The 72,089-nt window shown below is 40.7% G+C and overlaps 1 protein-coding gene across 4 annotated transcripts; it reads right to left on the bottom strand.

The window, feature by feature from the left end:
• Window positions 1-29,973: 29,973 nt before the first annotated feature.
• Window positions 29,974-71,393, bottom strand: LOC146391173 (uncharacterized). Of its 4 annotated transcripts, none has more exons than XM_084924012.1 (23): window positions 71,075-71,393; window positions 70,854-70,874; window positions 70,471-70,548; window positions 70,271-70,373; window positions 70,060-70,172; window positions 67,091-67,161; window positions 66,882-67,007; window positions 66,507-66,602; window positions 57,967-58,098; window positions 57,740-57,868; window positions 57,564-57,601; window positions 57,436-57,488; window positions 57,231-57,332; window positions 56,122-56,224; window positions 55,904-56,016; window positions 46,523-46,593; window positions 46,316-46,441; window positions 45,967-46,062; window positions 34,012-34,143; window positions 33,797-33,925; window positions 33,621-33,658; window positions 33,493-33,545; window positions 29,974-33,389 (listed from the first exon to the last, which is right to left on the bottom strand). In XM_084924012.1, exons 3-23 carry the CDS (start codon window positions 70,508-70,510, stop codon window positions 31,813-31,815), a joined length of 3,441 nt encoding a protein of 1,146 aa, XP_084780138.1. In that variant the 5' UTR covers window positions 70,511-70,548; window positions 70,854-70,874; window positions 71,075-71,393; the 3' UTR covers window positions 29,974-31,812. The 4 variants fall into 4 exon arrangements, with proteins under 4 accessions (XP_084780138.1, XP_084780140.1, XP_084780139.1 ...); XM_084924014.1 differs by having other exon boundaries at window positions 70,494-70,548; XM_084924013.1 differs by lacking the exon at window positions 70,854-70,874 and having other exon boundaries at window positions 70,494-70,548.
• Between the last annotated feature and the right edge of the window lie 696 nt (window positions 71,394-72,089).

Raw genomic sequence — 72,089 nt, 5'->3', positions numbered from 1 at the left:
TAAACAATCTTGAGCCCACATAAAATATATGCCATATTAACTTAACATAACCCATATGGGAACCCACATAGACGTTTTAACGGTATGACTTGCATTTGCCCATGTGTGACCCATATAGTTTGACCAGGTAGGCCCCACCTGTGTCATCAGTACTACAAAATATTCACTTTGCGCCATATGGGGCACACAACAACAGCTTTTCTTTAAATGATTGTGTTTGCCCATGTCTAACCTAGGTGGAAAACCCAAGTGGGTCCTACGTGTGTTTCCTATTTCGGACCAAGTGAAGTGTTTCCCATGTTTGACCCAGCCAGGACCTACTATATGTTTCCACTTGGTTTTGCCCATATGGGTTTAATGTGAAAAACCCAAGTAGGCCCCATACAAAAAGCCCAGTTTGAGCCCATGCCCACATGGTACCCATCCAGCCCGAGCAAAAACCAGGTGGGGCCCATATATACATGTTGGCTGGGGTAGGAGTCAGACAATATTTCTTTTTAGCTGAAAAACGTTACACCCAGGTAACCTGCAGTGTTGAAAACGTGTTTTCCGACAATGTTTGCTACCCTACAATCCGTCCTGCTCTGTAGTAAAATCAGCGACATTTCATTGTCCTGTTACTCACATTGAAATGTATATAGCCTATTTAAAATCTAAAACTTAAAATTGTCCGTAGCCTACTGTTGTTACCACTGTGCTGTTTGAAATTGAATGAGAGAAACTGCTTATTTTGTCATATGTGCATGTGCCGATATCAATCAATCAAAGCTTTATTTGTCACAAGCAGGTTGCCCTGCAGCGAAATGGGACCCCCCCCCCCCCGACCTTATACACATAACACAGACATCACATGGGGTTACAAGTCGGAGATCGGTAGCGTTACAGAAAACAACACTGAAATGTACACAACAACGGGAGGGTACAAGAGGAAAAAAAGAGACCTCTACTCATGCCGTGCTTCCATGGTAGGACAGCACGAGAACAGGAAACAAAAAAACTCCTCTGCACAAAAAAGCACATGAATGGCCACAGCACAACATTGTGAAAGACATGACAAGCCACAGGGTAGGGTAGGGGATAACACACCATAACACAATAAACACAGTGTGTACATCTGATCCGGGACTGCTGCAATCTTTCGACTGCGCCGCCAGCTGCCCGATGTCCACATCATGGGGGAGGTAAGCATCGAAGGCGTTGGAAGGGGAGGGGGGGATGTGTGAGTGCTTATCAGTTTAGGTGTATGTGTGTGCGTGTCCAGAGTTCAGCTGAGACAGTGTCCCTCACCCTATCAGGCTAAGTAAACAGTCTGCCAGCCAACCAGGGTGGCCTTGCATGGGATGGGAAGAATAGTCATCACACAGTCGTTATCAGGGAGTGTTTGTTCGGCTCCAGCCTTGGGCCTGCAGCTGGGGCCGTGGTGGTGTCCACATTACGACGTTGATTTTGTTGATTTTGCTTTCATGCGAGCAGCCCAAAAGCAGCGTTCGTTGTGAGAGGTCGCGCCTCGCCCCATCGCTTCAATTCCAGCGGGCAGCCTTGGGGGGGTTTGAACAGCCGGTTCCGCTCTCTTATTTCTCCGATAAACCAGGGCCAAGCCAGCTCCGATCAGCAAGAACCCTGTTATCATGGTTCCGAATAGGTAGATATCTTCAGCGTCCTCGATCGACAGTCCCGCCAGGCACATGACTCTCCAGTTCTGCCACCCGTCCATCGTGTATCCGGCAGGGAAAGTCCCTCCAGGGCACTCGGGCTCTCCCGAGCCCAGGCTTCTCGTTGAGAAAAGGGTGTCAATAGCATTCAGAGACCAGTTGATCAAATCCATAATTCTCTTTTAGGTTTTAGAGAACGACAGTGAGAGACTATTCCAGGGAAAGTAATGCACACGAGACAAGACAAGGACACAGAGGCTAAGCAGGGAAGATAAGGGTAAGGAGGAGAGGAGAAAAAGTGCGACCGCCTTCGCTGAGAGCCAAACCGACAAACCCAGGTGCAACATTCCGGTAAAAGTGTAAGATCAAATGATCCGTCAATAAAGGATAATGTTGGATCAGTGTTCAATATTTATATCTTTTATTAGATGTACATGTGGTTTCAAGGGTGTAGATTTGGTATGGACGTAAGGGACATGTCCTCACCAATATCCAGGGATTTCTTGAATTGTCCCCACCAATAATTTGATCTCGTTGAGTAAAAAAAAACAAAACCGATGGAAAGAAAAAAAAGATCTGTCAACGTCTCATTCACCTAGCGGTGCAGAAAGAGTTAAATTACATTGTCTACTGGAGTCCTACCTCATGTGACAAATATGGCCAATGTGATTGGCTGTGCCTTTCAGGGAGCTCTGTCTAGTTTTAGCAGCGGCAAGCCTGCGCTGCGAGGACCTGCAAGGAGGAGAGGAGGATGGCAGCAAAAAGGAAGAACCTGGATATAAGTATTTTTCAAAGAAACCTGTTAGTCACTTAAGTCAAGTTGTGTCCGTCATAATAACGTTACAGGCTATGCTAGGCCATACATGCCAACCCTCCCGATTTTTCCAGGAGAATCCCGAATTTCAGTGCCCCTCCCGAAAATCTCCCGGAGCCACCGTTTCTCCCGAATTTCTCCCAATTTTCAACCCAGACAACAAAATTGAAAAACCATATCGCAGATTGGCCCAGCCAATTCCAGTTTCCAACAATGGCTACTATTACTGCAGCTACTCAGTTTTAATATTACTCTTATTACTCTTTCTGGGTCGCAAAACAAACTTTTAACATATTTTCTGGCGAGAATGTAGCTGTATAAACTTCAAATATCTGAGCCAACGAGAACAGCAAACTCCGGGCACATCGTTTTCAAGCCGCCGTAGTCTTTCGCTACTCAGGTTAAACATGATATATAAGTCACGTAAATAACTTAAACATATTATTGTTTGGCCTTTTTCAGTGTTTTATTTGTTCGTGAGTAAATTGGTTTGGCTGAGATTAAAGTTATTAGAATAGATTAGATTAAATTTAACTTTATTAATCCCTCAGGGGAGGTAAGTGAGAATCTGCAGCTTTCTATTCCCCAAGGATACATGGTCTCATGCCTTTATTTTTCAGGGCTGTTTCCACTTAATACTACACTATATAACTTTATAACACTTATTATTAATAAAAAGCATAGCATTATTGAGGCTCTGCAAATTATTTAATTCCAACACTTCCTAATTCAGAGGTCTCAAGGTTGGCAAGTATGTGCTAGGCTTTGGCCCACATCAGTCTAAAATTGTATGTAACCATTAAAAAATTGAGTCTCTTAAGGAAGCTGTGAATAGCCTAGGTGCGAGGGTGGACAAAACAGAGACAAGAATCTCCCGTTTGGAGGACGAGGAGGCTAAAGCTAGCTCAATAAGGAAGAACTTGAAGATACAGAACCAGCGGCTGCAGGAAAAAGTAACGGCGCTCGAGGGTTTTTCACGACGCCAGAATATTAGAATATCGGGTATTAGAGAAGGAACCGAAGGCCGTAATCTTGAGGACCGTGTGAAGAATCTGTTGTCCGAGGCTCTGGACATTGAGATGGGAGATTGGTACGAAATAGAAAGAATCCATCGGGTGGGGCCAGCACCTCCGATTCCAGACCGAGACACATCATCGTTCGCTTCCTACGGCATAAAGCCAAAATGTCGGTACTGGCGGCTGCCAGAAAAAAGAAGCAGATCGTTTGGAAAGGCATGAGAGTCTGTTTTTTCCAGGATTATGCGCAGGAGGTACAAGAAAAACGCAGGAAGTTTGACGAGGTGCGTCGTCTGCTGCAACAGCACAATATTGGCTATTCCCTTCGCTTTCCTGCTGTTATGACCTTTTCAGTGGATAACCAGCATCATCAGTTTTCCAACCCTGCAGAGGTTAAGCACTTTCTTAGCGGCCTGGATTTGGCTAACATTCCGGGTGATGTAGATGAAGAGGATCTCTAAGCTAAGGCTAAGGGTCAGTTTACTTCTGTGGCTTATTCATGGATCGGGGTTTTGTTACACCTTTCGACCTTTTGGTTGAGATTTGAGGGGGGGGGGGGGGGGGGGGGGGGAGGGGGGGCGTGAGGAGGGACGCCATTATGGGATTTTTGAGTGCTACGGACCAACGAATTCATGATTTATTTATTTTTTCTTTCCTTTTTTTCGTTTGGTTTTTCCCAATTGTTTTTGTTTTTTGGTTGTTATGGTTGTTATGGTTGTTTGTTTGTTTTGTTTTGCTGTTTGTTTCGATGTTATGGTGCCAACTAGGGCTGGGTATCGTCACTGATTTCTAGAATCGATTCGATTCCAATTTACAAGGTCCTGAATCGATTCGATCCACGATTCGATTCAATTCGATTTGAATCTGGGAAATTTTGACAGTCACAAATATTATAATTCAGATCAGTATATTTACATATTTTTGTATCTATAAAAAGGAAGCTGACACTTTCGAGACTTTGTCAAAGGTGTGAGCATCACAGCAGATGCCTTTGTGTCAAAGTAGCTGAAGATAAAACACAGAAAAACATGAAGGTGATTTTCCTGGCCTGGGATTTTATAAAAAATATTCTGCAGTACATCAAAAACGAAAGAACACCATTAATCAACTTATGAATATTACCTCTGAAGTTGCAGCAGTTTTATTACAGACACGGCTAAGGCGTTTTGCATTTTGCATAATTTTAAAAAGTTTAAATTTGTTCAGTAGCCTATTGAACAGCAGAAATTAGGTTTTCTTTTCAGAAGTAAGTAAAAGGGAAAAAAACATCGGCCGACAGCGCTGTAAATAACGGTAGACTTGTGCGTAACAAGCAAGCGAATAATGCAGAAAACAGATTTTGGGTATAGACGGGAAACTGTTCTTGAAGTAAACTGAGAGAGAGAGAGAGAGAGCTGTGCATGAAGTGTGATTTTATCGTGGTGGAAGCAAAACAGCAAAAGTCAGAGGGAATCCATGACGATGTTTATGTGAAGTGTAGTTTGGATCTTCTTTTGCTGCTGGTTCGGTCAATATTGTTTGGAGAGAAATCAAACTAACAGCTTTAGAATCAGCGCAAAAAGGGCGTAAACACAAAGCGCGGACCCGCCGAAACATCAGAATCAGCGAGCTGTCGGCTTTCAGCCCCGACTGTGTCTGTGCCGTCGGGTGAGAAAGGCGACATCTCACTGATTCTGATCCGCGGGTCTGCGCTTTGTGTTTACGTCTTTGTGCAGAAGCCGTGTACCTGCTCTCATTTACTGTTTTAGCTGTTTGGTGGTTGTCAAAATTTTGTGACGTTTCACCTGAGATTCTGGAATTTCGGGCAAAATACATTTATATTAAAAAATCGATTCAGGATTTTAATGAATCGATATCACATTATCCAAGCCAGAATCGATTTTAATCGATGAATCGATTATTAAAACCCACCCCTAGTGCCAACTGTTCCGTACAGACCTATTTTCTGGACCACTGGGTTGTTTCATGTAACTGGCTTTAAGGTTTGTTATATGGGTAAATGGGATTTTTTTCTGGATAAATCTGTACAATAATTTGGCTCACGTGGTGTCATGGAGTTATGTAAAATAGTGTCGTGGAATATAGAGGGTTGTCATAATGTTATTAAAAGGAAGAAAATCCTCACATACTTGAAGCAGAAAAAGACAGATATAGCCCTGATTCAGGAGACCCATCTCAATGAGGTGGAATCATTAAAGCTTAAAAGAGACTGGGTGGCTCAAGTCTATTTTAGTGCATTTTCTGCTAGAAAAAGAGGGGTGGTCATATTGATCAGAAGAAATTTGGATTTTCAGGTATTTAAGCATTATACAGATCAGGAGGGTAGATGGGTGGTCTTGGATGCATGTTTACAGGGGCGGAAAGTGACATTGGTCAACATATATGCCCCCAATTCTCCTCAGCCACAATTTTTTCATGAAGTCTGTAACACTGTGCGGTCTATTGGTAATACAAATATTGTAATTGGGGGAGATTTTAACCGGGTCAGGGATGTATTTTTGGATAAATCCTCCCATCCTGGACTAAGTAAGGACCCTGTAAATGCTGCGGTGGACGTGAGGTCAGAGGAACTGAGCCTGGTAGATATATGGAGACTTCTTTATCCTCAAGAAAGAGACTATACTTTCTTTTTGCATCCTCACTCAACCTACTCTAGGATAGATTACTTCTTGGTGTCTCGCTCTCTGGTGAGTCAAACTATTGGGTCCTCTATTGGTAATATTGCTGTAACGGATCATGCTCCCATCGACCTTGTTCTTTCTGGTAATGATAATATTAAACCGTCACCTAGGTGGCGTCTGAATACCTCATTATTGAAGAATAAGGATCATTGTGAATGTATAAGGGAAATGATGAAGGAGTTTTGGTTGTATAATGAGGGCTCTACTGACGATGTTGAAATGACCTGGGATGCTTTTAAGGCCTACCTGAGGGGGCGCCTTATCCAGTATTGCTCCTTGATAAAAAAAGCTGAGAGGGACAAGCTGGTGAAGCTGGAACAGGATATCAAGGAGCTTGAAAACAGCACATGCTGCACCCAGAGAGGGAAGTGTGGAACAAATTAATTAAATTTAAATTTGAGATGAATAGCATACTGCAAAAAAAAGCTGAATATGCAATGTTTTGCCTAAATCAAAAGTATTTTGAACAAGGCGAGAGCACAGGTAAAATGTTGGCACACAGGGTTAAGCAGATAAAATCTAGCAACCTTATACCATCTATTTTTGTTCCTAGTAATAATAATAAGTTGACCACCAGTAAAAAAGAAATTAATGATGCTTTTACTAAATTCTATCAGGAGCTTTACACCTCCAATGGATTGGCGGAGGAACAGAGGCTGTCAGATTTCTTTTCTTCTATTAAAATTCCCAGCCTGTCCGAAGACCAAAGAACTGTATTAGAAGGTAAGATCACACTAACTGAAGTTAAGCAGGCAATTGGTAGTCTTAGATTGGGCAAATCTCCAGGCAACGATGGATTTCCATCAGATTTTTATAAGGTGTTTGTGGGCGAATTAGCTCCAAGGCTACTGTCGGTATATCAAGATGCGTTTCAAAGGGGGAGATTATCACTTAGTATGCGATCGGAGGTGATCACGTTATTACATAAAAAAGACCCACAGCATTGTGAGAATTACTGCCCAATTTCATTAATTAATGTGGACGAAAATATTATTTCCAAGATACTAGCTTTTAGTCTTGAGAAGGTTCTTCCTTGTTTGGTGCATAGGGATCAGGTCGGTTTTGTGAAAAACAGAAGTTCTGCAGATAACTTACGTAGGTTATTGCATATATTGTGGAAGAGCAGGAATAATTTAGATCCTGTCATCGCCTTCTCCTTAGATGCAGAGAAGGCCTTTGATAAAGTTGAGTATCCCTTTCTGTTTTATACGTTGAAGAGATTCGGTTTTGGTCCCATTTTCAGGCAGTGGATTCAGGTGGTATACACAGATCCAATGGCTACAGTTACTACCAATGGGATAATGTCACCCTCCTTTTCGTTAAGTCAGGGCACTAGACAAGGTTCACCCTTATCACCTCTCATTTTCGCCCTGTTTTTGGAGCCTCTGGCTATTGCACTACGTGAATGTAAGCAAATCAGAGGGGTGGATATGGGTCAAGAAGAACATAAAACTTTTTTGTATGCAGATGACATTTTATTGATTTCAAGTAACCCAGAACAGGCCGTTCCTGCAATTTCCTCAATTATTGATTCCTTTTCTGTAATCTCTGGCTACACCATAAATTGGTCTAAGTCGGAAGTTATACCCATTTCTAAATTGTGTCCTCCAGTCATTAGGAGCTCATGGCAGTTTATGTGGATGCCCGAGGGTTTGACTTAATTGGGGATTAAATTGACCCCTGGTTTATATAACATAATGCAAGTAAATATCTCCCCAGTGATTCAAAACATTTGTCCGCTTTTGCAGAATTGGGTTAAAATAAATCTGTCCCTTCTGGGCAGAATTAACTTGGTGAAGATGATTATTGCTCCTAAATTTCAGTACTTTCTTCACATGTTACCTATAGCAGTCCCACATAACTTGCTAAAGCTTTATAATACATGTGTGGAGGGTTTTGTGTGGGCAGGCAAAAAGCCATCTTTTAATTGGTCCAAACAATATGCTGCTAAAGATAGTGGCAGGCTGGCAATGTCCAAGATGGTCTGGTATCACTATGCTTTCTCTCTCTTTCAGTTAGTTAAGACACATTATTCCCATACGGAGAAGCCATCATGGGTTGCGTTTGAGGAAAGTCTTGTGGTTCCCTCGTCTTTAGAGGCCTTCCTCACTCAGAGGGGAAGACCAGTACCATCTAAAGATCCAGTATTGGCTTTCATACAAGAGACCTGGTTTAGAGCTCACCAATTTATCAACATTAGCCCCTATCTTACCTCTAGAGCCTCTATCTGGTATAATAAGAAAATATTAATTGGTAAGAAACCGGTCAGGTGGGAGGCTTGGGCTAGGGCAGGTATCAATCAGGTGGGGGATTTATTTGGGCAGACTGGCATGAAATCGTTTGTAGAAATCAGACGAGAATTTAATCTGGATCCGAGGGAAATTTGGAGGTTTTTTCAAATTAGACACTGTATTAAAACCATTTTGAATAATAACCCAGACCCTCCATCTAGTATTTGCAGGTGTTTGCAGCTCCTGGCATTAATAGAATCAGGGCATCCAAATTCTACGGGATCTTCAGAGAGGCGCACTCTCCCAATTTGGGGGAGCTGAGGCAGTGCTGGGAGAAGGATCCGGGAATTCTGATTTTAGAGGACAGTTGGAAGAAGCTGTTTTCATCATGGTATGTTTGCTCACCTGAAACACAGTCTCAACTTATCCAATACAAGTTGCTTCACAGAAATTACTGGACTCCCAGTAAATTAGTCAGGCTGAAGCTTGTGGATAATGACACCTGTTGGAAATGTCAGGAGGAAGCCGGGACCCTAGTTCATATGTTGTATACATGCCGGAAAAATGATTATTTGTGGGACGGGATCATTAACTTGGTGAATGATATTTTTAAACTTAATCTTTCTAAGTCTCCAGCTGTGTGTGTCCTGGGTCTGTTACCTGACAACAGTATCCTCTCCAGAAGACAGAGACTATGGATGCGTCTGGCTTTCATAACAGGATGCAGGATAATACTGAGGCACTGGAAGTCATCCAGCCCCTGTTCTCTCAGGGAATGGACTGAACAAATGCCTAAGAAGGCATTATATGAACGGGTTATGTACAGAATTAAGGGGAGAGAAGATATTTTTGAGCAGGTCTGGGGTCCTTTTTTGTTGTACATTGACAATGTCTCCTAAATAATGTGATAAGTGTTTGTTTTTTTTGGGGGGGGGAGTTGTTTTTCATGTGTCGTTGGTATCTTTGTTGTTGTTCTTTTTCTTTGAAAGCCAGTAGAGGGAAGAAATTGTTTAATGTAATCAGTGGTCAAGGTTATGTTTTGTTTTTAGGCACCTGGGTGTTTTGCCCCTTTTGCTTTTGTTTTTGCTGGTGTTTCCCAGGAGGCGGTTTCTTATTTTGTTTCTCCTGGGTTTTTTTTTTGTTTGTCTGTTTTTGTTTGTTTGTTTTTTTGGGTTTTTTTTCTCCCTTTTGGTTTTCTTTAGTTATTGTTAGTCCTTATTTGTCGGTTGCTTTTAAGAAACGGACAGAGATCTGACAATATGTATAAGAGATGTTGGTGTACTATAACTGAAGTAATTTTGTTAAGTCCTTAAAGTCATTATTGTCATGACTGTATTTGAAGCTATTTTTTTTATTTTTGTATGATACCTGATTCATATGGAATATGGCTGAAGTAAACTAAAGTCTAAAATACTTAGTCATTTGTTTAATAGTAATTTAACATTATATAATTCACATATAAAACTATGAATTGTGATTTTAAATGATTTAAAAGCATGTAGAATAGCATATGTAGGCAAGTATATTTCTCCTTTTTTATCAAGAAGCAAAGACAAAAAGGGGAAAAAAAAAAAAAAAGAAACAGGGCAGGGTTCGGTGGTTGAATCATCCGTCCCCACCAATGCCAAAACCAAATCTACGCCCTTGTGTGGTTTAGTTATTTGCCTTTAGGTTGAAAGTACACTGAGAGAGGACTTTTTTTTATTAGTGGATCTTAATAGTATTTTTTTTTCATATTAATGTAATTTTTTCATCTAATTGAATACGGTCTATTTGTGTATGATTGTCACCAAGGAGACAGTCAGAGGGAACTCGGGACAACTGGAGACATTTAGTGATGCAGGGACTGACAGAGACAGGGAAGAAGTCTCATCGTGACAAGTAAAGTTTATCTTGCCTGGCTGGGCAGCTCTCTGGGTGCTCAGCACCCCCAAAGCTCTGATCCTAGAATCGCTCCTGGTCACCGCTAATGCCAGTAGGAGAGTACTGACTGTAGTTATCAGAAAAGATATCCATTTTATGCAGGGCAAAACACAATAATGAAAGAAGCAAACTAAGGCATAGCCTTTCAGTAAATAGTAAATCCTCTTCTGTATTTAAAAAAATGCAGGACTTGATTGGTTATAATGAAGGCTGTATCTACTCTGGTCGAAAGAATCAGCGTCATTTCAGCGTTAGCTACACTCCCACCAATTACCTTTGATTATTACAATTGCATTGCTCATTAAATCAATGGTAATTCCCAAGCACCATGTTGCTGTTTTAAAACACTCTTGCATTGACATAAACAATATTCTTTTCTCAACAAATGAATTCAACGATATGAACAGTAGAATTTACATCTCCATAACATGTGCATGAAGTACAGCATAATGACAGCTTCTATTTTAGAAGGGAAATCTAATCAATGAATGACATTTTCCCAATTTTAGCTGTTTTTCACCAGGACCACTAATTTCTGAATGGGTCTTTGAATGATTGAGGGTTGGACGAGGCGTTCGCCTCCCTTTCCTAACTTCCAATCACCAGTCTGGATTGTCACCTTCCATACAAGTCCATCATCATCCTCATGTGCTTCCACAACCCTAGCGAGTTTCCATTCATTGCGAGGAACATCTTCCTCTTTGAGAATCACAATGTCACCCACCTCCACATTACATCTTGGTGTATGCCATCGCTGTCTCAGAGCAATATTGGCCAGGTATTCCTTTCTCCATCTGTGCCAAAATTGCTCAGTCAGATACTGGACCCTTCTCCACCGTTTCTTAGCATACAGGTCCTCCTTGACAAATTTACCTGGAGGTGGAAGTGGGATTGAGGATTTCATGGTGATCAAGTGGTTCGGTGTGAGTGGCTCCAAGCTTTTGGGGTCGTTGATGTTATCAACAGTGAGTGGGCGGTTATTCACGATGCACATAGCTTCATAAAGGAATGTCCTTAATGAGGCATCATCCAACCTTCCCACACTGCAGGCAAGGACCGTGCTCAGTACGCTTCTCACTGTCTGGATTTGACGCTCCCATGCACCTCCAGCATGACTAGAGTGGGGCGTATTCATCTGGAAGTCGCACTGATTTTCTGCTAGGTATGCAGTCACTCTTTCCTTATCGAAAGGGCAATGAAGGGCAACGAAGGGCAATGAAGCAGCGCAAAGCATTGATGAACGCGTCAGTCGTCAAATCCTCCAACATCTCTATATGCACTGCCCTTGAGCAAAAACATGAGAAGAGGAGGCCGTACCGTTTTTGATCTTTGCGACCTTGTTTGGTGTGAAAAGGACCAAAGCAGTCCATACCACAATAAGTGAATGGTGGTGTGGGATCAACACGGTCACTAGGTAGATCTGCCATCCGTTGCTCCTCTGGTGGCGCGCGGGCTCTCCTGCACTGTACGCACTGCCTGATGTATTGGGCTACAGCCTTACTTCCACCAGCGATCCAGTAACCATTGGCTCTCAGTGCATTGAGGGTTTGTCCTCTGCCTTGGTGTTGTATCTTGGTATGATGGTGTGCAATGATGAGGTTTGTAACAGCACCATCTTTAGGAAGAATCACTGGGTGTCTTAACTCGAGAGGCACAGATGCCTTCCTAAGTCTTCCTCCTACTCTCATTATGCCATCTTGGAGGAATGGGTCAAGCTGAAAGAGTTGGTGGTTGCAAGGCAGCCTTCCTAGTTTCTGGCTGAGTGTGTTTAACTCCTCTTGAAAGGCATCTTGTTGTGCAAGCTTGACGAGAGTCTGTGCAGCTTGTTTTCTCTCTTCCACGTTTAAAGGCTCAGCGGTCCTGATCCTCTGGATACGAGCAATGACGTTGACAGCTGTAGTCCATCTTGAGAACCACAGCAGATGCTTCTGGATGTCAAACTGCCTTGCTACATCAACCTTCAACACCTGAGTAGTCCTCACCTCTCCCACCAGCAAATCTGAAGTAGCCTGTTTTGTGGCTATCTCTCTTCCCCATAGAAAGCTGGGACCAGAGAACCAATTTGACTTGATGAGGTCAGCTACTTTGAGGCCTCTCGAGGCATGATCAGCATGGTTTTCTCCTGTGTCAACATAATACCATTTCCGTGCATCGGTGGTTTCTTGAATTCTCTGAACGTGGTTTGCCACGAACACATGGAACCTTCTTGCTTCATTATTGATGTAACCAAGCATGACCTTTGAGTCTGTCCAAAAATATTCGTCATCAATCTTGAGTTCTAGCTCCTCCCTTAACATGCTGCTCACAGATGCCGAGGTTACTGCTGCAGTTAACTCAAGTCTTGGTATGGTAACTATTTTGGTTGGTGCAACCCTCGCCTTGCCCATGACCAAGGAGCAGCATACCACTCTGATGTAAGAGCACTGGCCATACCCTTGACTGCTTGCATCAGAGAAATGATGAAGCTCAGCTTTCTGAATCTCACCAAGGCTGTCAGGTATGAAGCATCTTTGAATTTCAATTCTTTCCAGGTTCTCCAAATCCTTCATCCAAGTCTCCCACCTTAACTTCAAGCCTTTGGGTAGTGGCTCATCCCACCCTGTGCCTCTCTGACACATCTCTTGCAGCACTCTTTTCCCTTCAAGAATGACTGGGGCTAGAAACCCCAAAGGGTCATACAAGGAGGCCACAATTGAGAGAATCCCTCGACGCGTTGCTGGTTTCTCCTCAAGTGACACCTTGAAGGAGAAGCTATCATTTTCAATGTTCCACCTTATACCTAGCGCTCTTTGAACTGGTAAATCATCGTGATTAAGATCAACATTCTTTACCTCCGTAGCACGCTCTGCAACATCAACAGAGTCAAGGACCTCTCGGCTGTTGGAGAGAAATTTGTGAAGGTGCAGCTTTCCTTTGGCACACACAGCTTGGGTTTCTTTGACCAGTTCAATTGCCTTACCCACCGACTCTACGCTTATGAGACCATCGTCGACATAGAAATGTTTCTGGATGAAGCTACCTGCGGAGGGGTACTCTCTCTCACATTGGCTGGCAAGGTGTTTCATGCTATAATTGGCGCAGCCAGGGGAGGATGATGCTCCTAACAGGTGAACCTTCATGCGCTACTCTCTGGGTTCAGAGTTTGTGTCTCCATTTTCCCACCACAGAAAACGCAGGTAGTCTCTATCATCCTCGCTCACATGAAACCTGTGGAACATTTTCTCCACATCACACATGACTGCGATGGGATATTTACGGAAGCGGCACAGCACGGCTGTTAGGCTATTTGTGAGGTTAGGTCCTGTTAGCAGATGGTCGTTTAAGGAGGTGCCTTCATACCTTGCAGAGCAGTCGAAAACCACTCTGATTTTGCCTGGTTTTCTGGGGTGGTAAACTCCTTGATGTGGGATATACCAGACTTTCCCCAGCTCTGCTTGGTTTTCCACTTTCTTTCCATCTCCATCCTTGAAGACACCTTCCATAAATCTCACGTAGTCTATTTTGAATTTGGGATCTCTGTCCAGCTTCCTCTTTAGATGCTTCAGCCGTACTAACGCCAGCCTTTGGTTGTCTGGGAGATGCGGACGTGCTTTGAAAGGGAGAGGCATCTCCAGGTGACCATCCTTATTTTGTTGGATTCTGTCTTTCAAGATCTGCAGGAAGCAAATATTTTCTTGAGATATGCTTCTGTCACCAGGTTTTGTGTCTGCAAAATCGGACTCGACGGCCTTGATGACAGCAAATGGTGTTATGGGTGGCACCTCTCTGACAGACACTCGATGGCAAAAGCCAGTCACATCTTTAGCCTGCACACGCTGTGGTGCACTTCCCACAATGCTCCAACCAAGGTCCGTCTCAATAGCATAAGGCTCATAGTCGCCCCCAGTGATGACCCTTCTTAGAATTAACGCTCTGGAGCAGTCGTATCCAATCAACAATCGAACACCACAGTCCATCAACGGGGGTATCTCCTGGGCCATGCTTACAAGGTGTTTCCATTTGTTGGTTGTCTGACAAGTGGGAATATGTGTGCGGTCAAGAGGAATGAAGTCCCTTGTGTAGGCTGGAGGCAAACTGATGGAAATGTTAGAGGAAAATCCTCTAACTTTGAGCTTGCATACTCTTTGACTCTTCACGACTGAGTCTCTCCCCATCATGGTGAAAAGTTTAAGTTTCACTGGTTCCATTGTTGCTTGTAGCTTTTCACACACCTCCTGATCAACAAATGTGTGACTGCTTTGAGTGTCCAATAGTGCATACACTAGGGTTTCAGTGTCCGGAGCACTAAGTGTTGAGATCCACACTGGGACTATCATCGACGTATTCCCACCTTCACCTCCACTCACACAACATGATAATGACGACGTACTTTCTTCAACTGCGCCTTGTGTGTTGAGACCTGTAGCTTGCTGCAGGATGAGAAGAGCTTTGTACACCGTGGCCTCCAGATGGATTGGGACACGTTTTCACTGTATCTACTCTGGTCGAAAGAATCCACGCTTCGTACTGATGTCCACAATTCTTTTATTCCTCTCACAATCATGGAGCACCGTGAAAACTAGAAACAAGTAAAATAATATCAATAGCACATATGATATTCATCTCAGCCACTTATTTCCTTTCACAAAGTGCACAAGTGTTAAACAAATAACAGCATAATGGTTTTTTTTACCGTGTACACCTTGTAAAACCAGCAGTAGAAAAGTTGTATATTCCGAAAAGTCCGCCGTGTTACCGTTCTGTCTTGTCTCTCCTGTGCACAACTTCCGGTTCCCGCAACTCACAGGAAGTGACTACTTCACAATAATATTTTAACAGAAACATTTCTTATAAGAAGGATATATCACTGGATTCATAGATTATCTTTTCCTACTGCAAATGTACACAAGCATGAGTAGCAAATAAAGAAAACAAATAGAAAACAATAACGATCTCAGATGCACTTTGGTGTTGTCATGGCAACCCACACAAACATTTCAGCGTCAGATACAAAGGCACTATGGTCGTGTCCAAATTCATGGGCTGCATCCTCCTGAGGCCGCATTTGTAGACCGATTACGTCACAGCGACGCGCCGAAGGCTGTCCAAATTCGTAGACTCCTCCGAATGCAGCCGACAAATGCGTCCTCCTTTTCCCCGAATTTGAAGGATGGGTCGGGTGTGTCCTTCGTGGCCTACCATATCCCAGAATTCATAGCGCGGCCCAGCCAAACTCCAGTTTCCAACAATGTTTTAAACTAAGTTTTAAAATTACTCATACTAATCTTTCTGGGTCACAAAATAAACTTTTAACATATTTTCAGGCGAGAATGTGGGTGTGTAAACTTCAAATATCTGCTCGGTTTATCAAGATATCGCATATTTGCAAAAGTGCTTCGACGTTTTCGGAGACGTCTGCTACCCACCAGCTCGATAGCTCGCCGGGAGCTCGAGGGTCACTGAAGCCGCCGAGAACGGCACAACTCCCGGCACATCATTTTCAGATCACCGCGGACTTTCGCTACTCGGGTTAAACGTAATATATAAGTCACTTAGACAACCTAAAAATGTTATTGTTGGGCTTTTTTCAGTGTTTTGTTTGTTCGTGAGTAAATCGGTTTGGCTGAGATTAAAGTTATTAGATTAGATTAGATAAAATTAAACTTTATTTATCCCCTGGGTGGGTTCCTCCTTGGTTTTTACACAGCTGACTAAACGTCAAACAGAAAACTGATTAAACAGAAGTGTAAGATGGTCGAGAATTTACGCCAGTGTCCTGTTATATTTTAGATAGCAAGGAGCAGACGGCTGAGTTTATGAAACTCCACCGAGACAGCGGTGACGCTAATCAGAAGGCTAGACCGTCCAATTTCCCCAGCCGATTACTTCCGGCCTACCCGACCTTCTGAGGACCCGGCCCACATAGACCGCGAAGGCCGGGTCCTCAGGAGGATGCAGCCCCTGAATTTGGACACGACCTATGTCTTCTAAGGATGTTCTACGACACTGTGGTGGCGTCTTCTATCTTTTATGCTGGAGTGGTGGAATGGCAGAGAGGGACAGGGGAAACTTAACAAACTGGTCAAGAGGGCCAGCTCTGTCCAGGAACGGTCCGCTAAAGTCCAGTGAGCAGATTGGGGCGGAGAGGATGTTGTCTAAGCTAACATCCATCATCGACAACACCTCCACACCCCCTGCATGAGACTGTACGAGCAGTGAGCAGCTCGTTCAGCAGTACACTTTTGTGTACACACTTATGTACATATCTTTGTACATTTTATACATATCTCTGTACATTTTTATTTGTACATATGAATTCCGGTTGCTTAAGTATGTAGGACTACTTTGTGTCCTTCTTCTATATTTTATAATTCTCTTGCTATAAGAGCTGTGTAACACCCAAATTTCTCATTCGTGGGATAATAAAGGTTTATTTTATTCTATTCTAATCTATTCTATTCTACAATAACGAAGAGTTATAAATACACTTTTTTTTCTCAGAATTCTGAGAAAAAAGTCAGAATTTTTCAAAAAAAAAAAAAAAGACTTGCACAGTTTTGGTTTGCCCAGTTTCAGTTGGCCCTAATCCTCTTCCATACTTGCACATGTCCCTTGTAAAAAATGTAATTTACAGTTTTTCCCAATTGTTTACACACAGTTACTTGTACTTCAGACGCAATGACTACAACATGTAACTGATGCACCAACTCCCTGAACCAATTATGCTAAACTACAAGCACAATTCCTGCTTTATACTCAAATTGCAGTTTTAAAACACACTTTTTAAAAAACACTACACACAATTCTCCGTATTTGGCACAATTTTCATGAAGAAAATATTTTGTTTGCACAATAAACACACTGTCTTTTAAAATTGTAAACTTGGTTGCCCTACTTGGCACACTAACTCTTCACATTGCTAAACACTTTTCACACACAATTGCAATTAAGAAATCGGAGCTTTATAAAAGGGCAGCAGGTGAGCCCTTCTGTTTTGGAGCAATGGATGCCAACATTGGAAAAAGAGGCAGAGGCAGAGGACTGAGAGTAAGAGGTGAAGGACATGGAAGACGAGGATGACGAGGGCCAAGGAACGTAATCTCTGATGAGATCAAAGCCACTTTGGTTGACCATGCGGTCAAGAATGTCTTTTGTCTCCTGAACAGGAGACTGAAATCATAAACATGGTTCTAGAAAATAGCGCCAAAACAGTACAGCAAATACAAAGGAAAATAATAGAAGACAACAACATATTTCAAAATACTGATAGAGTCAGCTTATCAACACTGGACTGTGTCTTGCACAGAAATAATTTTAGGATGAAGCAGCTCTACAGGGTGCCATTTGAACACAATTCAGAGAGAGTCAAAGAATTGCAATACAACTATTTGCAAGTAAGTCCCACACAATCCCACCGATGCATAATCTCAACAATGTATAAATTACAGTGCTCCACAATAGTGACCACTCCAAGTCTGTATTATTTTATTGTTTGCTTTCAAAATATAAAAAATTATTAATATTAAAAAAAATTATTTTGTGCAACTCAGCTGAGTTGTGTGAGTAAAAAAATTTAAGTCAGAGAGTGTTTCTAAACTTTGGTTTTTACAAATCTTGTCACCAGTACCATTGTTTTCCTCAGAAGGCAGAACACCTCTTCCACAAACCCTCGCCACCATTTGAATGACAGACATGTGCTGCATTCGATACTGACAAAACAGGTTGGAGTCCATACTCTGACCTGCAACGACAAGGTACAGAGTCTCTGAAGCACACACACAGGTACACACACACACACACACACACAAAACGGGTATAAAAAACGGGGTCTAAGTTTGAGCATTTCTTTACGACAAATGATTTTTTTGTTCAATTAAAAAATCTTTTAGACTTGTGTGGCGGGGTGTGATTTATGGCTCGCCTGCAGGGGAGGAGTAGAGCAGGGTGTGGTGTCAGGGGAGGCTGATCTGCGCAGCCAGCAAGCATCATCTAATCATGCCTTCCCTCTTTCATTACTGGCCAGGGATGGAAGAGGCCCTGCTACCCCTGCATCTGATCAGAGCAGCCTGTGCGAGAGGACCTGGCAGCAGCGATTGCAGAGAGCACTGGAAAGTGTGAAAGTGTAACATGCAAAATAAAAATTACCTTTACGAGCATCTTCGCCATGCCAGACCCACGCAGCCGGTGGAGGCACTGGCCAAGATGGTGGCAGAGCTGGTGGTGATGCATTGCAAGCAGAAGGAGTTGCGGGCACAGACTAAGCGGCAGACTGAGGCCTTGGAAAACCTCATCAGTCGGTCTGGTTCCTCAGCGGTGACACTGCTGGGAGGGGAAACAAGGACAACCCCCAAGCTTTCCTGGAGGTGTTCCAGGTGATGGCGGAGGGGTGCTGGTGTCCGGCAGAAGAGTGGGCTCTCTGGCTGCTCCTTTTGCTGTCAGGGGAAGCCCTTCCCAGACATGAGGAGATCATTACTGGACCAGCTAGGGCTCTCCCACAAGGACCATAAGCACCGCTTCTGGGAAGGTCGGATGGAGTCGGAGGACCAGCCCTTCGGGTATTCCAGGTAGCTACAGCCTGACCCCAAGCTGGGGGAAACTTGGCAGCTCAACAATGTGGTCCTTGAAAAGTTCATGAAGGGACTCCCCTTAGGGACGGTGGAGTGGATCTGTTGCCACTGACTGGTGAACCTAGAGGCTGCTGGAGGACCACCTTGCAGCATGGCCAGAATGTCCGTGGGAGCAACCGCAGGCAGCAGTAGTGAAACGATCGGTCTGAGCCCAGCGAATTTTTCTTCTTTCTTTTACAGTGGAAAACCATTTGTTATCCCTAAGCCAATGACTACAAAATAACTGTGTATAATCAAAGTTACTTTGATTTTCAATTAAGTTACAACAGCAGGACAGGGGGTGGTGCACTTTACCAATAATGAATGACAACAATACAACATACAAATTAAATAGCAGAGCAAATGCAGGGGAGAACCAGTAAGGCTCTGGTCCAAAGCCCCAGAGAGGGAGAGGATGGCAGAACAACAGCTGGTTTATGGGCTCAAATTGTGGTCATAAATATTTTGTACTTGTAAATCAAATGCATATTTGTGTACTGAGTTTCTTGTAAACCAAAATATGTGAAAATTTTATGTTTGTGCATCTACAGATGAGAATTTGTGTGTTTGTAAAAAATATTTACACGAGTTACAATTTTTTTTGTTAAGGTCTAGTTACAGATATGAAACTCTAAAAAAAAACCCCTCTGCGCTCAGGTTCCCTGGCTGCATGTGGATTCCAACTTACACGTACAAATTTTGACCCGATTTTTCTTCCTTTCAGCTAATTGGTCAATGTCATGTCAATCACAAATTTAACAATCCAATCAGAGAACAGATGGGTTTGGCTGTTGGAGGGGTGCGTTACTGAGCTACAGGTCCTGGAAGGGTAATACAGTTTGAGGCTGGAGGATCTCTATATAAATATCCCACAGAAGCTAGGTCCCCTAACTTTTGGTTGCTGTTGAAAGGATAAAGTTGTGGTATATCAGTGGTTAGAAATACCATTATTACTTTAGGATTAGTTTAACACAAAGTCAGGGCTGACCCGGGACCATTGCTGTGAGTCACAGTGCGCAGCATAAAGGTCCTTTCACAGCGGACGCAGCATGTGCGTCTAATGCTAACTGCTAACTAAAAGCCAAGATTCCAGAATTTGTTGCGCTGGCTGCTGAGCTCTGTGGGGTTTTGCGGCAGCTCTACGTGTACTAGACACGCCTGCTCCTTGTCGTTTCTATCTCTGACTTTATGTCCTCTACAAGAGTTTGTGTTGTTATATCTTTAAATGTTCAATAAAAACACGTATCGCTAATTCATAACAAAGAAAGCTTTGTAACTATCCCCACTAGTGAAGACAGTGTCATTTCTAAAACACTGCTTTCCCTCCAAAGTCCGCAGCGCTGTTGAAAAGGCTCTGGGGTAGCCCATACTGGAGGTCTCTGTATAAGCACATAAACCTGTGACACAAAAATCACCAAACTCGGACAAGCACAGACTGTTTTCCTTCGTGGTGATGAAGGAAAACACTGGGCATTTCTTCTTCCAGGACCTGATGATTCCTTAAGCACCCCTCCAACAGCCAAACCCATCAGTTCTTTAATTGGATTGTTAAATTTGTGATTGACATGACATTGACCAATCAGCTGAAAGGAAGAAAAATAGGGTCAAAGCTGGAACGTGTAAGCTGGAATCCACACGCAGCCAGGGCACCTGAGCGCAGAGTTTTACACGTAGTTTTTTGCTCCGTATCTGTAACTAGACCTTAACAAAAAAAATTGTAACTCGTGTAAATGTTTTTTACAAACACAAATCATTTTTACATACACACAAATTATCATCTGTAGATGCACAAACATGAAATGTTCACATATTTTGGTTTATAAGGTTAAAAAACTGAGTATACAAATATGCATTTGATTTACAAGTACAAAATATTTATGACCACAATTTGAGCCCATACTAGTTTCATCATAATTTCAAGCTAAATCTATCAACAATTAATTCATGTTTTTTTTATCAGCTATTTTTAACAAAAATATAATAATTCCAGAAATTATGCAGTACTTCCAACACTAGCACCTTACAATCAGTTCCTATTATTAATATTGGTACTGACAGTTTATACTTTAATCAGGTCATCATGTTTTGACCCACTTTCTTTGGGTGGCAGCTCAGGTACTTTCCATCATCAGTCATGCACAGCAAAGGGAAAACGTAAACTGCAAAAGGAGCATGAGCAGCAAAGATAGCTTCCTTTTACTCTGTTATCACTGAAAGCAGATAAAATTCCACCCACCTATTTTCATATTTTAAAATTTGTCCTTTTTAAGGTCAGGATGAGCTGGACCTTATCTAACCTAACCCTAATCCTAACCCTTGCCACAATGTGATTGCCCAATCCACTGTCAAGACCAGAATTTGTTACTTAAAACATATCTAAATAGGTTTTACACTGAAAGATTAACTTAACAAAACTCAGATGAGATATTTTAAATATGAAGTCTTGTTAAGATTTGCTACAGGAAGGGTTTACATAAGGGAGGGCCAAAGTTGACTGTACAGAAATCATGTGAGTTCCTGTAAATGTGTAACAGATTCTGAAAGTGAAAATCAAGTATCGGTGGGTGTGGGTAATCACTCAACACTGTCCCAGAATGAAACTAGTGGCTGATACTGTGAAATGCTTTCAGCCTGACTCAGAGGGTAAGAATACAAAATATGGTGTTTGTGACTGTTCACTATGAATTCCCCAATTTATCCAACATAAAATGACTGCACAGATCTGGAGCAAGAGACGTTGTGATCCCAGAGTTATGTCTCTGAATTTTACCATAGAGAACCGATTATCTGTTTATTTTATTGGTGTCTGTCAGTGTACATGAGAGATTTGCGTGTGTGTGTGTATCATGTATTCAACTTGAGAGAGAATGTCCTTTCACCTCGTTAAGCAAAAGTCAACTGTCCTCCAGCTGATGCAGGTGACCTTGAAGGATAGGAGCAGATAGTCAAAACACAGTCCTGTTATCAGGGAGAATTGTTGTTCTGGCCAGTCTTGGCCTAGGGTAGCTGCATGAAGGAGATGGTTGTTTGGGTTCGAACGAACAACTGCATTCCAGTTTCGCAGTTGGTCTAAATGTCCATCACTGGTCATCAGGTCTCTCAATTCCCGTTGCAGAGCAGTGAGCTTCTCCAAGATCTTATAAATATTGCTTTCAATAAGCACAGTCTGAGTACTCACGGCTTGCCCATCGTCAATCGTGTCAGCCACCCTTGTGGGGTTTTGAACAGCTGTAACTGCTTTCTTTGTTCTTCGATAAGCCAGGTCCAAGCCAGGTCCAATCAGCCAGAACTCTGTTATCATTGTTCCAAATAGATAGTAAAGTGTCGCCAGGCACATGATGCAACTGATCATCGTGTATCCGGCAGCAAATGTCTCTGCAGCAGTGGGGGCGAACACTCCTCTGCCCCCCCCCCCCCCCCCCCCCCCCCCCACACCCAAACCCACACACACACGCACACACACACACACACACACACATAAAACATATTAAGGATTGTACATTAACATAAAACTGTTGTCGGAACCATACTGAATTTCACCAGAGAAACACACACACACACACACACACACACACATATGAAGAGAGAGAGAGAGTATGCATTGTATGCAAACGGCTACCAAACAGCCATCATAATTCGTCATACAATGAGAACAGGACAAATCAACAATCGACAATGACTAATTAATATTAAAATCTGTAACATAATGTATTGTTTGGAGTTCAGTCTGTTACTGTTACTATAGGGCTTTGGAGTTGATGTCACGCCGCAATGCATTGTGGGAGCGCGGCGCCATTTTCGGGGTCTACGAATCAAAACAAACACACTGTCTTGGAACAACGACTACAAGTAAGATGCTTAAAAGCAGCTCAAAAGAGAATGGACTGTATAGAGACCGATTGTGTCCAGAGGCGAAGAAGCGGTACTTGCAGAAAATAGCGTGCATTGGAAATGTGGACCCTTATGAAATACGGCCGTGGAGTAGAAACCCTGAAGACCAACCGCTATTGACGTAGCCTGACATATTTTCGTACCTTGTCTGTGGAGTCAGCGCGTACAAGTCGTCATTCAAACAAAGGTAAGTCAGCTCGAGTACTGCGAGTGAAATGCGTTTGATTTTCCCCCGAACATTCAGATTAGTGCAGCATAAATTCATGAGGGGAAATTACAGTGAGAACATGTGGAGGCTGTTAGAGGGATAACATAGTGAGTTCAGTGCACTGATGAGACATTGTCCTGAAGGATTTAGTTATTCTTTATGGTTAAAGAAATTGCAATAATTTATTCATATTTATTATAAACAATCCTAATTATACATCATGCTTTCATGTTTGTATTCTGTGTCACTAAAAATACATTTTATTTTAGTTTTATACATTGATTAATGACCTGCAGAATCTCCTTATCATATTAAGTGATTCATAATTGTCACTTTATGTTTTTTTCCATCTTGAAAGTGATACTGTGCTACTGTGGAGGAGTTGTCACCGCTATTAGATACTTTGCTGGAACACAGTAAAGCTGTGGGTTGTGGGAATGACCCATAATGCTTTATCTAGGGGTCTAGATTTATGCCTGAAGTGCACTGCCATGTAAATAATTTGCATTTACTGAATATGTACTGACTGAGTCCCACTGTTCAAAAGTTGAATAAAGAAACAAACTAATTTTTGCCTCTTTTTTTTTTTTTATTATTAAAACCACCTTATAGAACATCACATCAGTTACAATGTAGAATCCATGTCATTTATATTTTACAAATGACAAAATCTTTGCAAAAAATCATGACAGTGTTTACATGATATCACCCACTACTAACACTACTTTATTTACTGTATCTTTTGAAAAAATACCGCTATTTATACAGCAAAAGACTTAAGAATATTTAACATGAGCAGGTTTCATTTTCCCCTGGTTTTACTACCACACTGTTCACCAAACCTTGAACATCTTATCCAGAAGGGTCACCTCTTCACCCCCACATGGAAGAAGTAATCTGATTGGCATGGTGGTATGTTTGAAGCAGGTCCCTTGTGTAGCGCTGGAACCCAGTCACGATGCGTTTCATCCATTTCATAGGCTGGTTTGCTGCAATAATGCCAAATAATGATCAACTCTATAAATAGAAGGTAGTTCTGCAAAATCACTCAGTAGGATGTTTGTTCTAATTTACTATGAGCTCAGAGCGCATCGAAAATAAAACTAAAAGGCTATAAAGAGTGATATGAACTTATTTAGAACTTACCGGAATGAAAATGTCTGGAGCACCAACAGATATTTAGAGATGGAAGAGAACTGGATATCAGCTCGTCTCACAGCTTCTTTTTTTTTTGTCGAACTTTATTTGAAATTATAAAGCGAACATTCAGTCATTCCAGTTCAGTTTGTACAGTAGACATACAGGGCAAATAAGAGTAACAATATACAGTACAATGAAATAAGAAGGATAAATAAATATAGAAGAAAAAAAAGAGGGGGGGGGGGGGGGAATGTGACAGACTTCATAACAACTTTGTACTTGAAAGTTGTATCTGTGACAGCTCATTCGTTAAACATTTCTGAATGAATTTCAATCAATGATAAACCTTTTTTATTGGAAGTTAATTTAAGAGAGTTTAAGTAATATTCAATTTCAATCAAAAACAAATTAAATGATGGAGTTGAGTTTTGAAATTTACATTTATGTATATGGAATTTCCCTAATAAGATATAAAGATTGACAATGGCACGTATTTTTTTTTTCTTTAGTTTCAAAATAAGTGATAATGTTCTTCCCTTCAATTTCGATTTTGTATGTTGTTTTGCACAGTATATAATTTTCAAGCTCTCTCCAAAATGTAGCACTATATGAACAGCCATAAAACAAATGAGTAACACTTTCAAGTTCAGTTTTACAAAAGGTACATTTTCTATCAATGTCACAGAATCTTGAAATGTATGTGTTGGATGGATATATGTTATGTAATATTTTCAAATGTAATTCTCTAACTTTGTTTGTAATACAAAATCTAAAAGGAACAAGCCACGCTTTATCCCAGTTGATATTATCAAAAATAGCATTCCAAAAAACCTCCCTCTTGGAGTTATTTTCTTCGCATTATACAAACATTCTCTAATATGTTTATTGGTGCATTTCTTGCTTAAGAGATCAATACCATTTATATAAAGAGTGTTAACGGATGCATGTGGTGTGTTCTGTTTTTTGTAGCTTTTCATCAACTCAGTCAGTCCGCTGGGAACGGACTTTATTACTGAGCTAAAATCTTTAAATTTGATAGGGAATGTTTTTTCTGTAATAAAGTCATTATAACTAAGTAGTTGGCCTTCAGAGTCAAATAAGTCTTTTAAATAGATTATATTTTTATCAATCCAATTCTGCAAATGTAGTGATTTGTTCCTCTTAGTAATACATTCGTTATTCCAGATAATGGATCTATGTGGAGAAAAGTTATGTGAATAACATAATTTCCAAGCCAACAATGCCTGTTGATAAAATGCAGACATTTTAACTGGTAACTTTGATATACTGTAATTACAAGACAATAGGAACTGTAAACCTCCAACATTTCTAAAAATGTTATGTGGAATGAAATGCCATAATGATCCAGGAGATTTTAAGCATTCTTTTAGCAGCTGCTATCCAGGCTAGACGCCTTCGTTTGGTAACATCGATACACGAGCTGCCTCATGATGCTTCCAGGTGGGGAAAGAATGAAAAGATAAACCACACAGCAAATACGAACCATGGCTGTTGTGTGTACCTTCGCTTCCTTTTCGCTTGCGCTTTGTTTTGACCCCGAAAATGGCGGATCACGCCAAAATCCTTTCCACGTCCACCCCCGTGACATCACGCTCCAAAGCCCTATTTTTACCATTTCTTTTTGGAACAACTGTAATCCACATTATTTCCTTAGGGATTAATAAAGTATTCTGATTCTGATTCTGATTGTTTCAGGATGACCTGCCATTATCCAATGACACATCTGCTTACCTGCATCTTTTGCTCGTTTCTCCTCCTCCTCTTTTCTATTTTTTCTAAACTGAGCACCTGATGGCTTTGAACTTTTCTTGTCCATCTTCCATTGGTTTTAATTTTGCACAGATTCACTTTGTCTAAGGTGTGTTTCTGGGATTTCACACAACCTAGGATTCAAATCATGAATACATAATGGGCTTGGATTTACATAATTATGAATGAAATGTGCTCTATTTGGAAGCAGCCGGCCTCCCTCCCCTTTCGACGGGTTGTGTGTGAGACTTTAAATCATCAAACTGTAAATTATAAATTTTAAATTGTTATTGATCCCTTTACCCCTGGTCCTAAAGTGTATATTTATTTTCTTACTCTTCTTATATTTATTGCTTGTTTACTTGCACTGCTGTAACTGTCGTCTTGTCTCTCTATATACTGGACTGTATGTAGCAGAGATGACAATAAAGTTTACTTTGACTTCAGCACAGCAGCAAGCAGGTGCACCGAGGACTCTCGCGCTCACTTTTCGCTATAGAATTTCGAAAAAACATCGGTGCAAATTATAAGTCTGTATCATAATGTCTGGTGTTTTCGTGTTTGTTGTTTGTTTGTTTTTTCAATTTTGTTTTATTTTGCAAGTTGGTTATTAGATGCTGCTCCAGCCAGCCAGTGAATCCCCCGCCCTCTCCTCCTTGTGCCGCAAGCAGCAGGCGCACCTCGCAAACGGAGGGCGCCCTTACTCCCAGCAAATGGGCGATAGAAAACCGATCGGTGCCTATGCCATTCCCAATATGCGCTGGCTGATGTCGGGGCAGCATGAGTACGGGCATTTTTTTTTTTTTGCCGATGCCCGTGATGCCGCCCCCCCCACCACGATGCCACCCCAAGCAACCGCCCGTGTCGCCCGTATCAAAACCCGCTACTGCTCTGCAGGACAATCAGGCACTCCCGAGCCCAGGCTTCTTGTCGAGAATAGGGTGTCAATTTCGTTAAGGGACCAGTTGATCAAATCCAGAATTCTTTAGCTTTTAAAGAACAAGACTGAGAGACTACCTAAGGGTTACAGTTAGATGAGACTAGACAAGGACATAGAAGCCAAGCAGGGAAAGATAAGGGAGGGAGAGGGAAAAAAAGATGCGTCCGCCTCTGCCAAGAGAACTGATCCCACACTGCTTCAATAATGTTGAGGTCTGGGCTTTGGGGAGGCCAATCCATGACTGATGGTGCTCCACTATCTGTTTCTCTAGGTATTCTTTTACTACATTGGCAGTGTGTTTGAGATCACTGTCATGCTGAATAATAAAACTGTTGCCAATTACATGCTTTTCAGATGGTATTTCTTGGTGGATCAGAATCTGATGGCACTTTTCTGTGTTCATAATTTCATGAAGTTTGACATAATCCCCAACACCACTAGCTAAAATACAGCCCCAAATCATGTCAGAGCCACATGTTTTATAGATGGCTATAGATATTCACTCTTTCACCTCATCCCTGACCTTCTATAATTATCCAAATGACAATTTGAACCAAATTTCAAAATTGGAAGACTCTTACAAAAGGTTTTTTGTTTGTTTGTTTGTTTGTTTGTTTTTTAGAATTTGCAGAGGTGGGAAGAGATGAAATACAAATGCTTCCATATGTATTGGTGTCTTAGGTAGAATTTTCAAGTGTCAGAGTATTGGATATTTATTTTTCTGACAACTTTTTATTTTTAGGCTGTACATTTTAAAATAAATATATCCACATTCTAGAATCTTGTTTTTGCAGTGTCTATTCTGGCTGCCTTCTCTTGCTAAAGGTGTTCATGAGTACATCTCTGCTTGTTCAGTGTGTACACAAAATAAATCCTCTAGGTCTCCTCCTGTCAGCTTATTTATACCTCTTCCCATGCTGGAGCAGCTGTGGTCATACATTGCTTTGGACTTTTTCACTGGTTTATCTCCTTCATTACGTAATAAAGTCATATTTAGCATTATGGACAGTTTTCATGTTCTCATTCTCCCCAAGCTGCCTTCAGCTCTCAAGACACAAAACATTCAGTAACACGTCTTCTGGTTAGGATTTTTGATGTGCTCGTCTTAAAGTTCTTTTCACTCAGTGGTCAGGTACTCTGTGAAAGTCAACACACATACTTGCAGAGTGAAAAAACAAGAGACAAATCAAATTAAATAGCATTAAATGAGCTGACAAATATTTTTCTTTGTTTAATCGTTTTTTGTTTTTTTTTTTACTCTAAGTTCAATAAAAGTTTCCCAACAAATGTTTAAAAAAACTGGTGGCATAGAAACCATGAAATTCCTCCACCCTGCTGTTAACGTGCTACGTTAGCTCTCCCCTCCCACTAACAACTAGTGCATAGAACACAAATAACATAGATTAACATAGTTTATAAAATCCAAAACCTAGTCAGAGATAGCAACTTATTAAATCATGTTACTGTTCTCTTTCAATTGGGCGGAGAAGTTCTGAATTACTTGATGGTTTTGGTTTTTAAATAGAAGTCTAAACTTATTATACAGCTGCACTTTTAGCCATCATAAAAATGATAAGTAAGTTTAGAATATATCCTTTTAAGACCCTATTTTTCGGAATATAAGGCGCACCGGATTATAAGGCGCATTAAGCAAAACAAAACAGTCAGATAACTCAAACTTTACTCAACTCATTTTTCTTGCTTCCACCATTGATTCATCCATCCATCCATTCGCTTCTGCTTATCCTTTTCAGGGTCACGGGGGGCACTGGAGCCTATCCCAGCTGTCGAGAGGCGAGAGTCGGGGTACACCCTGGACAGGTCGCCAGTGTCGCAGGGCTAACACACAGAGACAGACAACCATTCGCACTCACATTCACTCCCGCATTCACACCTATGGGCAATTTAGATGATGAATTAACCTATCCCCACTTACTCTCCTGGCTAAAGTTTGGTCCGTTGACAGCATCCTGTTATGCGATTGCATTTGTCCCTAACCATGGGGAACCCCCACATTAAATTTTATTGAGTGGAAAAAAGTTAGCATTCATCCTCTAGCTTCACTGTGTTTATATTATGCTAACATAGCTGTGTTGCTAGCAATCACATAGCACGTTATCATATACCAGCTAGTCCAACTTCAGTAACCCTACAAAAGTCACTGCTGTTTAGTTGTCTGTCTTCATTTATGTTTGAAGTGATAGCAGAGCTGTACGTTTTAATTTTTTTTTTGTTCAACTTAGGTTTGGCGTTTCGGTCCTCCTGCCAACATTACCTCTGACAGAGGTCCCTAGTAAGCTTCAGAGCTTCAGTCTGCCATGGCTAATGGCTGGGGGATCAGGATCCACCGCATCGTTGCATACAACCCGCCAGCTAACAGGATGTTCCACAGGTCACGTAATGCCACTAACACTATAAAAGCAGCACATTAAGACATTTGTATGCACATTATCCCTGTGTGCAGGTATACAGAATAAATAGGTGGAACAAGTCACAGAATTGAAATGGATTTCACAGCTCTGGGGAAGAAGCTTTTTCACAGTTTGTTGGTGCTTGTTTTTATGTTCCTATACCACTTTTTAGAAGGAAGCAGTATAAATAGTCCATTGCCAGGGTGAGTGGGGTCTGTAGCAATACATTTGGCCCTTGTTGGGTTTTCTTCATCAGGTGTGATGTGTTCAGGGACCAGGTCAGACCAGGGACCAGGCCACTATAGGAACATTTTGGCACTTTGTGATGGCTTAATTTTTTCATCTCAGGATCTTGCCCTTGATTTTACTACTGTTAGTGTGATTTTAAGGGCAGTTGTGAGCTTGAAACATAAGGCTGACTGGTGACTACTGATATACTATATATGTCTACATTACACATTCCAAAAAAATTAACACAATGCCAAGACCTAAAGGTTATTTGTGGCATGTCTGAACTGCTGTATCCAACAAATCCATTCTTGAATTTCTTTTATGATGCTTATACCATTAAGTTGATTTCAGCTATCTACTTCAAAATGCAAAAAATAAACACTTTCTTTGAGTGCCCTAGTTAACATTATTTATCATCTAGACTTTTTCAAGCATTGAAAATCTAATGAAGAAGTTGAGTTGGAAAACTAAACCTGTTTTGCAGTAATGAATGTGTTATAGATATATAAACCTATAGAGAAAAATTTGTCTCATAAGTGTAACAAATCCATATGATATAATCCACATGCGTAAGATTTACAAAAGTGTAGTGTTATATGGGTAAGTTTTGGGCACTCACCTGAATAAATACTAATAATTTGTGCACAGTTATTAAGTTCAGCTTCCCGGATCATTTTCTCTTTCAAAAAGCTTTCTGTGCATGCAAATTTTTACAAAAAAAAATGAAAATAAAAAATACACATAACATCTCACTCGCTTGCTTGCACAACCTTAAACGTGTGTTTAGGCAAATTGCCTGATATGAACAGATCACGTTTCATGCCCACAGGATGTTAGGATACAAATTTCACACTGCCAATTTCCCACAGATCCACAAATATAAGCTGTGTTCAAATTCCAGTGGAAAACTGGGCTTCCTTTGTATTCCTGCATTTTTTCAAATAAAACATGTTTCTTTTTTTGTTTGGATCTTATCATACGCACTTGTAAAACTTTTGAGACAAAATTTTCTCCATGGAAAAGCAAAAATCATCAAATCAATAATGAATAGAGAGTATTAAGTTTGGTAAAGTTGTTTGTTTGTGTCATCTGATACGTCCTGTTACAGTCCTTGCACTGTTGTGGACTGTCAGATGCACAGAACTGGATCTTGTAAAACAAGGACAGAGTTTTGAAACGGTGAAATGGTAAAATATCACTCAGAGAACAATTAAAACTACTATTTATTTATAGTGTATATGGCAGTTAAAATATAGTGTTTGCAGCATAGATTCAAAGAAATTATATGGGCATGAGCTTGAAGTGGAGGCATATTCACACAGTTTATTATGATCCAGTGTTTGACAGGTTTCTCATCAGAGTCATATTATAACAACAAGCACCTCTAACCTAAGTATCTAATCTCTAAGTATTTTTTTTTTTTCAAAATAGTTTTTTAAAAATATGTATTAAATACTCAGTGGTTACAGTGAAGTTCACAAGTCCTAACACTGTGACCAAATAGATATTTTATGTCTTCAGACTTCTACAGTACAAACAGTAAAACTAAAAACATACTAATATGTAGAATCTAAATGTGAAATTATCCTCCTCATACAGATTAATCAAATATATTTATACACTATTTTGAATAAGTTTAATTAGAAATCAGTAAACATTAAGAAAAAAACCCATATATAAAATTTCAGAAACTTTCCCTATAAATAAGTTTTTTTTTTTTTTATGAACTCATTTAAACTGATGCTCTTCGGCCCTTGAACAGGAAATAATACATATTACCTGATAAAAATGGAACAAAGTTAACCAAAATGAACAAAGTAAACTTCATTACCACTACCAACGTAAAATACACCAAAAAAGGAAATACAGAAGAAGAATAAGAAAGGAAACAATTTTACAGCATTTCACATGATTCCAGCCGATCTCTGATGAATACATTAAAAATCTGAAAATTACTTTGAAACTAGAACATATAAAATAACATTTTATGTTATGTTATACTATTCAGGCTCTGAGCTCTGATCACTCTTACTTACACCATGTCTTGTTTCTCATTCTCCTATTTTATTCCTCTATGAAACATTTTTCTTATGACTGTTTTCTATTTTTCCACTGTCATTTTTGTTACTAAATGTAACATTCACACTCAAATTCTGAATCTGGTGTACAGTTCACCTTTCTTTTGAGTCACATGCTTCATCATTTACTACAATTACTGCTTTTTTGTCTCCAACAAAAGCTTCTTAACCCACAGCTTTGTATAATTTCAGAGTCCTCCTGTGTTCTGCTCTGAGTAACATTATCTAATTGCACATTGTACTAATCTTTTCCACTCTCCCCATAGTATGGTTTGGATATTTCTTTTGTTTGCTCTCTTTCAACTTCCTCATCATTGTTTTGTTTTCCTGTGTGATCTCCAGTCTGTTGTTGATCTACATCTCCTGGAATTTGCTGATAATCTCTCTTCAGTTTCATTTTTATTATCTCTTCATGGCCAATAACCTCTACAGAATGAATTTCAAGTTGTGACGACCTCTGGCCATTTTGCTTAGAAGTGCTACTTTCATCATCATGTCGGGTTAATGTTCTTTGAAAATAGGTGTAGATTTGTGAGGTATTCTGTCTTGATTGTTCATATTTTATTATCTCTTTCTGCTGCTCTTGTTTTGTTTCTGAAATATTACTGAATACCTGTTCATGCCCCTTACGTTTCTTTTTATGTTCATTAGCCTCGCTGTTGTTTTTAAATTTTTGTCCAAAGTGCTGTGGCTCATTTAGATTTAATTCTTTAAACTTACTGAACATGTCATTTACGTCCTCTGACATTTTTTGTGTCTGTGTGTTCATGCTTTGAATATTAATTGTCTGATCTTCCTTCTCTGAACCGATACCTTCCATGTCTTCACCAACACTTCTAGGTCTGCTGTGTGACTGAGTAACCCATAGTTCTGACTGACTGTGTGGTTTCATTTGTTCATCACCAGTGCTGCTTCTGTAGTTCTCTGTCAAACGGTTGCTTCCTGACAAAGACCACTCTCTTCCCCCATCTTGTCCAGTGTTTTTTTGTTTTTTTTCTATAATCTCTCCTTCCACACCTTCATGTCCGACTTTTTGTCCCAGATTGTGCTGTTCTTTGCTTTGACTGTCATCAGCTAATAGATAGCTATACTTGTATTTTCCACTCTCACAAAAGTCTCTTTTTGTTTTATCTCTTCTTTGTGCAGCTTCACCATCTGTCTCATGCTGCTTATCATTTTTCTTTTGCTCTTCATCATTCTCTGACATGTTCCGCTTACCTTCATCCACCTTTCCACTGCTTTGAAACATATCAGAGGAGTCTTTATGCACTACAGACCCGCTATTTCCATCTCTTGTTTTACTTCTATTAGCTTCATCTGTGCTATTACTGTCTACCATCACAGCTATCATCATCTGCCTGTCCTTATCTCTTAGTCTGTACTCTCTCATTTCTTCATTTTGTTCCACTGTCAGACTGTGTTGGTTATCCTGGTGATCACTGCCTTTTCTGGATTTTAAATTTGCATCCTGCTGATGCTCAACATCATTCTTGTGGTCATCAGACTCCTGATTATCAGTTTTTCTTTTCTTTGTAATTTGGTGAATGCTTTCATTGTCTGCATGTTCCATGTCTTTGTTTTTCTTGTTTTTTGCCGAGTACTTTTCTTTCTCCTTTTCCTGTTTACTTTCATCTTTATTCTCTACATCATTCATTATCATCTGCTGATCTTTTCCCTGTATGTCCACAAGGTTATGGTCCACGCCTGCTGCCTCACCTTCGTTTCTCCCTGTGGTCTTTACAACCTGTTCTTGTTGCTCACTGGTTGAAGCTCCACCAGTGGGTGCCTCACTGATGTGTTGTGTGTCTGCAGTATGCACTGGAAATGAAATCAAAACAATCAAAATCATTTCAAAATGCCAGTGTGATACAATCATTCACAGAAACATCAGTAAGTTCATCAGAAATGTTTCCCATCTTACTTTTCTTTCTCCTGTAGAACAGAAGATAAGCACTGCTGGATCTAGTAAGAGCACTGTAAAAGTAAAGTAGGGTCAGTTTAATATTCAGTAAATGTTTGTTTTGGAAGAAAATTCAGATAAAAGCTTACGTGTTATTTCTGTCCAGCTGGAATGGTCCTTCTGGAAGCTGTTAATATAAAGAATACAAAGGTGATCATCTATAGGCTAAATACTTTTTTCTATTAAGCACAAAACTGCATTAATATGTGTTAAAGTATTCATGTCTTGGGAACAATACCAGTGGAAAAAAATCAATCAGGCTTACCAATGTGACACAGGTATCATTGAAGTTGTACCATCTGTCATCATCCTGAGATTTGATTGTTACGGTGTAATGTCCGAATCTCAATTCACCAAAGTGCTCGACAAATGCATAAAGCTCATAGGTCTGGTTCTGATAATGGGTAAAAAAAGAAAGAAATTAGTATCAGGAATTAGAAAATAAAAAGTAATGACAACATAATGAAATATTCAGTATACCTCTGGTATTTGTAGAGTGCCAGGAGCTGTGACTGCTCGTTTTATTTTCACATGTTCTTGGTATCGATGGTCAAACCTAAATCTTTTCAACAGCAGCGTCAAAACATCTGGATGATGCCTCATTTCCAATTTCTATTTAAAACACATAAACAATATTCTTTTATCTTTTTTAAAAAAGTTGGTTTGACATTACTATCTTTTAATAAGATTATGATAATAATTCTTGAAGGACAAAATTGTAATTAAAACGTCAAAATCCCCATATTTAAACATCTTTCAAGAGAAAAGAAATAGAAAAACAAACAACTGAATATATTCTTTATTCACTGAATAGAGTAGAGATTCTCACCTTTGTTTTTTTACCTTGGGGCCCAACTTTTCCAGTACAAGTGGCCGGGGCCCCATTCAGATATTAACAATGTATTGAATAAATTGTTGTTGCTTTTGGTTTGATTTAACTTTAATAACTAAATCAAATCTACTTAATTTTAACAACTAAGACCATGTCAAATAAACATGATAATGACATGATACAATGTAATAATCACAAACACATGTATTTATTATGTGTATGTGAACCTGCACATAAAACAAAATGCCAAACAGGTTAACAATTCATGGAACAAATCAAACTGCAAGTAAAAATTGAAAGGCTCAAGTCAGGCTTAATAGCACAAAATAATTAGTAATTTAATTTTACTACAACAAACGAGACAAGAAAAAAAAGGAAAAATAGAAATCGGATAAATAATGTGGTAATAAAATAAATACATTCAAAATAATCTTCTAATTAAATGGATAAATAAATAAATAAATAAATAAATAAAATTTAAATAAAGTGCAAATGAAAATATAGCCTTTTAATCTGTAAGTGAATTTGAAAGTTGCTTCAGCAGTAAAACTCTCTTTACATTTGAGACAAATGAACAACAAATAGTCACAACAATTCATTTTTTTTGACAAGCTGCAACTCCCCTTTTATATTCACCTCTTAATGAGACACTTGAGCCTGCCTCTGACACACAATCATATCCAATCTGGGTGGAATGGGGAAACTCTCAGAGTAGCTTCCAGTGTTGCTCTGAGTCTATTTCAGGCTTTGGTCTTGGTTGTGGCCACAGTGGAATATCCTGATTCACACAGATATGTAGTTGAGAATGTGAGGAGGAGTTTCACAGCTCTCAGTGCCAGACACGGGCTCCTTCTGGATTGCTGTCTCAAAGGAGTACCCATGTCCAGTTTGTCCCACTGCAACTTTAAAGTGCTGTCGGTGGAAACTTCCAGAATTCCAGATGTGAGGGCAAAGCAACATCATTTTCAGTGGGATCTACAGAAATCCACGTGTCCTTCTCTGGGATCCTAAGGGAAATATTCATCAAATTTCTCTGTCAGTTGTGAAAGGTGCTGACAGACAGAGTCACTGATCAAAGATGTGAGACAAAAGAGGAAACGTGTCCATCCTCTTTTCCTGGGCCCTCTTAGTCCACAAAGCAAGTTCCCTCTTGAAAGCTTCAACTTTGTCTGCAACAAAAAAAATGTTGCTGTTTCTCCCTTGAACTGGTTCAGCAGTGAAAAAATGTCACAGAGGTAGGAAAGCTTAGCTGTGAACTTTCAACAGCTTCTGTTTGCTCTCGGCGAAGGCGGTCGCACTTTTTCTCCTCTCCTGCTCCTTATCTTCCCTGCTTAGCTTCTTATGTCCTTGTCTTGTCTTGTGTTTTTACTTTTCCCTGGAACACTCTCTCACAGTCTGTTTCTAAAACCTAAAAGAGAATTATGGATTTGATCAACTGGTCTCTGAATGCAATTGACACGCTCTTCTCAACGAGAAGCCCCGGCTCGGGAGAGCCAGAGTGCCCTGGAGGTACTTTCCTTGCCGGATACACGATGGACGGGTGGCATAACTGGAGGGTCGTGTGCCTGGCGGGACTGTCCATCGAGGACACTGAAGATATCTACCTATTCGGAACCATGATAGCAGGGTTCTTGCTGATCGGTGCTGGTTTGGCCCTGGCTTATCGGAGAATTAAGAAAGCGGAACCGGCTGTTCAAACCCCCCCAAGGCTGCCCGCTGGGATTGAAACGATGGGACGAGGCGCGACTTCTCAGAATGGGCTCACTGAGGGCAGCATGGTTAAGATCTTGGAGAAACTTGCGGCTGCTGTGAATACTCAGAATAAGACCTCTGAGCGTACATGGGATTTCATCAAGGAGACGTTCACTCATGTTAACACCTCTGAGCGAAAGTTGGATCACATCTTGGAACAGCTCCCGGCGGTCATGAGGTCTCAGAATCTGCTCTCTGAGCACAAGAACGACAAGACCACAGAGCGAAAGTTTAATAACATCATAGAGAAGCTCGCGGCTCTCCAACGGGAGATGGAGAGACCATTGTCGGTGTCGGAGTGTTAGAGAACGGCTTGAAATTCTCATGAGCTGTTGCATAAAAGAATAAAACTCCATCACTCATGCGGCTATCCCTTCGGCGCCAGCTGTGGGCTCAAGGCTGGAGCCGAACAAAAACTCCCTGATAACGACTGTGTTTTGTCTGTTCCTCCCATTCCATGCAAGGCCACCTAAATTGGCTGGAAGACTGTTTACTTAGCCTGGCAGGGCAAAGGACACTGTCTCAGCTGAACTCTGGACACACGCACACACACACATACACTGATATGCACACACTCATCCCCCCTTCTTTTCCAAACGCCTTCGATGCTTGTGCCCTACAGGAGAACACGGCGGGTCTGAGCCCGCACTGGAATGGTAGCGCTGGGCAGGGCGGCTGCTGTGTCTGCTGCGGATTACTCCTCACCCCCTACCCATCCCTGTGGCTTGTCACGTGTTCCATAATATTGTGTTGTGGACATTTATGTGCTTTTGTGCAGAGGAGTTTTTTTTGTTTCCTGTTCTCATGCTGTCCTCCCACAGGAGCCCAGCATGAGTAGAGGTCTCTTTTTTTCCTCTTGTACTTTCCCATTGTTGTGTATATTTCAGTGTATTTTCTGTAACGCTACCGATCTCCGACTTGTATCCCCATGTAATGTCTGTGTTGTGTGTGTAAGGTTGGGGGGGGGGTCCCATTTCACTGCAGGGCAACCTGCATGTGACGAATAAAGCCTTGATTGATTGATTGATTGAGTTGGCATAATAATGTGCAAGAGGAGATTTTTTTCTCCATGAGAAAAGAGAAGACCTCCTTCCTAATGATGCCGTGATGCCTGTCAGTCATTGAAGCTGTACTATCATTGCACAACCCAACACAGTTCTGCCAGTCCAGGTTGTTCTCAGTGAAGTAGTTGTCAATGCAGCGGAAACATTCCTGAGCCGTGGCTCGTGTTGGTAGCTCTCCACAAAACAGCATGTCTACATGCAAACTGCTGTCCCAGTGATAACAAACAAAAACCAGCAGCATGCACCATTCGTGACATCAGTGGACTTGTCTAGTTGCAAAGAGAAAAATGGACTATTTTTTATTCTTTCCAGAGGCTGATGCTGTATGTCTTACGGTGTGTTCATACCGAACGCGATAGACGCGACCAGAGCGTCAGGTTTACATGTAAAGTCAATGGAGAAGCGTGATGACGCGCGATTGTGGGTCCCACAAAAATTCAGAAGCAGATTTGCGTCGCGAAAACGCGTCAAACGCGCGTCAAAGTAGCGCGTCAAAGTAGCGCGTCTGGCGCGCGAATGAAAATACGCACGTCAGTTTTTGTGTTGCATTTTGTGCATTTGCGCGTATCGCGTCTACCGCTCGAGTTGGAAAAATCTGAACTCCAGCGTCAATTCGCGCTGCGACAACCAATCAGGAGCCTGGTGACGTGGCTCTGACCTAGGTCAAAAGGGGCAGGTCCAGCCAAAGCCCTTCATTCTTCATTCAATATGGAGGAAAGGCTCATCAACGCCGTAGCAAACCACCCGGAGCTGTATGACACCAGCTGCTTTCTGTACCGAGACAGGAACAAAAAGGACCGAGCTTGGAGGAAGATATGTGAAGAGATCGGGCAATGTCCATGTCCATGATGTGGTGGCTCACAGTGTTGTTTGAGAGTGGGATGGTCAGTAGCTTCTTTGCAGCAGCCTCTCATGTACAGTGGGAGGCAAAATCAACTCCTCCACTATAGTAAAAGACTTTTTACTCTGTGCCACAAGTCCGGATACGAGATACCTAGCTTTTAAAGCACATTTAGAGTTACCAGTCAGTGACAACAGACTGGCATCTGCAGTCCGTTTTCTTTTCTTTTGAAATATTCCACCCACTTTCTTGCAGGCGTGGGATGTTTGGTTTTGAGATGCTGTTTTAATTTAGAAGGCTTCAGTGGTTCGTTGGATAGCATTAGTCCACACTCCACGCATTGGGCTCTCGGGTCCTGGTCTTGTTTCTTCCGTTCACAAACCCATACTTCAGGAAGTCAGGGTTGTACTTGCGCAAAAATGTTGCCTTTTGGGAGGGGCGGTTGTCACTTTCAAGGATTCAAGGAAGCTTTATTGTCATTCTCATCGCATGTTTACATGAGGTAGAAGAAAATTACGTACCCACGGTCCCAGTTTCCATAAAAACAACAGAAAGACAAGTAATAAAATAATACTAAATAGTAATAAAATAATACAATAAGTAATAAATAATACAGACAAGTAATAGAATAATACAAATAAGTGAAGTGCAACAACCTGAGTAACAGTATGGAGTATAGATGTAAAAGTGTAGGTATGAATATTCTAGCAGCAAAGTATCAGTAGTGAAATTTTTAAGGTGCACCAGTAGCAGTTTCTTGTCCATTATGTATTAAGAAGTCTCACAGCTTCTGGAATGAAGCTGTTTCTCAGTCTGGTGATTTTGCATTTAATGCTCCTCAGCCTCCTGCTTGAGGGGAGTGGGACAAAGAGTGTTTGTGCTGGGTGAGTGGGGTCCTTCATGATACAAGTGGCCCTCTTCCTGCATCTGGAGGTGTATATGTCTGTGACGGTTGGGAAGCTGCCTCTCTGTGCAGCCCTCACCACCCTCTGTAGGGCTTTCCTCTCTGCCACAGTGCAGTTTCCATGCCACACTAAGCAAAAACCTCGTGATCCCATATGTGTCAGGCGTATCAGAACAGCTGAGATGCATTTTTTCTAAACACCGTGTCTCTGTGACTTTTAAACCCCAAAACACGCTGCACCAAAAAATTGGTCCACCCCAAGGATCGGGTCCCCCGACACAAACAGAGTAACATAGTGTACGCTGTTAAGTGCCGGGAGGATTGCCAGGATTTATACAACAGGGAAATCAAACAACCTCTGGCGAAGCGGATGGCACAACACAGGAGAGCTACCTCACCAGGCCAGGACTCTGCAGTCTAGTTACACCTACAGGCCAGTGGACACTCTTTCAAGGATGAGGATGTACACATCCTGGACAGGGAGGAACGCTGGTTTGACTGGGGAGTCAAGGAGGCCATTTACGTGAAAAGGGAAAGACCATCACTGAATCGAGGAGGGGGCCTAAGGGTACATCTTTCACCATCTTACAATGCTGTGATTGCAGCCATTCCCCAACTCTCTGTGAATGGTACTCATGGCCATTGATCAGTGGACTTTGATCAGTGGTTGTTGATCAGTGGTTGTTGATCAATGGTCATGAGAATTTGCATAATTACGATGAAAGAACTGACCTCCCAGCCCACTGTTCATTCAGTGGTGCTAGTTTCAGTCATTATGTAAATGTACTGTTTATAAGGTTGGGGAAACCTGCAGTCAGCTGAGACTGAAGAAGTCACTTGGATGAGTGACAAAACGTTTCACCCACTGAAAACGCTACTTCCAGATGAACAGAATCAACAGGAGATGCATATCTCTAACAAGTTGATTTGTTAACATTTGCACATCATCATTTTAAAGTGAAATGTGCATTTTGAGTTTATGCGCTTTGTGCATATAAGGCAACCTTTACCGTTTGCAGTCTTTTTGTGTGGTGTGTTTTTCTATGTTTTAAAAAAAAGGGGAAGAAAGGCGTTTAAGTCAACCTAAGATGATTTGTTTTTATTTTCACCTGATCTTACTGAGGTTATGCAAAGTGAAACATGCATTCTTTTTTTGGTAATGTGCTGGAAAAGCCTCAAAATGGACCTTGAAAGTGCTTAAAAAGTGCTCGAATTTGACCCTGAATATGGTGTATGAATCCTGCTAGAAGCACAGGCCGGCAGCCGGCAGCAATTTTCCACACCAGCCTATTAATCAACCAAAGACCAATACAGACTTTTAATTCATTTAAAAGCCTGATGCTTAGCCTTGTCCAGCCTACAAAACTCAAAAACCAGTCTTATGTGTTATCATCTATCGTCCACCTGGGCCTTACACAGAGTTTCTGTCTGATTTCTCAGATTTTTTATCTGATTTAGTGCTCCTCTCAGATAAAATAATTATTGTGGGTGATTTTAACATCCATGTAGATGCTAAAAATGACAGCCTCAACATGGCATTTAATCTGTTATTAGACTCAATTGGCTTTTCTCAAAATGTAAAAGAACCCACCCACCACTTTAATCACACTCTAGATCTTGTTTTAACATATGGCATGGAAACTGAACATTTAACAGTGTTTCCTGAAAACCCTCTCTTGTCTGATCATTTCCTGATAACATTTACATTTACAATAATTGATTACACAGCAGTGGGGAGTAGACTTTATCACAGTAGATGTCTTTCTGAAAGTGCTGTAACTAAGTTTAAAAATTTAATCCACCCAGTGTTATCATTGTCAATGCCCTGTACCAACACAGAGCAGAGCAGCTACCTGACCGCAACTCCAACAGAGGTCGATTGTCTTGCTAATAATTTTGCCTCCTCACTATGTACGACTCTGGATACTGTAGCTCTTGTGAAAAATAAGGCCTCAAATCAGAAAAAATTACCCATAATCATCTCACAGATGTAACATTATCTACAGCTACTTTTAGTACAATTGATATTCATTTAGAGTCTTTTTCTCCAATTGATCTTTCTGAGTTAACTTCAATAATTACTTCCTCCAAACCATCAACGTGTCTTTTAGACCCCATTCCTACAAAACTGCTCAAAGAAGTCCTGCCATTAATTAATGCTTCAATCTTAAATATGATCAACCTATCTCTAATAATTGGCTATGTACCAGAGGCCTTCAAGCTGGCAGTAGTTACTTGTTACTATTATTAAAAGCCATCTCTAGACCCAGCGGTCTTAGCTAATTATAGGCCAGTTCTTGAAAGAGTAGTTGTCAAACAGCCAACTGATCATCTGCAGAGGAATGGCTTATTTGAAGAGTTTCAGTCAGCTTTCAGAGCCCATCACAGCACAGAAACAGCTTTAGTGAAGGTTACAAATGATATTCTTGAGGCCTGGACACATCTCTGTGCTTTCAGAATGTCTTAAAAAAATTAAAGACCTGGGTGGCCTCTATTTTTCTGCTTCTAAATTTAGATAAAACTGAGGTTATTGTACTCGGCCCTGAAAATCTGAGAAATATGGTATCTAACCAGATGCTTACTCTGGATGGCATTACCTCAGCCTCCAGTAACACGGTGAGGAACCTTGGAGTCATTTTTGACCAGGATATGTCCTTCAATGTACATATTAAACAAAAATGTAGGACTGCTTTCTTCCATTTATGCAATATCCTGTCTCAGAGTGATACTGAAAAACTAATTCATGCATTTATTACTTCCAGGCTGGACTACTGTAATTCATTGTTATCAGGATGTCCTAAGAACACCCTGAAAAGCCTTCAGTTAATCCAAAATGCTGCAGCAAGAGTACTGACAGGGACTAGAAAGAGAGAGCATATTTCTCCTGTTTTGGCTTCCCTTCATTGACTTCCTGTTAAATCCAGAATTGAATTCAAAATCCTGCTCCTCACATACAAGGTCTTAAAAAATCAGGCCCCATCTTATCTTAATGACCTGAGTATAGGAAAGCTGAGCACAGATGGAGAAAAACAAACCTCCAGGTTCATTATGACATCTATAAAGAGAAACTTCACAATTATAATTTACAACTGAGGAGTGCAAGGAGGTCCTATTTCTCTGACATCATCACCAAAAACAGTCATAATGCTCGGGTCTTATTTTCTACAGTTGATAGGCTAACAAACCCTCCTGTGTCAGTGGCAGCTGAACTTCATTCGACCATGGCCTGCAATGACTTTGCCAAATTCTTCACAGAAAAAATCCAAAAGATTAGACAAGCAATTGGTACATTAACAGCAGATTCAGGATATGTACTGTGTCCACCGAAAAACTGTTTAAACACCATCAAACAGTTTCACCCTATAAACAGCAAGGACCTGGAGGACATCTTAGGTCAACTGAACTCCTCCTCTTGCTGTTTAGATGTCCTGCCAACAGGATTTTTCAAAAAGGTCTCAAAGACCTTGGAGTCAGACCTGTTACAGATCGTCAACTTTTTTTAAATGTCAGGTGTGTTTCCAGAACCACTAAAAACTGCTGTGATTAAACCTATACTGAAAAAGGACAATCTTGACAAGACACAAATGAACAACTACAGGCCGATCTCAAATCTCCCATTTTTAAGTAAGATCATTGAAAAAGCAGTTTCTCAACAGCTCAATTACTTCTTAAAACAGAATAACTGCTATGATGCCTTCCAGTCAGGTTTTAGACAGAACCACAGCGCTGAAACCACTCTGACCAAAGTGTTTAATGACATATGTCTGAATACAGACAGTGGAAAAATGTCAGTCTTAGTTTTACTGGATCTCAGTGCAGCATTTGATACAGTTGACCACAACATATTACTCGAACGACTGGAGAATTGGGCAGGTCTTTCAGGAACTGTACTAAACTGGTTCAAAACATACTTAGAAAACAGGAAATACTTTGTATCAATAGGTAACTTCACATCTGAGCAGACAAGTATCACATGTGGAGTTCCCCAAGGTTCCATCTTGGGACCCCTTCTGTTTAACATTTACATGCTCCCACTGGCACAGATTATAAAGAACAACAAAATAAACTATCATAGCTATGCAGATGACACACAAATATATATCACAATGTCACCAGGAGACCAAGGCCCTGTACAGGCTCTTGGTAAATGCATTGAAGAAATTAATGACTGGTTGTGCAACAATTTTCTCCAGCTAAACAAAAAAAAAAACTGAGATAATAGTTTTTAATGTTAGTTATAATTCAGAATTGGCGACTGAAACACGTAGGACACATAAGAACATCAGGAAATAAAACCCCGATAAATATAACCTCAGTAAAAGAAGTCAGTGTCAGCGGGGGTTATTACAGCTGTGTACCGGTGCCTGCGCTTTGTCGGTGGTAATAACAGCTCGATTGCTTGCGAGGCGAACGGGTCTATCCCACGCTTTGCCGTGAGACTGGGCAGACATCTCTGAAATCATCGAAGCACTTTTGCAAAGAGGCTCTATCTTGACAAACCGACCAGACACATGAAGATTAAACCACTGCATTCTCGGCTAAAAAAAATATTAAAACGGTATTTGGTGACACACAAACAGGGTTTTTCAAAGTTCAGTTCTGTTAGTTTCCACATGCCGGTTGTTGTGTGCTAAAAACAATGGCCACCAGGCAAAAGCAATGGTTTTGACTCGATCAGCGTTAACCCCGCCCCCTGAGTTTGATGGGTGAGGCTGACAGATAAAATTATTTCATGGTGAGACCTGAAGGAGTCAACTGTGCCAAAAAGAATTAATTAAATACACCATTAAATAATTAATTAAATGTGTCAATAATTAATTAAATAATTACATGTGTCGTAAATATTTATGTAATTAATTATTTCCAATTTTAATTAATTATTGCCACATTTAATTAATTATTTAATGGTGTATTTAATTACTTCATTATGGCAGTCCTGGCATTCCATACAAGCCACACCGCTTGATGGATTGTCGGAGCATTACAGCTACCGTAGTCAGGAGCCTCGCGGAGTAATCTGGGTCTAAAACTCCGTCCACTTCAGGTCTAGCACACAGAGAGTTAAAAACTGTCTAAATTCTTCCATCTTTAATAAAATGATCAGTGTTGCTGCTTTACCAGGTGTAACAATTAACATCCAGACATCCATGAAAACAGAATTTATTAAATTTAACGGAGTTAGAAGTTAGCAGGAAGTTAGCTCGCTAGTTTCCACCTAAACATGATATACCATGTTCTGACTGAGAAATTCCTGAAAAAAATAAAATGTACAGCTCTGTAGTCACTTCCAAAATAAATGAAGACAGAAAACTAAACAGCAGTGACTTTTGTAGGGTTACTGAAGTTGGACTAGCTGGTATATAATGATGTGCTACATGATCGCTAGCTACACAACTCTGTTAGCACTAAACAGTGAGGATGAATGCTAACTTTTTTCCACTCGATAAAAGTTAATGTGAGGGTTCCAGATGGTTAGGGACAAATGCAATCGCATGGCAGGATGCTGTAAATGGATCAAACTTCAGTCAGGAGAACAACTGAGATAATCCATCCACAATACAAGGTTAGTTATTAATATACTGCAACAACTTGGGAATAGGGCAGCTGCGACGGTGGCGCCAGTGTCCGGCAGCCTCGCCTCTGTCAGTGCGCCCCAGGGTTTGCTGTGGCTACAGTGTAGCTTGCCATCACCAGTGTGTTTGAATGTGTGTGTGAATAGGTGGATGACTGGATGTGTAAAGCGCTTTGGGGTCCTTAGGGACTAGTAAAGCGCTATATAAATACAGGCCATTTACCATTTAATGAATCAATGGTACAGAAGTGGAGGAAGCAAGAAGAATGAGTTGAGTAAAGTTTGACTTATCTGACTAAGTTTAAGTCAGATAAGTTTAAGTTGCTATGTCATCTTAAACTGGTCATGTGATTGGTTTACCACAACTACTTTATTCTTCCTCAGCCAATCAGCAGCACTCGTGCGATTGTTTCACCCCACCTAGCTCCCAGTAAGCTTAAGACAGCTTCAACTGTCTGTGTTGAAAAATAGTAACGCGTCCGCACTGCATTTTCTTGTTAGTAACGGTAACAGCGTTGTAATGACAGACATAGAAATTTGTTAGATTACTCGTTACTGAAAAAAGTAATGCTGTTAGTAATGCAGTTACTTTTAATGCCGTTATTCCCATCACTGAATATGAGTAATTTGGTTGGCTAAGCATTTGACCTTGACCCTCATTGTTAGCGCAGAAGGTCAAAGTCGACCTTAAAAATAATAAAAAATGATTACTGTGGATTTCCATATTACCAAAGCTGACATCAGGATATATTACTTTGGATGTTATGAGGCTCATGTCAGCATGTTGCAATAATAATATCATAAAACATCAAAGTTTTAGTATAGTCATTGCCCACTGACGGAAGTTGTGCTCTGAGTCTTCTTGTTTACACAGAGGGAAAAAAATAGAGTAGCATCCCTACGTTTTTATAAATATGATTTATGTATTTATTTAGAGGATTTATATAGAGGATCACATTAGGATCACAGGGGTACCTGAGATTAAGAATAACCCAATTTGTTTGCAAATTTACTTAAAATTAAAAAAAAAAAAAATTCTCTTGTTTAGGGGTATGGTCTATGGCTCAGCTTCAGGGGAGAAGCGGTGCAGTGTGTTCAGTGGCAGTGCCAGGAGAGAGTGGACACAGCAGACAACAATTGTCTAATTTTGCCTTGCTTTTTTCAGTAAATCTCTCCTCCCATGTCCCGGCATGCTATTTCAGTAACGATCTGGGACATTCTGGGAGTGATGAGAGCTCAAAACAAGCTAGGCAGCAGAAAGGCTGGAGCAATCAATGTGGGATTGCAGTCTGAAAAGACTATACTAAAACATCCCTGTCTCTGTGCTGGGGCCCCTTAATAACTGGTAAGTGTTACATCTCTCTTTTATAAAAGTAGTGAGATTTGTTTAGGAAGCCAGTACTTTGTGGGAACTTCTTTGAAAATAATTTCAGCTTCTTAGTTTTTTTATTTAATAAAATGATAACTTACAATGGCAGCATCACATTTGCACCCACACTGGTCACAGTATAGCTGGTTTACTCCACTGGCATCTGATTGACTGAAATATTTGGCAATGGCATGAGCCTGAAAAATATAATCATGTCACTTGATGCTGAAATTTACTAACAGATAAAATGAAAAGGTCATTTCTACCCATCAAAACATGCTACCACTGGTATAAATCATTTCCCATAATTTTTGCAAATATTCATATAAATGAAGTTTTGCTTAAATAGTGAAATACTTGACAAAAATATACATATGTATAATTACTCTAACTAATATGTTCTAGAAAAGTGTGAATGGATTAAAAGGTAGACAAGATATCAGTCCTTACCACATTGTAGTCTTTGATGTCAGATTGCACCAGTTGAAGAGGTAGAGTCCAAAATGGATCATCTGTTCCTGTCTCTGTACTACATGTAGAGCATTTGTTCCTGTGTGTCAGCACTCCCTGGAATATCTTAAAAGACAACCACACAGGCTGTTAACTTATATGTAAATTTAATTAACATATTTGTAATATCTAAACTGCAGTCTTTACCTGTGAGGCTTCAGGACTAGTTAGACTCAGAATCTTCTCAAAGCACTCAGCTGCGTCACCTTGTACGGACACTGGTGCAGTGGAGGTATTGAAAAAAAAAATGCTATAACACATCTGTCAATGTAACATGTACTTAAAAAGATCTGCCAGTGAAACAATTTTCACTTGTTTCATTGGCAGATTTTTTCACTTAATACAAGAAATTTTAGCTTGAAATAAGTGAAAAAATCTGCCAGTGGAATAAATAAAAATTCTCTAGTTTTAAGATTCACTGTCTTGAAACAAGTTCCTTTAGCTTACTGAAATGTTGCCCTCTAGCTGATTGTGTCTTATTTTAGGTGTGATGAGATAATTTTGACTAGAAATAAAACAAATGTACTTGGTTATATTTTGAGTTTTTGCAGTGCATCATGAACCCTCACGTTAACAAAAAAGTTAGCTTCCTCCTCCAGCTTCACTGTAGCTGTGTCCCAAAACGTCGGCTGCATTCTTCGGAGGACCCGGCCTTCGTGGTCTACGTGGGCCGGGTCCTTCGAAGACCGAGAAGGCCGGAAGTGCGAGGCTGTGAAATGGGACGGTCTAGCCTTCAGATTTGCGTCACCGCTGTGTCGGTGGAGTTTAATAAACAAGGCCGTCTGCTCCTTGCTATCTAAAATATAACAGGACACTAGCGTAAATTCTCGACCGTCTCACACTTCTGTTTAATCAGTTTTCTGTTTGACGTTTATTCAGCTGTGTGAAAATCCAGGAACCCACCCGGGGGATTAATAAAGTTTTATTTTATCTAATCTAATCTAATAACTTTGATCTCAGCCAAGCCGATTTACTCCGGAACAAATAAAACCCCGAAAAAAGGCAAATAATAAAATTTTTAAGTTATCCAAGTGACTTGTATATCATGTTTAACCTGAGTAGGGAAAGACAGCGGGGGTCTGAAAACGATGAAGCCGGGAGTCCGCTGCTCTCGCCGGCTCGAGTGACCATTGAACGCCCCGGCTAGCTATCGAGCGGGTGGGTAACAGACGTGTCCGAAAACGTCGGCGCACTTTTGCAAATATGCGATGTCTTGATGAACCAAGCAGATATTTGAAGTTTACATAGCTACTTTCTTGCCTGAAAATATGTTAAAAGATTATTTTGTGACCCAGAAAGATTAATAAGAGTAATTTTCAAAACTTAGTAGCGGCCGCCATTGTTGGAAACTGAAATTGGCTGGGCCGCGGTATGAATGAGGATGAACCCATCCTTCAAATTCGGGGAAATGAAGGACGCATTTGTCGCCTGCATTTGAAGGACTCGACGAATTGGGACAGCCTTTGTCGCCTGGCTGTGACGTAATCGGCCTTCAAATGCAGCCTCCGGAGGATGCAGCCGACGTTTTGGGACACAGCTTGTGTTTACGTTATGCTAACATAGCTGTGTTGCTAGCGATCATGTAGCACATCATTATATACCAGCTAGTCCAACTTCCTACAAATCCTACAAACATCACAGCTGTTTTCTGTCTTTATTTATGTTGGAAGTAACAGCAGAGCTGAAAATTTTATTTTTTTCAGAAATTTCTCAGTCAGAACATGGTATATCATGTTTAGGCAGAAATTAGCAAGCCAACTTCCTGCTAACTTCTAACTCTATTAAATTTAATACATTTTGTTTTAATGGATGCCTGGATGTTAAACTTAATTGTTACACCTGGTAAAGAAGCAACGCTGATCATTTTATTAAAGATGAAAGAATTTAGACAGTTTTTAACTCTCAGTGATGCCGCAGTGTTCATTTGACTTTGGGACCTGAAGGGACGGAGTTTTGGACCCAGATTACTCCGCGAGGCTCCTGACTATGGTAGCCGTAATACTACGATAATCCATTAAGTTGCGCGGCTTCATAGCTTACCAAAGTTCTACTAAAACATTTTTTGACAGATTTTTGAGTGCCATGTACCACATAAAATCGGTTCGAGGTCAGTAAGCACAAGCAGAATTCATACATAAGACGCACCGGGTTATAAGGCGCACTGTTGATTTTTGAGAAAATTTAAGGATTTTAAGTGCGCCTTATAGTGCGGAAAATACGGTAAGTTGTGTTTGAAGCTGTGGTCCTTATGCAAGCTGTTGACTCTCAAAAACTTTTCTTCTTATTTTGTTGTGGCTTTGGGTCCACCAGATCTCCTCCTATCAGAATAAAAGGAGACTGTACTCACTAACACCTTGACTTTCTTTTCAATTTTTCTGTAGGAAAGACCTACACTTTTACCCCTTTAAAGCCGGTCCACATATAGCTTTGCAAAAATTGCATAAAAAGCACTTGCAGCAACAAAAACATAATATTCCAGAAACACACTTTGCCGATCTGATCAGCTGTTCATAGCACTTCCTACACTGAAATAGACGTCAGCGAACTATCGCATGTCCGCCATTACCTGCCCGAAACCGGAAGTGACGTCATTTTCGATAAAAAAAATTTAGTTTTTTACTTGTAGGCCTTATAAGCCTATACTGGTGTTTTTAAAAGTCATGTTTGACTTTATGCTTTTCTGAATAGTTTCTAGGATGCTTAGAACTCAAATTGTACTGCTTTAAATAGTTTATTTTGATGCACATGCTGTTTTCTTTGCACATTTGCATTATAGGATTGTTTTTTGTTTTTTCTGCAGTATAAATAAATTGATGTATCTGAAAAATAAAACTATGAAGACACTCAAAATAAATTTCCTGTGTTTGGAAACTATTTTTTTTCAACGTTTTTGTATTTAAAGTTTTGAGGGATAAACCTCTTAAATTTCTCTAAGTAGAAATATATGTAAAAAAAAACCAAAAACGATTTTCAATTTTTTTTTGTAGTTTATTGCAATATTTTGCAATTTATGTACTTACTATGCACTTAATGCAGACATATTATTAAAATTTGGTCTATAACAGTTGTATTGATGTATAGCAACTTGAAATTCTCCCAAAAATGGCACTACAGCATATAAAAATATAAAGTAAGCTCTGGCGGATTTGGTTCTATGGTAGGTCTTAAAGGGTTAAGAGTTATGATGTACTGTTTCACTTCCATTGTTAATTGTTTTGTTTTTTTGTTTTTTTTTAAAGAAACACACCACTTTCTGCCATCAAATATTCTTCAAATAATGCTGACAGGGGTACCGCAGCTTTTTACAACATTAGTTTTACAATTCCCAAAAAGACCTTTTTGTATAACTCTGAAATATACATTATTTTTCAGTTTGGGGTAACCTTTTTTTAACCCTTTAAGCAGTGATCTAAAACTGTTGACAGGTAGTGTGCATGTAGCAAAGATTTAAAGATTTCTGTAAAAGCAGACATGGAGCTATTTTTATACCATGCTAGCTACCCAAGTCAACAGGTATTCTTACCAGATAATCTAAGATCTTTAAAGTGTGGTTGCCAGAATTTTTTCCTGTTATATCTTATGATATTTAATGGCTTCAATATTAACTACAAAAGCTTTTTTACTGTTCTCTAGCTAAGTAAAACTACACACTGGATTCCAAAAACAGCCTAATATGTAAAGAGTAACTGATTAATCTTGGTTAGTTTACTGCCAATTTTTTTATTCTATTCTATTTTTTATTCTGGTCAGTTGTAATTATACAGCTATACTTTTAATACTGTTGAGCCTTTTATCCACAGATTAATCAGCACTTCCCTTGCTGCATGTGCCATCATGTTTTAAATAAGCTATAGTTTAGCTTCTTCTTTAAAAACACAATCTGGACCCACCTGTTCTGGCTAATTACAGGCCAATTTCGAAGCTTCCCTTTCTTTCAAAAGTTCTGGAGAAAGTGATCTATCTATAGTTGCAGGCCCACCTTGATCTTAATGAGACGTGAAGATGGCGCAGAGTGTGGCAGCCTCGTCGCGAGCTTCCCCAAGCAACAGTTGGTTTTTGTGTTTAATTTTACTTTTCCTTTATTTTTTCATGAGTAGCACATGTCTCCTTGTGTACGACCGACAAACCTTACTGGACATAAGAGATGGACTTTCTCATCACTTTCCGAAGTTTTGCAACACGGACCCTCCATTTGCAGACCCCCATTCATCTCACCTGAGACGCCTTTATTCTGGGCCCCTGGAGGCTGCAAACGCCAACACAGAGGGAGAAGATCTGGCATTCTGGTTCGCCTGAGACGGCGCACTAACAGATCACCACTACCCAGTTTATTACTAGCTAATGTGCAGTCTCTGGACAGCAAGCCGTGCGAGCTTCGGGCACGGATCTCATTCCAGCGAGAGATGCGGGACTGCTGCGTGATCTGCCTCACAGAAACCTGGCTATCGGACAAGGTACCGGACTCCGCAATACAACTACTGGGGTTCTCCGTGCACCACGCGGACAGGTCACAGGAGCTAACTGGGAAAAGCAGAGGCGGTGGTGTGTGTTTCATGATCAACAACAGCTGGTGTGATTATGCGAACGTGCACCCAATCCTTCTGCTCACCAAACCTGGAGTACCTGATGATTAAGTGCCAGCCATTCTGGCTACCGAGGGAATTTACAGCAGTTATGATTAAGGCTGTTTACATTCCCCCACAAGCCGACACTGACCGAGCACTCAGGGAACTGTACAGCGCGATCAGCAGTGAGGAAACCGCGCACCCAGAGGCGGCGTTTATCACGACCGGGAACTTTAACAAGGGAAACCTGAAGAAAGTTTCACCAAAACTCCACCAACACACCCATTTCAACACTCGTGGAGACTGGCTACTTGACCACTGCTACACCTCCTTCCGGGATGCGTACAAAGCCCTCCCCTGTGCCCTATTCGGCCGATCAGATCACTGCTCCATCCTGCTCCTGCTCGCCTACAGGCAGAAACTGAAACAGGAAGCTCCAACCCTGAGGGTGGTGCACCGTTGGTCGGACCAATAGGAGTCCACGCTACAGGACTGTTTTGATCACGCGGGCTGGGAAATGTTTCACGTGGCTGCTAACGACATCGATGAGTACACAGACTCATTCTGCAGATCTATCAGAAAATGTGTGGAAGACGTCTTCTGGTCCAGAATAGTAAAATCCTACCCAAATCAAAAACCGTGGATTAACAGAGATGTTCGCACGGCACTGGTGGCACGGAGCACTGCTTTTGCCTCCGCGAACACATCGGACTACAAACATTACATTACCAAACCCGGAAGATGATCAAAGCAGCCAAACGTGAGTACAGGGACCGAGTGGAACAACAGTTTGGCAACCCTCGGAGTATGTGGTGGTGGAGCCAAACACAATCACAGACTTGCACACCAAAGACCACGGCTTCTCTGTGTGAGGATCTAAACATATTCTACGCTAGATTCGACACAACAAACACCATGAGACCAAACAGTGTGTGCATCAAGGATGATGTTAGTGCGCACACTGTGTCTGAGGAGGATGTGCTGAAGTGCTTCAGGAAGGTGATCGCACGCAAAGCTACTGGTACGGACGGGATTCCCGCCCGCATCCTCAAGTCATGCGCAGCTCAGTTGGCTGGAGGGTTTACACACATCTTCAACCTTTCCCTCTCTCTGTCTGTAGTCCCAGCCTGCTTCAAAATGGCCACCATTGTCCCTGTACCCAAATCCTCCGCCATCTCATCACTGAACGACTGGCGACCTGTCGCCCTGACCCCCATCGTGAGCAAATACTTCGAGAAGCTGGTCAGGGACTTCATCTGCTCTGAACTACCCAACTCACTGGACCATCTACAATTCGCATACCACAAAAACAGGTTTACTGATGACACCATAGCCCTGACACTACATACTGCCCTCTCGCACCTGGAGAAGAGAGACATGCTGTTTGTAGATTACAGCTCAGCATTCAATGCCATCGTTCCCTCAAAGCTGGACAGGAAACTGCAGGATCTAGGACTGAGCAGCTCCATCTGCAGCTGGATCCTCAACTTCCTGTCTGACAGACGCCAAGTGGTCAGACTGGGTAGCATCACCTCATCCCCCATCATAATGAACACTGGTGCTCCACAGAGGTGTCTTTACTGAGCCCTCTCTTGTACTCACTCTACACCTACGACTGCACTGCCACTAGCAACTCCAACATCATTGTGAAGTTTGCAGACGACACTACAGTGGTGGGTCTTATCACCAAAGGTGACGAGATGGCTTACAGGGAGGAGTTCAGCGTCCTGACCCACTGGTGTCGAGACAACCATCTTACCCTCAACGTCGCAAAGACAAAGGAGTTGATAGTGGACTTCTGGAGGTGCAGAGAAGTAACAACACCCATCACTATCAACGGAGCTGCTGTGGAGACAGTGAGCAGCTTCCGGTTCCTTGGTGTACATCTGGCTGAGGATCTTACATGGTCAGGACACATAAACAAAACATTGAAGAAGGCGCAGAAGTGCCTCTTCTTTCTCAGGAGACTGAAAAGATTCGGCATGAGCATCCTCACAGGATGGTATGGCAACTGCACCGCTTATAACCGCAAAGCTCTCCAGAGAGTAGTGCGGTGTTCTGAACGGATAACTGGAGGTGAGCTTCCCTCCCTCCAGGACATCTACAGGAAGCGGTGCCTGTGGAAAGCGGGTAGGATCATTGAGGACTCCAGTCACCCCAGCCATAAACTGTGCAGACTACTTCTATCGGGAAGGAGGTACTGCAGTATCCGGTCCCGTATCAGCACAGGCCATCAGACTGCTGAACACTTCTTAGACACCTCACCTTCACTTACTGGAACTTCAACATTATGCACTCCATACTGTATATAAATGCCACTTGTTTTGCACATTTCCAACTGCCAGCCTCTGTATATTTTTTTTATTTTTTTTATTTCTATTTAAAAAAAAAAAAAAAAAAAAAAAAAATATATATATATATATATATATATATATATATATATATATATATATATTAGGGGTGCAACGATACACAAAATTCACGGTTCAGTTCAGTTCGGTTCGATACTTTGGTGTCACGGTTTGATATTTTTTCGATACAAAAAAATGTTTATTTTTAAATTTTAATTTATCATTTATTAAAATTATAAATATATATTTTAACTCAAAAGTACAGTTTTTAAATTTTATGTTGCTGAAACAACAAAGTAATAAAATAATAAATCTATCTGATCGAGAAATCACTCATCTTTGGAAAAGAGAGTTTATTACAGAGAAATGGCTCTTTCCAAAATAAAAGCTATACTATACGCTTCTTCTGGGGTATACTCTCAGCAGCATATTAAACATATCAGGTCCCCATAGGGAGAATCATGTGCTAACGGCTGTCTAAATGACTCGGGTAAAGTTTGTAGCATGCGTGCTTGTTGTTTTTGTCTGCTTCCACTTGTGTTTGCACTAGGATGATGTCGGCGTAAATGTGCAGTCATATTCATTGTGTTCCCACTAGTGCTGTCAGCGTTAATCTGAAATGACGTTAACGCCACAACATGGCAAATCTCCATTAACGAGCTACCGTTTGGGGCTGGACGGCGTCAACACGTTAACGAGCAAACTGCGCTTACGCAGTAGTTCCCACCCATGTAATTGAGCATTGCGTGGCACATCCAACATACTGTTTTACTTTTGTCCATGACGCGCTTACCATCAGGGTCATACTTCACATGAAGACCAACATAGTTCCAAAGGCCAGATCTGAATGAGGGTGGGGGAGGTTCAATTTGCCATGTTGCTTAGCTTCTGTCTTGCTAGCTTGCGCTGCGCTCAGTGGATCTGCGCTCGACAGTGCAGCCTAGGCGGAGTAGTCAAACGCAGATCCACTGAGCTCTCAACACAGACAGCATTGTCAGAAGAAAAGTTTGTAAAATAAATGAAAAATTTTGTATTGTTCGATACATATGCGTACCGAACCGAAAGCACTGTATCGAACGGTTCAATATCGATACGAGTATCGTTGCACCCCTAATATACTTATATATATGTATATATATGTATATATATATACATATATATACATACACACACACTCACACACACGTAGATATACATATTTAGTATACACATTCAGTAATGCGCATACACTCTTATATTGTACATATATTTATTCATATAATTCTCAGGTTAACTAACTCCAGCTATTGTCATGCTGCCTTGATGACATTAAACAGTGGATGTTTTGAAAAAATTTTTTAATTAAGTGAAAACAAAAAAGGAATTGTCAATTTTGGTAACTTTGTTAATAAACAAACCGAGGCACTGCGCCCCTTATCTTCCTACTGTAAGTCAAATGTTAAAATCCTTGGTTTGTATCTTGATGGTTCCTTTAAACTGTGTAGGCAGGTGAGCATAGTAGTCCTATCTAGCTTTTTTCATTTAAGACAGGTAGCCAAGGTTAAGCCATACCTTTGAATGTGTTATTCATCTGTTCATTACTTGCAGCCTGGATTACTGCAATTCTTTGTACTTTGGTTTGAACCTGGCCTCTCCCACCCACACTTTCACCTAAACATTTTGGTTTTAACACCCTGTTGTTGTTGTCTTAGTTGCTTTTATTGACTTATTTTATTTATTTATTAGTTTTTCTATATTTTACTGCATCATTGTTTTGCATTTTATTTATTTTAGTGGCATTTTACATTATTAAGCACTTTGTGCAGCATGGACTGATTGGAAATGTGCTATATAAATAAACTTGACCTTGACCATCTTACAGGGTTGAAGACACATCATGTGCTTTGAAAAAAAGAAATGTAACATATCCCGATCAAAAGTTTAAGACCACTTGAAAAATGGCAACAACAAAAAAAATATATCCTGTGTCTTCCCCTGATCTAAATCCAATTGAGAACCTTTGGGGATGAATGACAAGGAAGGTTCACAAAAATGGACAACAGTTCCAGACAGTAGATGCCCTTCATGCAGCCGTCTTTACCACTTGGAGAAATGTTCCCACTCACCTCATGGAAACACTTGCATCAAGCATGCTGCAACACATTTTTGAAGTGATCAACAATAATGGTGGAGCTACTCATGACTGAGTTCGTGTTTTCAACTTTGATTTCTATTTTTTTTGGGGGGGGGGGGGTTTGAGGGTATTTTGGAGGTGTGGTCCTAAACTTTTGATCAGCTGTAAAACAGCCTGTTTCAGATTAAGAGTTGTTTTCAATAAATTGCATGGTCAGAAAAATGTTTTATCTCACTACCATTTCTTCTTCTTGCATGTTGAAGCTCTAATTGGAATCTTGTTAAGATCCAACCATTCAAAAATTTTTTTCTGCCATGTTTCAAGTGGTTTTAAACTTTTAATCAGGACTGTATATATGTATAATAGGTTTCGATTACATGTCATTTTATTGGGGCAGCTAACACAAAGAAAACTGGCTTATTTGCAGTAACTTAACAGGTAAACTGACCCAGTTTTACAAAGAACAGGTGCATTCACTGTTTAATAATGTTTACTGTACCTGAGTTGATGTGCAGCTCTGAACTGATTTCATGTGTGTAAGCTGTATTTTTCTTTAAGTTATCAAACAAGGTGTCAAGAGGGTGATCAATATACTGACTTCTTCCAGGGTTCCTACAGCAATTAAACAAACTAGTCACATGGTGTTACATGTTCACTCCAATGTTTATTCATTTTAAATATGGATAAATCTTGGGTATTTTAAGCTGTGTAACAAACCTTGTCACAGCTTTTCTGAAGTCTTTGGTCATGAATAGCACTTGTAGCACACTGTTTAAGTAACATGTTGCTCCTTGGTTTACTAGCCCATGGTACTTGTTGGCTAGAAGGAGATAATCAATGATCAATTTAAATTGTAGAACTGTTTCTGTGAAAGATAAACTAGGTGAACAGTGCATAGTGTTGTCAGTTACAGGAATAGGCACTAGCAAAATACGTAGTGTAAAAATACATCATGTTGATTTCATTCATGTGACCACATGACACATTACTACCAGTGCTACTTCTCTGATTCTCCATGAGTCCTTTGTTTCCTGGAAAACTCTTCACCAAAAGAATGCTCTCTTTTCATACCATGTCTATTGTGTCCTGTTTTTTTTTTTAAATTAGTGATGATCTCTCTTTCTAAACAGATATGTATATCACTTCCTGTCCCTGATTCTGTTATACTGTGCTTTGACTATAATCAGCTCATATCTATTATCAGCTAATAGCTGATGACTTAGACCTCTAATCTCACGGAAGTCTTTTTCTTTCTTGTCTTCTTTGTGCACCTTCACCATCTCTCTTATCTTGCTTATTATTTTTATTTTGCTCTTTATCATTTTCTCACATCTTCCGTTTACCTTCAGCCACCTTTCCATTGCTTTAAAACATATACAGAGTCTTTAAGCATTACTGATCCTCTATTTCCATCTCTTGTTTTACTTCTATTAGCTTCATCAATGCTTTTACTGTTTATCATCACAGCTATCATCATCTGCCTGTCCTTATCTCTTAGTCTGTACTCTCTCGTTTCTTCATTTTGTTCCACTTTCAGACTGTGTTGGTTATCCTGGTGATCACTGCCTTTTCTGGGTTTTAAATTTGCATCCTGCTGGTGCTCAGCATCATTCTTGTGGTCATCAGACTCCTGATTATCAGTTTTTCTTTTATTTGTAATGTGGTCACTGCTTTCATTGTCTACATGTTCCATGTCTTTGTTTTTCCTGTTTCTTGCCAAGTACTTTTCTTTCTCCTTTTCCTGTTTACTTTCATCTTTATTCTTATAATCTGCTGATCTTTTCCCTGTATGTCCACAAGGTTATGGTCCACGCCTGCTGCCTCACCTTCGTCTATCCCTGTGGTCTTTACAACCTGTTCTTGTTGCTCACTGGCTGAAGCTCCACCAGTGGGTGCCTCACTGATGTGTTGTGTGTCTGCAGCATGCACTGGAAATGAAATCAAAACAGTCAAAATCATTTCAAACTGCCAGTGTGATACAATCATTCACAGAAACATCAGTAAGTTCATCAGAAATGTTTCCCATCTTACTTTTCTTTCTCCTGTAGAACAGAAGATAAGCACTGCTGGATCTAGTAAGAGCACTGTAAAAGTAAAGTAGGGTCAGTTTAATATTCAGTAAATGTTTGTTTTGGAAGAAAATTCAGATAAAAGCTTACGTGTTATTTCTATCGAGCTGGAATGGTCTTTCTGGAAGCTGTTAATATAAAGAATACAAAGGTGATCATCTATAGGCTAAATACTTTTTTCTATTAAGCACATAACTGCATCAATTTGTGTTAAAGTATTTATGTCTTGGGAACAATACCAGTGGAAAAAAATCAATCAGGCTTACCAATGTGACACAGGTATCATTGAAGTTGTACCATCTGTCATCATCCTGAGATTTGATTGTTACGGTGTAATGTCCGAATCTCAATTCACCAAAGTGCTCGACAAATGCATAAAGCTCATAGGTCTGGTTCTGATAACGAGTAAAAAGAAAGAAAAAAAAAGAGCTAAATTAGTATAAGGAATCAGAAAATAAAAAGTAATGACAACATAATGACTTATTTAGTATACCTCTGGTATTTGTAGGGTCTTAGGAACTATCACCGCTTGTCTTATTTTCATGCATACTTGGTATTGATGGTCAAACTTAAATCTCTTCAACAGCAGCGTCAAAACATCTGGATGATGCCTCATTTCCACTTTCTAATTGAAACACAGAAACATTATTCTTTTATGTTTTTATAAAAGAGTTGGAAATTTCTATGACTGGCAAATAAAAACACTGAAAAAAAAAGTTAAGGAAGAGTTGCTGGACAATGGCAAAACCTACCGTATTTTCCGCACTATAAGGCGCACTTAAAATCCTTTAATTTTCTCAAAAAACGTACAGCCCTGCTATCACTTCCAACATAAATGAAGACAGAAAACTACACAGCAGTGACATTTGTAGGGTTGGGCTAGTTGGTATATAATGCTGTGCTATGTGATCGCTAGCGACACAGCTATGTTAGCATAACATAAACACAGCGAAGCTGGAGGATGAACGCTAACTTTTTTCCACTCGATAAAAGTTCCTGATGGTTTTTGACAAATGCAATCACATGGAAAGATGCTGTAAACGGACCAAACTGCAGTCAGGAGAACAACTGAGATAATCCATCCGCAAACAAGGTTAGTCATTAATATAAGATAAGATAACCTTTATTAGTCCCACACATGGGAAATTTGTTTTGTTACAGCAGAAAGTGGACAGTGTAAAGTTACATAGCAAAAATTATAAGGGGTTTAATGCGCCTTATAATCCGGTGCGCCTTATGCATGAAAACAGACCCGTTCATCGACAGAGCGCCTTATAATCCGATATGGTCCAAAAAATACGGTAATTATTTTGATCAATAATGAGGTCACAACATTTTAAGATGAAACAGATTTATATATATCTATATATATATAGATATATATATATAGATTTTGGTGAACTGTAAGCCCAAACCTGTGAGCTTCAGGAGTTCCACAGAAGCATAGAAGGTTATGGACAGACTTTATTTGCTTGTTTCCATCTCAGTGACTTCAGCGACTTCTGATGTATCTGCCACACAGTGGAAATTTGTATTTGTCTTTCATAATTGGTTTTGTGTCATGGGTTTGTCCTGAGGTGGCCTATCAGCTGGTAAAAAGACCTGTTTAAAAGGAAGCTGGATGAGCACTGCAGGAAGCCCAGATATGAAGACAAGGAACACATAGAAGCCAGGTGTTGGAAAGATTCTGCTGCCCGATTGTCAGGGGTGTAATGCAGCGACCCAGTTCTGACAGCAGGAATGGTGACAGTAGGAGACAACACATGTGATCGACAGCAGGGCAGAGGTGCACCTCTGCCTGCATTTGTGAGTAGTGTCTCCACTGTTGTTTACTGGGTTCAGCCATGTTGAGGGAAGGTTGCCATGGCTATTAGCCAGGCCAGCTTCCCGGACAATGGCTATGGCCAGTATTTGTCTGTTTACAGGGTGATGCCATGAGAGAACATGTTGTGGCATCAAGTAAGAGGCTCAAGTGCAGAGTGCAAGCTGGGTTGTTATGGGACGAGCCCGATGGAAAGACAAGACGGAGATGTGAGGCTTCTCCTTGACCTTCTGGGACCAGGCTGGCGTGATCCCCACTCAAAAGAGAAATTGCTCCTCTGTTTTCAACTACGAGGAATATTCACCATGGCTTTGTAGGACAATGGGATCATGGGACTGTGGGGGATTTCAGTGCACAGGGAACATTACATTTTATAAGTTTTGTTAGAATTGTTTGTTCATTTCTGGGGGATTTTAGCGTAATGACAACATTTTATTGCTTACGTTTTTGTAGAATAGTTTGTTCTATTTGTGCTTTCCTGCCTGGGAATAAACTTTTCCTGATAAGACCTGTAACATCTCTGTGCCCTGGGTTTCTGACTCGCTCACTCCCCCCTTGTATTTAAGTATGACAGTACGACATTCTGGCGCACTACCTTTAGTGTCTACATATATTTGAATTATTACAAATGATTGTATTGCCAGGTGTATATAGAGGCTAAAGCTGTGGGAAGGCCTACAACGTCAATCTCCAGAGATTTTCACTGCAACTCAAGTAAAATCAGCTCAGTGATGCGGGAAAAATAAGACCGGGTGAAGTAGCAGACAGCCTTTTGTGATCTGGAAAAAACACAAAAATCTGTGCTCCTTACAAAATGTCAAAGTTAAATTCTAGACATGCAAGATGATCCATGGTTTTTTTTTTGGCAGTTTTAACTTCACCACTACTTACCACACTGGTTTCCATAATGTTAAACCAGATGCCATTTCCTTTCAGTTTTCTAAAGAAACCAAACAGCACGATCTCCTGTAAATTTACGCTCAGTCATGGGTACATTCAGGAACAGCTGACCTGAGAGAGCACGTGGGTGTATATGGCTGTAGCAACTCAGAGAGATAAGATGGGGCTAGGCCATGGAGGGCTTTAAAAGCAAATAAAATAATTTTAAAATAAATCCTAAAAAGAATGGGCAGCCAGTGAAGTGAAGCTAAAATAGGAGAAATGTGCTCAAACTTTTGAGCGCCAGTTAAAAGATGAGCTGCGGCATTTTGCAATCTCTGTAGATGACTTATGTATGAAGCACTGACCCCTATATAAAGTGCATTACAGTAATCCAGCCGAGTGCTAACAAAGGCGTGGATAACTGTCTCAAAGTGCTGCCATGAAAGAATTGGCTCTATTTTAGCCAGCTGCCTCAGCTGAAAGAAGCTTGATTTTACGACTGCCTTAATCTGACCATCAAGCTTCAGTTCACAGTCCACTTTGACCCCCAGGTTTGTGACAGTTGGCTTATTTTACTGGGCCAAGGTATCTAAATACACATTGGGGGTCTCAGTGGGGTTACCAAAAACCATAACCTCAGTCTTTTTGCCATTGAATTTTAAAAAGTCAAGAAACATCCAAGCCTTAATGGCATCAAGACACTGAAGTAATGGCTGTACAGAATATTTTCCTTTTTTTCTTTAGAGTGACATAGATCTGGCAGTCATCACCATAGAAGTGAAATGCAATGCCGTGTTTTCCCAGTATAGAACCAAGAGGGAGCAGATATAAAGAAAAGAGGAGGGGGCCTAGAACTGAGCCCTGTGGGACACCACACAAGAGAGGAGCAGAGGACGACACAAGGCCACAGAGACTGACACAAAAAGTTCTCCCCGCCAAGTAGGACCTGAACCACTCCAGTGCTGTGCCCCTAATGCCCACCCAGTGCTACAAACGAGAGTGTAAAATGGCATGATCCACTATATCAAAAGCAGCTGTCAAATCTAAAAGCACAAGAAAAAACACAGTCACCAACATCAGTAGCTAAAAATATGTCATTAAAAACTTTTAAAAGGGCTGATTCAGTGCTATGAAAGGGTATAAACCAGACTGGAAAACCTGTAAAATATTTTGCTTTTTTCAGGAAGGTCATTAATTGGCTGTGAACTATTTTTTTCAAGAATTTTGGAAAGAAAAGGTAGTTTGGAGATAGGCCTGTAATTTGCAAGAATTGTAGGATCAAGAACAGTTTTTTTTAATCAGGGGTCTGACTACAGCATGTTTAAAATCTTTAGGGACTACACCTGACACCAAACTGTGGTTTACCAGCTCAAGAACCAAAGGTCCAACTGTTGGTAACACCTTTTTTAAGAGTCGAGGAGGGACAGCATCATTTGGAGACCCTGCAGGCTTAAAACGACTAAGAGTCTCCTTTAAAGAGGACAGAGTCACCGACTCAACCCTGTCAAAGACAGCAGAGTAGAAAGCAGAGACTGAGGGGTCATGAGCAGAAGGAGAGAGTTGAGCCCTGGTGGAGGAGTCACAATAAAAAAAAATGTAAAAAAATTTCACAGGCTGCAGACGAAGGCTCAATACAGTCAGTGGTGCACTAAGAACAGAGTTAATAGTTTTAAATAAAACACGCGGGTTGTGACAGTTTGACAGAATAATGTCAGATAAGTTATATCTTCTGCCACTTCTGTCCCATTTGAGAGACTGTTGTTACTTGCAGGTCACATAGTAACAAAAAAAGTGAGCTGCCTTGAGCTCTGAAAATGTGAACAGGCTAGTTTGTCTAAGTAACTGGCTGAAAGAGACGGACATGGAGGTATTGTGAGTCCAGTGGGTTTGTTATTTTTTGCACTAAAATGCTCGATGATCACACAATTTTAGCCTAATGTACAAAATAATTTTGGCTAAGGTTACTCAGAGTTTGAAGGTGAAGCTGGTCAAAAAAACTTTTATGCTTCTGCGTTATTTTTATAAGAAGAAAAACTGCACTTTATGTTCAAAGTTTTATTATTATTATTTAAAGACAATACCATGTTGAAAACGTAATTAAAGTACTTAAACAGCACTTTATTTTTAAGTCTGCCCAATTTTGGCCAGGGATATTATTTTTTTTCTCTGTTTTGGATTGAATTGCAGTTTAAATGTTTTTTTCCATAAATTAAAAGAGCTTGAGTTTACAATATGCATGTCTATTATTTGATTCTGCCCACTAAAACCCTTTTAAATTAAAAAAAAAAAAAAAAAAAAAAACATTTGCGCTTTGGGGCAAATTTTCTTGTGCGATTAAATGTGATTAATCTAGATTAATTTATTCCAAAGCCTCTAATTAATTAGATTAATTTTTTTAATCGAGTCCTACCCCTATACACATATACACACACACACTCACCTGGGGTGTCTGTATCCAGGGGTCCTAAAGTTAGACCCCAATGCTAAGCGAGCCTACAGCAGACATGAGCGAGAGAGATAAATATGAAGTCATGCTGACTCGGACATCACCCGGATCAACAAGGTCCGTGTCAGGTGTTGAGGGACCAGGACACCCTTATGAGAAGTGGGCTGCTGGAACAAGAAGGCATCGGTGGGCATGAGACTAAAATAGGGCATTGTTGGAATGCTACTACGCAAGTAACCCTGGCAAAAGGGGTTACATAAATAGGATGAGGGGCCAATGGAATCTTTGATACCCAACATCTGCTTTGATGGCGAAACAATTAGTAGCTCAGTGTTCCAACATTGGGAAGAAGGGATTGCTCTCGCAGCTAGAGATTGACGAGGTTCAACACACATGCTACGGCAAGGGGGAGCCAGGACGACAGGTCAGGGGGAAGATATTGTCACCCCCACCCAAGATTGGGCACCAAGCCCCAAGTGCAATAGAAGAAGGATCGTTGAGTGCGAGAGGAACTGACCTGAGAGATAGAATCATGGCGAAGCTTGAAATCTGGATGCTCAATAGCCGGTTACCAAGACTATGTGAAGTACCCTCAGAAGATCTACTAGATCAGTGGTTCTCAAACTTTTCACAATGAGTACCACCTCATAAAATAAATAGCTCTTGAAGTACCACCCTTATGACCGACATCAATGTACAGTAGTATAGGCCTATTTAACACCATATACAGTTTACACAAGACAATTTTATTTGTTATATGAATGTTATTTAACTGTCATAAACAGGATGTGACGAGTGATAATAATAACAACTGTACTGCATTAAAACATTCACAGCAGGTGGGATAGCCAATCTTTAAGTGATGAACCCTGCTTCTGGGTCCAAACTACTCTTTGTTTATTAAGGCTGTTGTGTTTTTAACATGTTTTAATGCTTTGTATCTTGTTCTATTTGATCTAAACAAGTCCCTAAAAAAGTCAGTGATCAAGCCTCTCTCGGTTTTTATCATCGCTATTAATTTTAAAGCTCAGTTTTTAAAACCTTACGATGTAACTACAGCCCAGCCCATGCAGCAGTATATTAATGACTAACCTCATCTTGCAGTTGTTCTCCTGAGTGAAGTTTGGTCCATTTACAGCATCCTGTCATGCGATTGCATTTGTCCCTAACCTTCGGGAGCCCTCACGTTAACTTTTATCGAGTGGAAAAAAGTAAGCACTCATCCTCCAGCTTCAGTATTTATGTTATGCTAACATAGCTGTGTCGCTAGCGATCACATAGCACATCATTATATACCAGCTAGCTCAGTTTCAGTAATCCTACAAATGCCACTGCTGTTTAGTTTTCTGTCTTCATTTATATGAGAAGTGATAGCAGAGTTGTATGTTTAAATTTTTGCTGTGGCGATTAAGCTGCCGGAGTTTTGGCCACACAACCCTCCTTCGTGGTTCGTACTAGAGATGGCACGATACCACTTTTTTATGTCCGATACCGATACCGATATCATAAATTTGGATATCTGCCGATACCGATATGAATCCGATATAGTGTGTTTTTAATCAATAAAACAGTTTTTTTAATATCTTGCTGCATTTTGTATAAGTTCATACTCAAGTTTAAACAAACAACAACACTAAAGTTATTCTGTTATACCTGTATGTAAAAAAATACACTGCACCCAAAATATTTCATAGTTCAGCAACACTGATCAATCTAATAAACTTAAACCTACTCCATCCTCCCTATTCTGGTATTTTAAAGAGTACTTAGCAGAAATATTAAGCAACCTAACTAATAGGGTTGCAAACTCCCAGCAAAAAAAAAAAGGGAACCACCCTCCACCCTCCACCTCATGATGCTTAATCAACGCAATCAACTTTAATTTGATGCAGGGTGAAATAAAATGTACAGAAATAAATAATTTTTCAAGAATAATTAAATAGATTCAACATCTTTCTTCAACAGAATTGCAGAATTCACAGATGGTACTTTCCCAAAGGAAAAAGTAGTATAGCTTACTAGGGTATATTAGACTTAATAGTTACTTTAAACAGTAATGGACTTCTATATATTTTACATCAGATTAAAACTTTGCGTGTAAGATTCAGATAATTATTTATTAAAAGCTAGATATTTTAAATGATAATAAGAAAGAAAAGTATGTCTTTGTGCCCCCTTTTCCCTGTTCATGCCCTATCGGCCCCCCTAGCTAAACTTTGCTAGATCCGCCCCTGCACAGTTACCAGCCGTCAGCTACGTAGAAAAGGATCCTGGTGTAGAAAGTAATCTTAAATAAATTCTAACAACAGCTTATCAAGGTTAAACGTGCTGCTGTTGTTCAGCCGCTGGTTTCCTCTTTCTGGTGCAAACTGGGCCAAAAACAAAGAAGAGAGACGGACTCATGACAGAAAAGCCAATCAGCTGATCATTAAGCAGTTTCACGATTGAAGTAGCAGCAGGAAGGGAGGGAGGTAGGGGCAGTCGCTCCATATATCGGTTGTTAAGCTTAACATGGGAACGCTTTACAAACATTCAGAGATGAACTTACACACTTGCTTTATTTTTCTCTGGGATAACTTTCTCAGAGATGAAATGCTGGTTTGGTAGCAAGGCTCCAAATACAAGCAGCCGCTCTATCACGTGATGCATACGCTACTGTTATGAGCCGAGTTACGCCATGTCGCAAGTTTTGTGAGGTGTTTTTTTTTATATATTTAATGGATCGGATTACATTTTTTATTTCTCGTCGATATCCGATCCAGTAATTTAGGTCAGTATCGGACCGATACCGATACCTAATATCGGATCGGTCCATCTCTAGTTCGTACACGTCGAAGCTCAGTTTGCTCTTTGTGGTGTTTCAGCTGACAACATGAAATACCATCATGTGGTAGCTTCGCTGGATTCGCTGTCTACCCGCCGTGTGATGACCCTCCTCCGGGATCCCCCCACCCAAGGGAAATACACCACTCTCAAGGTGCTGCTGCTGTGGTGCTACTTCATCTGTGATGCAGAGCGGGCAGAGAAACTCCTCTCTCTCTCGGGCCTGGGTGATGGTACCACTCTTGAGCTCATGGAGAGCATGCTGTCCTTGCTAGGAATGGATGACGGCAGATTCCTCTTGACTCACCTCTTCCTCCGACAATTGCTGGTGCGAGCTGGCCTCGCCAACTACCCACTGCTGGCCACAAAGGATTACCGCTCACTCGCAGAAGAAGTGGATTGCATTCTCCTGGCTACCAGGAGCTTCGGCATCCAGGCAAGAGTTCCCGACTCACCGACAGCATCTCCCGCGCCCCCACCAATTCTCCCGGGGGCCTCCGACTCATTGATGGTGGCTGGAATCGCGGCACGGCGGCACCAAGGAAAAGAGCTGGCTTTTTATCATTAGCGTGACAGCGCCATGCCACCTTTGCAGTTTTAAAAGCTCTATATAACAATCAGTCCATTCACTGTCTGAACAGAGTTTCGTCATTTTACTTTTGCACTATTATGTTCTGGCACATGTTGTTATTACATGGCTTGATTAAGGTATACATTAGGCTGACAGCTGGGGCCAGAGCTGAAACTGTTCTGGCCCGTGGCTGCACACAACTTACACATGGCCCATATACCGCAAAGAATGACAGCCCTTTGGTAGCCCAGATCAGGTTTGCCAGAGGTAATCCACACATGGGCCAGCACAGGACCACCAATGTGTCTGCAACTGGCCTTGTGCTGGCCCATGTGTTGGCCACCTCTGGCAAACCCGATCTGGGCCACCAAAATGCTGTGATTCTTTGCGGTATGTGGGCCATATGTAAGCACAATGTGTGGGCCAGATCTGGGCCATACCAATTTTGCTATGTGGATATATATAGGAATAATAAAAATTATAACTTACAATAGCAGCATCACTTTTGCATGCACACCTGTCACAGTATAGCTGGTTTCCTCCACCAGCATCTGATTGACTGAAATATTTGGCAACGGCATCTGTCTGAAAAATATATTCATGTCACTTGCTGCTGAAATTTAACTAACAGATTAAACGAGAAGGTCATTTATGCCGCCCAAACCTGCTACCACTGATGTATAAATCATTTCCCATAATTTTTGCAAATGTTTATGTAAATGGAGTTTCACTTAAATGGTGAAATGTCTAATCAAAATGTGCTGAAATGTAAGTTAGACTAATTATGGCACTAGTTATGTCTAACTAATACATTCTAGCAAAGTCTGAATGCATTAAAGAGGTAGACAAGATATCAGTGCTCACCACACAGTAATCTCTGGTGTCAGATTCCACCAGGTGAAGAGGTAGAGTCCAAAATCGATCATCTGTTCCTGTCTCTGTACTACATGTAGAGCACTTGTTCCTGTGTATCAGCACTCCCTGGAATATCTTAAAAGACAACCACACAAAGGTTGTTAGCTTATATGTAAATTTAATTCACATATTTGTAATATCTAAACTGCAGTCTTTACCTGTGAGGCTTCAGGACTAGTTAGACTCAGAATCTTCTCAAAGCACTCAGCTGCGTCACCTTGTACGGACACTGGAGCAGTGGAGGTATTGAAGAAAAACAATGCTATAACACATCTGTCAATGTAACATGTACTTAAAAAGATCATGATAATGATGATTTGAACATTTTAACAAATGCCATAGAATCCCTGTAGCTTTCCAAAAACAATATTTTCACTCGACACATTCATACATGCATTTAAAATCTAGGTAATCTTCTAGAATCTAGGATCTCCACAAAGCACTCAGCAGCACACCTTGTATGTGCACTGCAGCATAAAGGTATAAATGAAAATATATTATTTAACATTATAAACTATTATTTTTATTTATACTTCAGTATAACATGTAAATAATGAGATTGGGGAAATGAGGAGTTGCACATAAATGAATGCTGGGGAAACTATCAAGAAATAATCATAGGGGAAATCTCAAAACAGTGAGATGTAAAAAAGCCAAAAAAAAAAAAGAAACTAAAAGAAAAACACAGCTTAAGAGTGATCATATATACGATACAGACAGAGAAAAAGGTCATTCAGACACCAAAGGGTGCTACAATGATCTATAGTCTAATTAAATATTACAATAATAATAATAATAATTTTAACAAATAACATCCATTTATTACTGCTTAGGTGTAGGTTGTGGGGGCAGCAGTCAAAACAGAGATTCTCAGATCTCCCTTTCCCCAGTCATCTCCTCCAGTTCCTCCCAGAGGATACCAAGACATTCCAAAGCTGGTCAAGAGATAAAGTCTCTCAAGTGTGTCCTGGGTTTGCCACGGGCCTCCTGGTTGGATATACCCGAAATGCCTTACGTAGCTTCTTTTGATGTGAGGAGTACTTCTACTCTGCCATTTATGCAGATACTTCAATGATTGCAGCTGTTATGGTTTAATGTCTTAGGTAGGGCAGGAGGGGTAGGTGCAGCGTGTGGCAGTGGCCAAGGGCGGAGGCCCTAGTGACAGATGCATAGCTATCGAGGCTGGTGATTGGGAGGTGGAATGTATGGATGGGGTTCGAGAACTGAATTTGAGAACAGTTATTTGTACTTATATCCCAAATAGTTCAGAGTACCCAGTCTTCTTAGAGTCCATGGGTGGAGAGCTCGAGGGTTCTCCATCTAGTTGTCTTACTGGGACTTCAATACTCACTTAGGCAATGACAGGGAGTCTTCAAAGAACATTATTGTTCAAACATGTTTGAAAATAGAGTTTCAGATTTAAGTAGTTCCATCAGGTGGTGAGGGAAGATGCTGGACAGACCTGGCACACCTAAATGTGTAGTGAGGGTGATATGGGAATGCTTTTCAGAAGCCCCGGTATGCAAGAACGTACACCTCCACCAGAGCTTAAAAAGAACGCCCCCTATCGGGCTTGGTTAGCATGTGGGACTTCAGAGGCAGCTGATGGGTATCTGCAGGCCAAGCAGAACACAGCTCTGGTGGTAGCTGAAGCAAGAATTCAGGTGTAGGAGTTTGGTGAGGTAATTGAACGACTTTCAGACTGCTTCAAAGTGATTCTGGCAAACTGTTAGGCAACTCAGGAGGGGAACGCGGTGCTCTACTTAAAAGGTGTACAGTGCGCGTGGGGCTGCTGACTTCAACTGAGGATCTACTGTAGTTGGGTGGTGGAAGGAATACTTCATGGACCTCCTTAATCCTACCAACCCAAAGAGCCTAGGGATGTGGTGGATGACTCACCCTTCACTAGGGCAGAGGTCAGTGAGTTAGTTTTAAAAAAATCCTTGGTGGCAGGACCCCTGGGGTAGACAAGATTTGTAGATAAGGCTCTGGATGTTGCTGGGCTATCTTGATCGACATTCCTCTGCAACACTGCATGGAGATATGGGGTGGGCTCTCTCATAGAGATGGGTGAAGAGTGCAGTCATTCAAGAGAGGCACAGAGTAGAGCCGCTACTCCTCCAAACCAAAACAAGCCAGTTGAGATAGTACGGGCATCTGTCTAGAAAGCCTCCTGGGCAAGGTGTTCCAATCATGTCCTACCAGGGGAGACGCTTGTCTAGAACCAAGCTTCACTGGTGAGATTTTATACCCCAGCAATCCTGAGAAGGCCTCAGTGTTCCCCTGAGTAAACTGGGGAGGTGGCTGAGGAGAGGGAGGTCTGGGTTCCTCTGCTTAGGCCCCTGTGACCAGCCACAGATGAGCAGCAGAATGGTATTGCGATTTTTTTGGTAGAAAAAAACATGCTACAGAGTGCTGTCAACCCGGAAAAGGACACTGTGTTCTCTGAAAGATTAAGTATTACCTACCCCCCCCCCCCCCACCCTTTACTAATAAATAGCCTATGTATCTTTTCTAAATAGATTAGTTTAAAATTTGGTGCAAACACTTATGAAAGAATTCAAAACTGACCCTGATTATATTGTCAGGACATGAAATATATCAGTATGTAAGGGTTAAATGAGGTTGATGTCCAAAAGTTTTAAAGACTTTTTTCTGTGTCACATTTTTTGCAATTTTTAAACTAACTATAAATCTGTAAATTTAAAAAACAAAACAAAAAAAACCCTTAACAACTTATGTTGTTGCTATTGCTTGTATGGTTAAAGATATAAAGAGTAACTCATTATAAAAACATCTTTTAATAAATGTAGTTATTTCTAAATGGCCCTTTTCTTGGTATTTTATTATCACAAAATTTATTTTCACAAAACATTATATAAATGTTTTTATCTTTATAAGTGCCACAGCAAATCATCTTCTGTAAATGAGCTTTGCCTTCAGACAGTACTAACCACAACATATCTCTAATTATACAGACAGGGTGGACAAGATATATGCTGTGAACATCAACAAAAATATAAAGCAGGTGTTAATTACATATCATTTTACGCTACTACAACTTAACATGTAAGCTGACACAGTTTTCCAAACAGATTCTGTAAGTGTGTGATAATGTTTACTGTACCTGGGTTGATGTCCAGCTTTGAACTGATTTCATGTGTGTAAGCTGTATTTTCCTTTAGTTTATCAAACAAAGTGTTAAGACGGTGATCAATATACTGACTTGCTCCAGGGTTCCTACAGCAATCAAAGTCACATGGTAATACATGTTCGCTGCAGTGTTTATTCACTTTAAATATAGACAAATATTTGATATTTTAAGCTCTGTAACAAACCTTGTTACAGCTTCTCTGAAGTCTTTTGTCATGAACAGCACCTGCAGCACACTGTTTAAGTAACACGTTCCTCCTTGGTTTACTAGCCCATGGTACTTGTTGGCTAGAAGGAGATAATCAATGATCAATTTAAATTGTATAACTGTTTCTCTTACATTTCTGTGGATAATCAACTGGTTTAAGAGCTGTTGATCTCTTACCCCAGAATTTATCAGTAAGATACCTATAGAGGAGAGCCATTTTGAATCATGTATCCTCTTCCACTGAATAGTGAAACCCTAGGTAACAACAAATTTACAGAACAGTACATAGATTTACAGTACATTGACTACAGTATCGATTATTCCATTGATTAAATTGCATAAATTGTTTAAACAATATTTGACTTATTACTGAGAAATTACAAATATTCAAAAGAGAAAAAATACGGATCTTTAAAGATGAACGACTCATTGATTTCCATTTCAGAAATTGGAATATTTAAATAGTTTAACTGCATATAACATTTGTCCAAAAGCCCCTTATTTTGTAAACAGCCCAAACTAGGGTATAAAATAAAATAACCTTCACCCTCTTGACTCACCCCTGCTTGCTGCAGATATTACTGGAACAGAAAGCAGGACAGATTCCGTCAACCTTCAGCAAGCTGTCCAATTTAAATATCGTTCCAGGCAAAGTTAACAGTTAAATGCGCTTTTATTTTAACTCCTGTCGTTTTTCTTTTTCGTATCCATTGTTGGATCTTACGAAGCATTCTGTGATTTTATATCTGGAAAGGTGCTATATCAATAAAGTTTTACTTACTTTTATTTACGAGTTTGTTGAACAGGTGCTTTGAAGGACTCCCGACAGCTGTAGTAGTAAAGGTTTTAATGGTGATGAATTAAAAAAGTGACTCACGCGCGTGCTCCTACATACGTTTCTAACGCCTCTGTTTACAAGTGAGCTCTACAGAGTCCTGGTAAATTTTCATTGAGGGTTTTTTGTAGTCGAGTAATTCAAATGACTCTATAAATATGAGCTTATTTTTAAGTGGAAGTTAAATATCTTTCGACGAATAGTTAGAAGCTGGAGGTCACATACGCCTCTCCTGTGAAATGAAACAACAAAAGTTAAGTTTCTCTTTCGCTTGAAGCCCCACCTACTAATATGATGCATTCAATGTTTTTCAGAAACACCAGCGTCTATAACCACAAAAATTCTTTTTGCCAAATATGAATGTGTTGTTTAAAATTAATATCGATATTGCACTATTTTTATATTATTTATTACTTATACTATTACTATACTATCAGCCGGAAAAGGGTGGAGTGCCCACTCCGGGTCGGGGATGAGTTCCTGCCCCAAGTGGAGGAGTTCAAGTATCTCGGGGTCTTGTTCGCGAGTGATGGGAGAAGGGAGTCGGAGATCGACAGACGGATTGGGGCTGCAGCTGCAGTAATGCAGACGCTGCACCGATCCGTCGTGGTGAAGAGGGAGCTGAGTGTAAAAGCGAAGCTCTCAATTTACCGGTCGATCTACGTCCCTACCCTCACCTATGGCCACGAGCTGTGGGTAGTGACCGAAAGAACGAGATCGCGGATACAAGCGGCAGAAATGAGCTTCCTCCGAAGGGTGGCTGGCCTCTCCCTTAGAGATAGGGTGAGAAGTTCGGCCATCCGGGAGGGGCTCAGAGTAGAGCCGCTGCTGCTCCACATCGAAAGGAGCCAGCTGAGGTGGTTCGGGCATCTGACAAGGATGCCTCCTGGGCGCCTCCTGGGTGAGGTGTTCCAGGCATGTCCCACCGGGAGGAGGCCCCGGGGCAGACCCAGGACACGCT

Source organism: Perissodus microlepis, chromosome 3 (genome assembly GCF_051167445.1).
Source record: "Perissodus microlepis isolate ML-2025 ecotype Zambia chromosome 3, ASM5116744v1, whole genome shotgun sequence".
NCBI lineage: Eukaryota > Metazoa > Chordata > Actinopteri > Cichliformes > Cichlidae > Perissodus > Perissodus microlepis.
The sequence above is the reverse complement of the archived record's forward strand: the minus strand, read 5'-3'. Positions and strand labels throughout refer to the sequence as shown.

What these genes read in the sequence shown, in the direction of transcription:
- LOC146391173 (XM_084924012.1), bottom strand. Translation starts at nt 70,510, where the DNA reads ATGGCTCTCCTCTATAGGTATCTTACTGATAAATTCTGGG. An exon ending in GCACTCTACAAATACCAGAG is followed by an intron (nt 33,926 to 34,011) that starts GTATACTGAATA and finishes ACCCATTATCAG; the next exon opens with AACCAGACCTATGAGCTTTA. An exon ending in ATGATACCTGTGTCACATTG is followed by an intron (nt 33,659 to 33,796) that starts GTAAGCCTGATT and finishes TTATATTAACAG; the next exon opens with CTTCCAGAAGGACCATTCCA.